Raw genomic sequence first — 72,089 nt, 5'->3', positions numbered from 1 at the left:
GGGGAATCTGATAGGAAAGGGTGGAAGACCATGAAATAAAGGGAAAGGTTGTCACATCAGAGGGAGGGAGTGGTTTCAACAATTAGCGGAAGTTCGGGAAATCAATATTCAAGCCATCAGTTTGAAAGCTATCGAGATGGAATATAAGGTGACCTGAGTGTGGCTTTATCGGAGCAGAATAGGAGACAATGGACTGGCACACCGGAATGGATATGGAAAGTAGAATTCATATGGGTGGCCACTGGCAGATCCCGTGCTTATGGCGGACACAGCATAGGTGCTTGGCGAAGCGGTCTGCCATTCTACGTCGGGTCCTGTCGAGATACAGAAGGCGAGAGTGGAAAAAGCGGATAGAAAAGATGAACCCAACAGATTCAAGGTGAATTATCGCCTCATCTGGACGGACTTTTTTGGGCCCCGAATAGTCGTGAAGAAGGAGGCGTCGGGGCATATGTGATACTTGTTCCCCTTGCAAGGATAGGTAACAGGAGGGAAATCAATGGGGAAGGCCGAATAGAGAAGTGTGTCGCGTAGGAAGCGACAGCTGAGGAAAACGGAATGTGGGGAGCTGGAATGATGTGCTTGGTGGCTGGATCCCGTTGGAGATGATGGAAGTTACGAAGAATTATGTGCTGGGCAGGAACGGTAGTGGAGTGATAGTTGCGGACAAAAGAAAGCCCATCCCAGGTGGGATGGCGGGATGATCGGCTGAGAGCAGACGTGCACCAAATTGAAGAGATGCGGCTGAGGGAAGCATTGAAGATGGAGGAGGGAAAGCCCTTTTCTTGAAAGAAAGAGGACATCTCATTATTTCTGGAATGAAAAGCCTTATCCTGAGAACTAACGCGATGGAGACGGAGGAGATAAGAGAAGTAATGGCAACTGTACAAGTGTAGGGTGCGAAGGGGTATAGTCCAGGTAGCTATAAGAATCAGTGGGTTTATAAAATATATCAATCGGTAAACTGTCTTGAGAGATAGACACAGTGAGATAGAGTCACGGGAAGGAGGTGTCAGAAATAGGCCAGCTAAATTTGAGGACGGGGTGCAATTTAAGGGCAAAGTTGGTGAAATCCACAAGTTTAGTATGGGTGCAGGAAACAACACCGATATAAGTCGTCGATGTAGTGTAGGAAAAAAGTATAGAAGTGATACTGGTGTAGGCTTGGAACATTGACAGTTCCAAGCTGACAAACAAGCAGGCATACGCAGTCAGGACCCATGCGAGTGGCCACCTCTACACTTTTGGTATCAAAGAAGTGGGGGAGCCGAAAGAGAAATTATTTAACACAACTGCCTTCCTACGTATTATAATGGTATCGACCCGAGACTGGTTTACCCGCAACAGAAAAAAGAAATATGAGTGGGGTATTATCGGGTTGTGGCTTCTAATGATGGGGAGAATATATATATGTATGTATGTATGTGTGTGTGTGTGTGTGTGTGTGTGTGTGTGTGTGTGTGTGTGTTTGTGTATATAAAACAAAACCTGTTTAACGGTAGAATATGGCAAGGTTTAACTGTTCAGTCTGACCTGGCTGCTGTCGTGCAGGTGTGACTGACATGTATGCTGGAACAATGGGCAGTTAAGGAGGAAGTGGTACTTTGTCGGGTATTGTGAATTGGTCTAGTACAGTAGCAAAGGCATATTACGTGAACTGTTTTGTGCAAAATGTTCCGAGGTCACAATATAAATAATTGACTTCCTTCATTCAGACAGACAAGTTGGAACAGAAGTGGATCCACGAAGGTTGATGAGATTAGTATCATTGATTCAGACGTCAGAACTTGACACAAGAGTAAAAGTCCCTTCGGTCCATCGCTTCATATCGATAATTAGGCCTATTCGGACTAATTTCATTTATTTGTATTAAATCCACATCCCTCTGTATAATATTCATTCAAGTACCTATCCCGAAACCTCCAAAATGCATTTTTTTCTGTTATTACCACTTCTTCGGGCAGCTCATTCCACATACCAGTTATGCTTTGTGTGAAACAAAAAAAAAACAATTCAGTTCCACTTTAGACTTACTTCTTCATGCCTTAAACCTACTCCTTCTAGTTTAGGAATGCTTAAATGGGAAGCAGATTTTGGCTCTCAGGGCATCCATGCCTCTCATAATTGCCTGTCTCCTCTTCCTCATGGTAACCCGACCCAGCCTTAGCGTGCCGCTTCGTCTAACGCTTCACAGCTCCAGGTTTAAGATCGGGGTTCAATTCCTTCCGCTGTTAGTAAGAGGTGTCAATATTTTTCCTGTGTATATAAAAAAAAATAAAAGAGTGCATGATTTGGAAGCAGTTTACCCTGCGGCATAACGCAGAACTCTTGAGCCGAGTGCTGGGTCGGATGGAAATTCGAAGTCTATTGAACAGACACATCAGTACAGAGTAAATGGGAGTCCCTTGCATCAGACATGGAAATTGGCAGATCTCTGTAGCAAGTTATGGGGAAAACAAACAAAATACAATCCATTGTACTAATCGTGATGGAATGTGGAAATCACGGCATCTGGTTATAAATAGCACAGAACGTAGGTGAGGCCACATATAGAATATATCCTGGAGTTTTAAACTAATTCAATAATGTATCCACTGAGGCTGCACCTCAATACCATATTCGTACTTTCTCCTCACAATCCTTAAAATCACTTACTTTGCTGTAAGAACAATTGGATTTCTAGAATACCGACGCTGAAAGGAACCGACGTTTTAAAGAATCGTAAAAGATCAGCAGAACCGAAGAAAGAGTTTTCATCTGAGTGAACAGTGTGTTTTGGGGGAGGCTGAGGTTATTAAACTCTCATATGTCTTCTCCGTCTATTTTATGTAAGAATAGTGACAGAGCAGTAACAAAATTTATCGTGTTCGGAAACGGCAGGAGTAGAGAAAGTGCTGTTGGATAGATAAATTTCGTTATTAAGTATGGCAAAACTTCCAGGAGGAATACAAATCTGTTGTAGTGTTTGGAGGCTTGCGTGTCTCAATGGTCCGGAGAGCTATGTTGGGCTTTGTTCTTTGGCTCTTAGGAGGGTGTCACATGCCAAAACAGGTCAAACGGTAGAGGCCAGGCTAACAGAGGTCTACCAGTCCTCCAAGTTGGGGTCTTCAGCTCAGAGTTAACAACCTTGACTTTCAATATCTTACAGAAAGAGCAATGAAGAATCCTTCTATACAGACAAAGATGGAGGAACTTCATTGCTGCATTAAACCCCAGTGGCGTAGCGGACAGTAAGTAAGCAAGTTCGGAAAAAAAAAAACCTAGTTTATCTTATGCTATTTGCCCAAGTTATTGCAAGATAGTGGTAACACGGTGAAACAATCACTTCAAGTTACCTTAGGTACTTTGGAGGAGGAAGGATTAAGCATCAAATTCAGGTTTATTGTCAATCAGCCTCATATATGTACACCGCCAACTGAAACAACGTTCCTGTAGAGCAAGGTGCAGAATATATTGCATGTAACACTCAAAATGCTTTCAGTATTATTACCAACCGTAGCGAACGTAGCAACTTGGCGAGCCTGTAGTTTAGGGCTCTGCGGCAAATTGGCTGTGAATTCGCGTGTTTTTTCGAACCTTTGTAGTGGACAAGTAAGTATTAAATGTTGACAAAATCGCAACACACCTCAGAGAGAGATTGCATTTTTCTTGTGTTTCACGAGTTACTCAGTTCACAGTCAGCTCAATTGTCAACTGGAGTTTAATGATCGTTGGTTCAATACCCAGAATTCCCTCCCAATAGCAAATTTACCACACAGCTTGCAGGCGCCTATGCAAACATATAGCAAAAAGTAGTTAACTTGACAGTCTAATTTTCACACAAACTGACAGGCAGCAGAACAAAGCCTTAGAACATAAAAAAAAAAACAGTTTAGATACTGGCTTGTGTAGTGTGCAATATGACATGGTTAAGGAAGATTTAGTAGAAATTTCAGGCCAGTTTAACTAAGGGCTTTGGTCGAAAACACATCGTTTTCAATTGTTATGAATCTGCTACAGTGCTCGGTAGCAAGGACTCTGTTGAACACAGGAGAAGATGGTGAACGAAATCCACTTCCACAAACAGCGATCGATACTGGGTGAATGGTTGATGAGAATTCTAAGATGGAATGACATCTGTCAAATAAACAGGTCAGGATCTTGATGCGAGAAATGAAGTCACACAGCAGCCTCTGTTTCACTAGATGGTAGTGATCTAGTGCTATTTATTCTTTAAGTACGTGTTGTGAATTTGTTTAGTCGTAACAGTCGAGATTTATCCCCGCAAATTTGCGTTGAAGACGTTAACCGTCACTTATCGAGTTCAAGACTTTTTTCTCAAATTTTGATAAAAGTTGTTAACACTTACTAAATATTCCCACTGCAGAGTAGAGGGAAGTGGAAAGGCGTTGACTGATTTACGCAGAGTGTGTGTGGAAATGAAAGGAATGTGACTTTAATCATTAGGCACCCGTTAAGCTAACGGAAGGAACTTTACTGGATAGGAGCAGTGGGGGGGTGGGATCTGTTGCTGAGAGACGACGTTTATCTATGTAATTGACAGTTATATTCTGAAATTTACTGAATGAAATTCAACAGAAGCATTTACAAGGGAAGCGAATTGTAGAAATTTGCTTTCTGTATCGAAAGAGAGGGACAGGACTAAGTAAACCAACCGGTAAAGAAATTTGTTAGTGCTGAGTGATTCAGAATAAAGAAATCATATATTTGAAGCGCACAGAAAAAGATCATTTCTATCTTCCCGGTTTTTCACGCCACGCTGCCCCAGCAACCCGACAACCCGACTAACTTCATTTTAAACATCTTCTCCTTTCTCCTATCAGGCAGAAGATTCAAAAGCATGAAAACGTGAACCAGCGGGTTGAAGAACTGTTTCTATCACAGATTTCGTTCCGCTGTTATAGATTATTACACGGTTGTCTATTGAGATGAAGCAGTTTTCGACCACACAATATACATTTGCGAATGAATGTCTGCCTGTGCTGCACTTTCTCAATTCCTGTAAACCTTAATTTTGCATTATGTTATTGTTTTTCCTTTTACTGCCTCCATGCCCTGTTGTAATTAATTTATCTGAAGGAAAGGGATGCAAAAACCTCGATGCATGTGAGAATAATTGGCAAATCAGTATAGTCTGGAGATATGTCGCATTTTCTTCTAATTTGTTCTCGTCCTTTTTTTTTCGTCTTTCCAGGTTTGACAATTATCTTTCACATTTTTGCTTTATTTCGCTTACTGAACCAACCCGAGTGCATAATCCAACATTCACTCCTCTGTACTGCCTCTTCCCGAGACAGGATTCATCAGTTAGAAGAATCGTGGCGGTCGCACGCCCCTGATTAGTATTTAGCCCTGCAGATGTAGAATAACCTTGACCACAATACGGACCTCCTGCAATTTGCTGTGGATAGCAGTCACAGTACGCTTTCTCTTGCCTTAAAGACAATTAGAACAGTCGTTAAACCGCTTCCCACCCTTTATTTCAGACAAATCATTCACGTCAGCTAGACGCCTGTCGTACTTATCATGCACTTCATATCACTCGGGGGATTACGTCATCTTGGATTGCTACTATTACGGAGGAGTTCCGTTCCCCACCCTCAGATGGAGTGGACCAGGTGGGCTACATGAAGTAAAAGGAAACACCCAACGGCTCACCGTGAATATGTCGAGCGAGATATTTGTTAACCGGTGGGATACGATCTATAAGTGCAGAGCCACCTACCAGTACACGTCTTCTTATTGCTACATCGGACGTGGTAAGTGTGAGCTGAGAGGGCGATATTGGGCAAAGAATTAGCCGTAATCGAATTCTATGGCGCATCAGCACTGTTCTTGCTCCTGTTTGGCAAGATCAATGCCGTTTATCGCTGTTTCCGATAATATGTATGCATGTGTTTATTTATTTATTTACTCGGTGATAAAACACGCACCCTCGAGCCATGCCGTCCCAGCGACCCCACAACCCTGACCTACTCGCAGGACAATTGACAATGACCAATTAACATACCGGTACGTCTTTGGTCTGTGGAAAGAAACCAGAGCATCCAACTCAAGGTTTCATCGGGCAAACGTACAGAGCCTCCTTACAGAACAGGACCGGAATTTAATTTCGAACTCTGGAATGCCTTGAGTTGTAATACCATCGTGGTAACCGCTACACTACCGTGCAAAGATTTTGACAACTGAAGAGCAGTTCGGAGTGCTGATTTTCTAACATGGACGTGTTTATGACCGTTCCCTTTGGATAATAATTCAGAATATTCGAGCAAGAAAATAGGTTTTGCGAGCTCGCAACGTCACTCTAGTGAATGTTAGAAAAATAACGCCCATTAACGTGACTGAAATGAGTCAGGGCATTGAGCATAGGAGTTAGGACAGTATGTTTGCGTTGTACGAACCTTTTGTAAGGAGTCACTTGAAGTACTGTGCTTAGTTTTAGGCACACTATTGCAGTAAAGACGGTTAAACTGGAGAGAGTGCAGAAAACACTTACAAGGATTTTGCCAAGACGAGAGGGTCTCGGAGACAGATGTTGGCCAGGCTATGTCTTTATTCCTTGGAGCGTAAGAAAATGAGGACAACCGTATAGAGGGTTTAACATTACGAGATGCATAGGTACTTGGACGGTAACAGCCTTTCTCCCAGGGTGGGAACCGTGGTCGGTATACATTGGTTGTGCCGAATGGATTCCCTCCATGCTACATTGCCCTGTGATTCTAAAATAACTAGTTGTGTAGCGCAGATGGGGAACTATGACATCTCGATGCCTCCTAATAAATCACAGTGTTCTATTCTATTGCGCCAACCATCTCACTCTGGATATCCAATACAGAGGGAGAAAGATTCACCAGAAGATGGCATTCCCTGTCTGACAATTGTTGTGCGTTTCAATCTCATTCCTTCACAGTATTTCGCTTATTGATCAATATTTATTCCGATTAAGTGTTCCCGAATTATGGGGTATAGCTTCACAAGCATATTTCCAAGTTATAAGGAGACACTGGAGAAACTTGAGGCGATTGCTCTTGATCATAAGAGACTGAGGAGTGATCTTAAATAAAGCTATATCTCAGTGAGCAGTAGAGATAAGGTGGATGCTGACAGCCTATTTTGTACCCATCACACCACTGACCTGGTCAGGAGCTAAATAATTTGTTACAGGAGGCCTGACTTCTCACCAGCTCTTGGAGCATCGTTATGTTATATTTAATGTCCATATTTCTACTATGTTGAACGTTGTTTATAATTAGAGTTTACTCAAAATCTTTAGTCATATAATTCACCTAATACTGAAATTTTCCCGAAAGTTAGTTATCAATAGTAATTTAAAGTTTAATTATTGTCGTTAACGTGCAGGAATGAGGAGCTACGTGGCAATAGCGTTTGGAGTTCTGGCCCTGCTCATTCTGCTGTGCATCTTCATCGGATGCGTATATAAGGCGTGCCATAAGCGTAAGTTTTCAATTGTTTTAAATCCTTCGTCATCTCGTCCTTAATATACTTTCATTTGTCGTGACAGTGTGGTAGGCTTCGAAGCCTTACGGACTGTCGAGCACAAACCAATTTTGCCAAATAGAAACTTTTGGAAACAATATCCGAGCTAGGCATGAACTACACAGCTCTTCCAAAGTGCAGTTTCGTATACCTCTCCGCCCTGTCTCTCCATGTCTCCCTCCCCATGTCTCTGTTCTCTCTCTCTCTCTCTCTCTCTCTCTACCTCCCTCAATCTCTGTTTCTCCCTCGCGCTCTCACACTTACATTTGCCGCATCCACCCTCTCTCCCACACATATATTTTAATAGACACATATTCTCCCGCAGTCTGCTCTGATACACAAATACATACACTAGTGCACATATATTTTCTGACACACAAAGAAAAACTGGGATGTGTAAGAAGGTATTTCGGACGCAATCAGCCCGTCGAAATTCTATTTCCCAGAATAAAATATTTCAAGCGCTTATCATTCCTTTTATGTCACAAAATTCATTCGGGGTTTTGCTCAGTATTGCCGAATTTCTGATATGGTTGCAAGTGCTGAAGAGGCTTCGTCAATCGCTCTATTTAATGCTAAGGCATTGATAGATTCCACTTCCCTACGTTAGATAATACCTATCGGCCCATCTTTCTGTCTTATCGACGAATATCTGGAATGAACCAATCAGAAAGTATTTTTTTTTTCTCGTAAGTGTCTGACAGGTTTAAAAGATGGCAGGCTGAAGATATTAACTCAATATCCAATGTATCTACGGGATATAAAAATCCAACCTACAAGCACGATGCTGAACAAGACGGGAAGGTGCCGGAATGAAACGTATGCAAAGCAGAGACGCGGAGCTCAGCAAGTTCAGACACTGAGTGAATGACCAACCAACTTTGAACTGACCAGCGCTTGGACGACATATTACAGAGAACAATACTGAGAATGCTGAACAATATTGTGCACCGGGGGGTATTGCATATGCTGGAAGTGACAGGTAGCATTTGGGGAGATAGATTCCGAAAATAGTAAGAAGTTCGTAATCCCGTGAATGGATGAATCTAAGACAAAAGTTAAGAGGTATAAAATGCAAGTTAGCTAGTTTAGCCGTGCACCAGAGAGGATTTATTTTTTTCACGCAGAGGGTGTCAGTTTTCTAGAACACTGTATCAGATAAAGGGTGGAAGCCAAGACTCCATTAACATTTGGAAAGCGTCCAGTCTAGCCCTCAACTAACCAAGGCTACGGCCCAGATGCAGGCAAACGGGGATGACAATAATGCAATTAGAAGAACGATAACGGCAGGCCGAAGGGCATGTTTCTGTGCTGTTTTCCTCGGTGTATCAAAATCTAGACATGGTTAAGGTAGCCCGATGCTGCCATCGTAATTACCATAACCAGCAATCCCTTTATCGCTTCTATTCTCGGCACTTGCGGTTATTTTCCTCTGGTGTATTGTATTATCCACCACCCAAGCGCGTATTCTATGCAGGACTCTGGGCAATAGACGTTCCGGATCGTGATTTCAAGTCCATTCATAAGCCCAGTTGAAGAGTCTAGGCCTGAATTATTAAATTCCACTCCATCCTCCGAAACAGATACTACCCGACCCGCTGAGACCTTTGGTGTTGTAACAGATATCGGGTATCTGTAGTCACTTGTGTCTTAGTTATCCTCCATTGTTCAATAACCTCTCCCACACTTCGAAACAGTCTGTTTCATCCCTCTCTACCTTTTTATTCACCCCTTCCCAAAGCCCTCCCTTTCTCTTTCTCCCGACTGACACGTTCACCTCTTGAGTTTTCCATTAGCGAGTCACTGTGTAGGGTTCATTCAACATGCGTTGCAACTTTTATAGTTTTAATATAATTCCAAAAACAAGACAATAAGAAAACTGGGTAGTGCTGGTTGGCGATTCACTCTAAGTGGACATTAAGCTTCATGTGATTTCTTCTGTTAGTTTATTTTCTGTATTTTTAAGTTATACTCCTCTTTCCGTGAAGCATGGATCGTGTCATTTTTTTTAAAGTATGCACTTTCCTTCAAGTAAAGGACACAACTCTGGCGAAAAGAACGATTGGTTTATTCTGCATGTTTACGAAAGGAATGGAGTTTTAAACAGGGATCTCTGCGATTAAGGGAATCGCAGGTTTGTTCGGTGCGTTACTTAGAAGTGTGTGTGTGTGTGTGTGTGTGTGTGTGTGTGTGTGTGTGTGTGTTTGTTGTGTGTGTGTGTGTGTGTGTGTGTGTCTGCGGTGGTGGTGGTGGTGGGGGGGGGGGTCAGTTGTGCTGCTCAGTTAAAATAACGTCCGCGAATATCAAGGCAGACAGGAAGGCCAAATCCTTAATCATTTTTCCGTTGTTCTTTCAGACCGGGGTGAAAATTTAGAAGAGATTTAGGAGACTGTTTTATATACACAGAGAGTGGTGCTTACTATGCTGCCGGGGGTGGTAGATGTAGATATGTTTGCTGCGTTTATATGCATTTAGTCCGGAATATGAAAACGGGGTATCACGAATGCAGGTAAAAATAACAAGATAATTAGATTAGCATCACCGTGCACACAGATTAATGGGCAGATGGGCCCATTTCAGTGCTATACTGTCCTACCTTCGATCTCCGATGAATTCCGTGCGTAAGTGCTTTCAGGAAGGAACGAGCAGAATCTAATCTTCCGGTAAGCGAAATGACGAAACAAAACGGTGAGTCACACAGACACATAATTATCGTAGGAATGTCCCAGATTCAGGGAAAATGCAGAGCTATTTCATTGTCGCGAGACTTTCTGTTGATGTCTTACACAGAGGGGTGGGAATCAAATTAAAGAGGCTAGGCGTGAGGAGGTTAGTTCACGACAGGGGGATGGGAACCAGTGCAGAGAGACAGAGGGGTGTAAAGTGAGGGTAGAAACAAAAAGTACTATGGAGAAAAGTAAAAGTGGCAGGCCGACAAATCCAGGGCAAGGATTAAAAAGGGCCACTTTTCAGCATAATTGTATAAGGGCTAAGAGAGTTGTAAAAGAGCGTCTGAAGGCTTTGTGTGTCAATGCAAGGAGCATTCGTAATAAGGTGGATGAATTGAAAGTACAGATTGTTATTAATGATTATGATATAGTTGGGATCACAGAGACATGGCTCCAGGGTGACCAGGGATGGGAGCTCAACGTTCAGGGATATTCAATATTCAGGAGGGATAGACATGAAGGAAGGGGAGGTGGGGTGGCGTTGCTGATTAAAGAAGAGATTAACGCAATAGAAAGGAAGGACATAAGCCGGGAAGATGTGGAATTGATATGGGTAGAGCTGCGTAACACTAAGGGGCAAAAGACGCTGGTGGGAGTTGTGTACAGGCCACCTAACAGTAGTAGTGAGGTCGGAGATGGTGTTAAACAGGAAATTAGAAATGTGTGCAATAAAGGAACAGCAGTTATAATGGGTGACTTCAATCTACATGTAGATTGGGTGAACCAAATTGGTAAAGGTGCTGAGGAAGAGGATTTCTTTGAATGTATGCGGAATGGTTTTTTGAACCAATCTGTCGAGGAACCAACTAGAGAGCAGGCTATTCTGGACTGGGTTTTGAGCAATGAGGAAGGGTTAATTAGCAATCTTGTCGTGAGAGGCCCCTTGGGTAAGAGTGACCATAATATGGTGGAATTCTTCATTAAGATAGAGAGTGACATAGTTAATTCAGAAACAAAGGTTCTGAACTTAAAGAGGGGTAACTTTGAAGGTATGAGACGCGAATTAGCTAAGATAGACTGGCAAATGACACTTAAAGGATTGACGGTGGATATGCAATGGCAAGCATTTAAAGGTTGCATGGATGAACTACAACAATTGTTCATCCCAGTTTGGCAAAAGAATAAATCAAGAAAGGTAGTGCACCCGTGGCTGACAAGAGAAATTAGGGATAGTATCAATTCCAAAGAAGAAGCATACAAATTAGCCAGAGAAAGTGGCTCACCTGAGGACTGGGAGAAATTCAGAGTTCAGCAGAGGAGGACAAAGGGCTTAATTAGGAAGGGGAAAAAAGATTATGAGAGAAAACTGGCAGGAAACATAAAAACGGACTGTAAAAGCTTTTATAGATATGTAAAAAGGAAAAGACTGGTAAAGACAAATGTAGGTCCCCTGCAGACAGAAACAGGTGAATTGATTATGGGGAGCAAGGACATCGCAGACCAATTGAATAATTACTTTGGTTCTGTCTTCACTAAGGAGGACATAAATAATCTTCCAGAAATAGTAGGGGACAGAGGGTCCAGTGAGATGGAGGAACTGAGTGAAATACATGTTAGTAGGGAAGTGGTGTTAGGTAAATTGAAGGGATTGAAGGCAGATAAATCCCCAGGGCCAGATGGTCTGCATCCCAGGGTGCTTAAGGAAGTAGCCCAAGAAATAGTGGATGCATTAGTGATAATTTTTCAAAACTCGTTAGATTCTGGACTAGTTCCTGAGGATTGGAGGGTGGCTAATGTAACTCCACTTTTTAAAAAAGGAGGGAGAGAGAAAGCGGGGAAATATAGACCGGTTAGCCTAACGTTGGTGATGGGGAAACAGCTGGAGTCAGTTATCAAGGATGTGATAACAGCACATTTGGAAAGCGGTGGAATGATCGGACAAAGTCAGCATGGATTTGTGAAAGGAAAATCATGTCTGACGAATCTCATAGAATTTTTTGAGGATGTAACTAGTAGAGTGGATAGGGGAGAACCAGTGGATGTGGTATATTTGGATTTTCAGAAGGCTTTTGACAAGGTCCCACACAGGAGAGTAGTGTGCAAACTTAAAGCACACGGTATTGGGGGTAAGGTATTGGTGTGGGTGGAGAGTCGGTTAGCAGACAGGAAGCAAAGAGTGGGAATAAACGGGACCTTTTCAGAATGGCAGGCAGTGACTGGTGGGGTACCGCAAGGCTCAGTGCTGGGACCCCAGTTGTTTACAATATATATTAATGACTTGGATGAGGGAATTAAATGCAGCATCTCCAAGTTTGCGGACGACACGAAGCTGGGTGGCAGTGTTAGCTGTGAGGAGGATGCTAAGAGGATGCAGGGTGACTTGGATAGGTTGGGTGAGTGGGCAAATTTATGGCAGATGCAATTTAATGTGGATAAATGTGAAGTTATCCACTTTGGTGGCAAAAATAGGAAAACAGATTATTATCTGAATGGTGGCCGATTAGGAAAAGGGGAGGTGCAACGAGACCTGGCCGTCATTATACACCAGTCATTGAAAGTGGGCATGCAGGTACAGCAGGCGGTGAAAAAGACGAATGGTATGCTGGCATTTATAGCGAGAGGATTCGAGTACAGGAGCAGGGAGGTACTACTGCAGTTGTACAAGGCCTTGGTGAGACCACACCTGGAGTATTGTGTGCAGTTTTGGTCCCCTAATCTGAGGAAAGACATCCTTGCCATAGAGGGAGTACAAAGAAGGTTCACCAGATTGATTCCTGGGATGGCAGGACTTTCATATGAAGAAAGACTGGATGAACTGGGCTTGTACTAGTTGGAATTTAGAAGATTGAGGGGGGATCTGATTGAAACGTATAAGATCCTAAAGGGATTGGACAGGCTAGATGCAGGAAGATTGTTCCCGATGTTGGGGAAGTCCAGAACGAGGGGCCACAGTTTGAGGATAGAGGGGAAGCCTTTTAGGACAGAGATAAGGAAAAACTTCTTCACACAGAGAGTGGTGAATCTGTGGAATTCTCTGCCACAGGAAACAGTTGAGGCCAGTTCATTGGCTATATTTAAGAGGGAGTTAGATATGGCCTTTGTGGCTACGGGGGTCAGGGGGTGTGGGGGGAAGGCTGGGGCGGGGTTCTGAGTTGGATGATCAGCCATGATCATAATAAATGGCGGTGCAGGCTCGAAGGGCCGAATGGCCTACTCCTGCACCTATTTTCTATGTTTCTATGTTTCTATGTTAACCAAAACTTACCTTTGAAAGGGTTCCTCATGAAGTCAGTACCCTCGTGGGGTGAGTGTAGAACTAACAGAGACAATACAGATCAGGAAAATTAGGGCTGATAGTCTCAGGACAAAGTATCTATAGCATCGCTTACTGTGTCGATGTTTATACCATGCAAACAGCCGGTTACCTTGCTCCTGTATCCATTGAGTTTAAAACGTATATAGACAGGTGAACAGATAGAGAATGATCAGAGTGATCTGCACCAGCTCAGGCAGACAGCTAGTTCAGCATGGACAAATTGGGTCATGCTGCACGACCCTATGACTGTTCGAGTTCCACATTGAATTCCACAGCGCAAGAGAGAAAGGATCTTAAGTCGAGAAAGAGCCCTGGTCGGAGTGGGTCCATGGGTGTCTTAGTGAATTTATTTATTGACAAACACTTCCTCATTGGAGAATTCGGAAACTTTTCATGTTATCAATATTTGTGCTTTATCTACATATATTATTCAATCAATTTTATCCTTAGCTCAGCAAAGATGCTCGTGAAAACTGTTCCACTCCTGTCCAGTCGGGCAAAGACGGAAATTGTCCATCTGTAACCGGCACAATGCACGCCTGACCCAGGACGGTCCACCATTAAATATCCTCTGAAATGATCTGACGCGGGAGAGTCGTCTAAACTCAGTTGATACAGGAGCTGGCCACGAGAATGTGTGGCAGCAGGGAGTAATCAACCCTGTGGATAATACCCCGATACTTTTGACCTTCCTGCCCCCCGTTTTCCCGATGACCGATGATTGGTCAATATTCCTAATTGTTTGTTTTCCTACATAAGGACGCTGCCTTAGTGAACAACAATAATAAGAGCTGGTTAAATAAACATGCTTTATTTTCAATATATCTCGGTACGTGTGGCAATAATAAAAACAATTTACTAAATCGAACGACTGGATAAGCAACAGTTGAAACCATACAGATGATTCCCTACTGATGTTTAATGTTGGAGGCGGATGTATTTGGGATGGCTAATAAATATGTAGCCTTCCAGTGGCACGAAGCTTACCCAGATGTGCAAAAATCTGTAAAAGACACTTTGCACTCCTGATACAAACACTTAATTGATGTCATTTTACTAAAATAATGTATAATGTGAATACTTGGACCTTTTGCCTAACTTTTTGAACAAATTGGCGCATTTCTGTGTGAAATGTTTAAGAAACTAAGACCAACACTGAAAATTTTATTATTAAACAATGGAACTGCATTTTCGACTTTACTGTATGCTTGTGTGTTCATGTACTTGGCACAAGTTCAATCTGTAACATAAGTCAAACAAGGGCAGGATGTACACAGTGAATGATACAGCAGTGGGGTGAGCAGCGGAACTGAATGACCCAGAAGTACAAGAACATAGATTCTTGAAAATAGAGCGCAGATAGACAGGATAGTGAAGAAGGTATCCAGTGAGCACAAGTGTTGGGACGTCTGTGTTACAAGTGTACAAGTAATTGGTAAGACCACTCTTGAAGAATTGTGTGCAAGTAAGGTCTCCTTGCGATATGAAAGACCTGATGAAGCAAAAGACTCTCACAAGAATTTTAGCGAGACTGGAGGGCATAAGTTACAAAAAGATTGTGGATAGGCTAGCAATTTTTACTTAAGATCGAGGGGTAACATTAAAGAGCTTTACAAAGTCATGAATGGCTAATTAAGGTGATTACATCACTTCTCCCAGGGCTAGCGAGTACACAATTCTGTGCAAAAGTCTATACATACACACAAACACACACAGACACACACACACACACAAATATATGATATATGTGTGTGTGTGTGTGTGTGTGTGTGTGTGAAATATATATATATATATATATATATATATATGTGTATATATAGACACACACACACACTCATTGTGGCCAAAAAAAGTTTTATTCAAATAGAACTTTTTGGCCGCAGTGAGCAAAGGTATGTTGGAGAAAAAAGGGGTGCAGAATTTCATGAAAAGAACACCCCTCCAACTGTTAAGCATGGGGGTGGACCGATTATACTTTGGGCTTGTATTGTAGCCAACAGCACAGGGAACATTTACTGGTACAGAGAAGAATGAATTCAATTAAATATCTGTAAATTCTGGAAGCAAACATCACACCGTCTGTAAAGCAGCCGAAGATGAAAAGAGGATGGCTTCCACAACAGGATAATGATCCTAAGTACACCTCAAAATCCATGATGGACTACCTCAAGACGCGCAAGCAGAAGGTTTTGCCATGGCCCTCACAGTCTCCCAACCTAAACATCATCGAGAATCTGCGGATAGACCTCAAAAGAGCAGTACATGCAAGATAGCCCAAGAATCTCACAGAACTAGAAGCCTTTTGCAAGGCCGAATGGGCGAAAATCCCCCAAACAAGAATTGAAAGATTTTTAGCTAGCTACAAAAAGCGTTTACAAGCTTACCAAAGGGGGTGTTACTAAGTACTGCCATGCAGGGTGCCCAAACCTTTGCTTCGAGCTCTTTTCCTTTTTTGTTATTTTGAAACTGTACAACAGGGAAATAAAAAAAAAAATAATAAGTTTTCTTGATTAAAATATTAAAGAAATGGGTCATCTTTAACTTTATGCCTTTTGGAAATCAGTTCATCTTTTACTCGCTTAGCTATTCAGAGTAACAGAAATTTTGACCAGGGGTGCCCAAATTTTATCTAATTGAACTGTATTGCTGCCAAAAAAAAAAAAAAATCACGACATATGCAAGTGATGATTAACTTGATTTCTGATATGGATCTCTGTTGTGGACTAAGAGTGGGAAAAGGGAATGAAGAGGGGAATGACAGTCGGCGAAAGGGGGAGAGATAGGGGAGGCAGCAGAGAGCACCAGAGAGACATTCTGTAATGATCAATAAACCAATTATTCAGAATCAAATAACGTTGCCTGGTGTGACAGGCTAGGCTGCACCTGCACCTGCGCCACCTCCACCTTTGGCACTCCTTCTCTACCACTTGCCCCACCTCCCTACCACGGCGCTCCATCCTCGCCATTCGCAACATCCTTTGTTCCAGCCAGATTTACAAACTCTCTCCCGGTTCCCCATTAATTAACACAGTACTGTGCAAAATTCTTAGGCATCCCAGTGTATATATGTATCCAAGACTTTTGTAATGTACTGTAAAAATGAAACAGCTGAGTTTTACGGAGGACGGAAACAGGAAATTCCAATCAAAAAAACATCCGTGACGACGATCAAACAACTGCTTACTCTGATCCCATTTCATTCACCACATCCCTCTCCTCAACATTTGCATTAGCTAACCCAGCCACAGCCTCCCCCAAATTCCAACCCTTCCCCCATACTGAGGGGGCGGCAATTTACAGGGCCGATTACCCGATTATACACACACACACACAGACACAAACACACACACAAATCCAAGGGGCGTTCTTTCTTATAGAGTTGATGTAATGTGTAGGGGAACACATAATAGGAGGGGAATAAACCACTCGCTTCCCCTGTCTATCGGGTCCGAGGATTGCCAGCCTATCGAGGTGGAGAGGTTGTGAGCTGCTGAGATCCCGAGAACGCTGCCGCCTGCACCTTAGCACCCGGTAGACTCAATGCAACCAAGATGTGGCGGAAGATGCTGGCACACCACAACGGCAATGAAGGCAGAGGGAGGCTGTAGTAGTGACATGTCCCTAGTCAGCTTGCACTCCATGGCACTGGACCCCGACACCAATAAAAAACGCCAGTAAGACCAAAGAGGTGATTGTGGACTTCAGAAAGGATAAGACGAAGAAACACACACCAGTCCTCGGAGACAGGTCAAAGTGGAGGGAGTGAGCAATTCAAGTTATTTTGTGTTAATATCTCTGAGGGAACTAATCTGGCCCCAACGTAAGGATACAGCTCTAAAAAGGCAAGACAGCGGTTATATTTTATCAGGAGATTTCGTATGTCGCTTAAAACACTCGCAAATTTCCATCGATGTAGTAGCAAATATCTACAGAGCATTCTAACTGGCTGCAGCACTGTCTCATATGGGTGGGGGTTACTGCACAGTATCGAAGTAAGCTGTAGAGAGTTGTAAAATTAGTCAGCTCCACTAAGGGCTCTAGCCTTCATAGTACCCAAGACATCTTCAAGGAGCAGTGCTTCAAAATGTTCTGTCCATCATTAAGAACCCTCAACACTCAGGACATCTCGCTTCATTGTTACCATCAATGAAGGTACAGAATTCTGAAGACATATACGCAACGATTCAGCAACAGCTTCTTCCCCCCTCCCATCCGATTTCTGAATGGTCATTGCACCTATTAACATTACCTAGCTACTTTCTTATCCTGTTTTGCACGAGATATTTTTTAAAGTATTCGTTGCTTTTTTTTCTATATTATCATGTATTGCGCTGTAGAGTTTCCGCAAAGTCAAAAATTTTCACAATATATGCCGGTGATATTAAGCCTGATTCTGATTCTGTCCTCGATCTGTCAAAGTCCGTGTGGTGGCTTCCTACGCATCAGCAAACCCCCGCCCCGCCAAGACCGCACATGATTAACTTTACATTCATGCCTACAGACTGTATTTTGTGATTTCAACCTTGTTAAAACTAATCCTACACAATCACGGTGCGCCAGGGTAGCGTAGGGTATAGTGATTAGATTAGAGTTAACAGAGGACATAGAACATAGAAAGGCACAGCACATTACAGGCCCTTCGGCCCACAATGTTCTGCCGAACCTCAAACCCTGCCTCCCATATAACCCCCCACCTTAAATTCCTCCAAATACCTGTTTAGTGGTCTCTTAAATTTCACCAGTGTATTTGCCTCCACCACTGACTTAGGCAGTGCATTCCACGCACCAACCACTCTCTGAGTAAAAAAAAAAAACCTTCCTCTAATATCACCCTTGAACTTCCCAATCCTTACCTTAAATTGGTGTTACTAGGGTGGTTATGGCGGCGCGGCTCACCTACTCCGCAAAGTATCGCTGAATATATATAAAAAAAATACGGCTCATTGAAAAACAAAAACTTGCAACTCTCTAAAGTCTATACTAGAATATACGCAAAACTTATACTGAAACTTCTTCTCGTTTCAACCTTCAACGAACAACCCCTGAGCGGGATTATGTGACCATCCGTTTCCGATTCTCCTCACCAAGATGCTAGCTTTGAGATACGAGAGGCTGCAGATCCTGTGATCGCGAGCAACAATCTGGTGAAGGAACTCAGTGGACTGTGTGTGTTTGAGTGGGAGGGTTGTGGCGGTCCAGATTTGTCAGCATTTTGCTTCGACACTGAATCAGGAGTGAAGGGGAGAAATGAGCAACATAGAAAGGATAGACAGAAACCCGAGGTGATAAGCGCGGGATGGTGATGGGCAAGGTAAGACTGGGGTTGGTAGCGGTGAGTGGAGAAAGGAATGGCCGGTGGAAGAGAGATCGAGTCAAACATTAAAAAAAAAGAAGCAGATGAAGTGAAATGGGAAGTGGGGAGTTATGAAGGTCACAGACTCTGCAGAGAGATAAGCAGAAGCATAAAGGGCTAGCAGTGCTGATATCCTATGTGATTGTATGCTGCTAGCGTCCTCGCTGGAGGTATGGCTCTCCAACGCCTGCGCTCTTGTGATAATACGTCTCCTACTTAAACGTTCTTTTCCATCTGCAATGAAGGCCAATGGTTAATTCGCCTTCCCGTTTACATGCGGCATCCGTGCACTAATATTGTGCGCTCGGTGTAAGCCTGCGAACACTTGCTTTGTATCGTAGCGTCGTTTCAAAACCGTGCAGCCGCTACCGGGGTCACAAGACGGAACTAATAGAAGGTGAGATTATTTCACTCCAGATGCCTCGGCGGGAAACAGAAGAACATTGGGATAGGGAAAGCAGATTTCAGCTTGATTGTTTACCAACGAATGTAACTCCCAGCCGAGTCAGCGATCTTTGCTCTTAAAAGCCAAACGCGAGCAGCGCCAACCCTGAAACGAGTTGGCAGCTGGAGGAAGATGCAGAGGCGGTCGCTCGGGGTGTTCGTTGCTTCCTTTCTAATATCTGCTGGTAAGAATCGCTGATTCCTGAAGTATATAATCATATATCTGAGATACCGATGCAGATTTAAATTGGGTTGGGAGTTTAAGTGATTTATGAGGCAAGTTCTTTTTTTTTCACTCAGAGAGCGGTGGCTGGCTGAAATGCGCTGCCAAAAATGATGGTGGACGTAGACTCTAGAGAGGCATTCAAGAGGTTTTTAGGCAGGTACATGAATGTGCAGGGAACGCAATCGGAATCGGATCACCGACTTAGATGACCTTATATGTGCTGTTATACGGGAGCAATACAGTACAAAGTCGGACTATAAATTACAGAAAAAGCAACAAATATGTTTTGCCAAGACAGGAATAACGAGGTAGTTGTAATAGCAAAGAATAAGGATATTTTATTTTTCGGAGAGTTTGCCTTCTTGTTCGGTGAGCATCGTTGGCTGACTGGCATTGCCCTTGTGCTATACTAGAAAACAGAGCACAGAACATAGAACACAGAACAGTAGCACGCAGGAACAAATCGCCATCTTAAGGCGAAATAATTAAGATAATGGCACTTAGATCCTTCTCCCGCCCATATGTCACACCTTCCAATTTTTCTGCATTCATGTGCCAATCCTACAGCATCTAAAACAACTCTGTCGTATCTGCTCCACTACCACCACCCTGTCAGCGTATTTCAGGCAGCAACAACTGTCTATTAAAAAAAAACGTCGCCAACTTAAAAATACATCTCTCCTATTTGGCATCTTAGCCCTAGAAAAAAAGATACCAACTGTTTATTCTATATGTGCTTCCCATAATCTTATAATCTTCTATCATGTCTCCACTCAGCCCTGCGTACTATTCAGTGGTAACACAATTGAGAACGAATATTGCTTGCAAATGTTTAACCAAACAGAAATGTTTCCACAGCCCAGCCACAGACTTTCCGTGTCCTTGTCAGCAAAAGTGAAGTGAATGCAGTGGAGGGAGACGCCGTCACCCTGTCCGTGAGACCATCCTTCCCAGTGGTCAGCGGCTTCTGGAAGTTCCGCTCGTCCTCCATCGTAACTTGGACTGTGGAACCTCCTTACTTGAACGTAGCCTACACCAAGCGGAACATAGATCTTCTCTTCAACACCTCGCTCCTTCTGTGGTCCGTGGGACTCGCGGACAGTGGGGTGTACTGGATTACCGTGGACTCACGTACTGGCAAGGAGGCCACAGCAAACATCACCTTGAATGTATTTCGTAAGTTCAAAGAGGTGGATATGGCTACAGGATTAGGGGAAGTGATTTAAAATGAAAATCCTTGCAAACTTGTCGCAGAGTTGAATGGGGAGTGGTAAATTTCTGTTGCACGTGACGAATGCTGGATCAGTGTAAATGGGTGGGTCAATGGGTGGTGGAGTTACTTTACTCCTGGTGGGTGTGGGTGATCAGAGGGAAGTATTGCAAGGTGAGAGGTAACACATTTTGAGAGCAGATTGACATGGAACATAGAACAACAAGGAGACAGACCGCTCGGCCCACCATGTCTGTGCAAACACGTTGATATATTAAACTAATTCCCTATCTGAGAGGATAAACATTTAAGATGAAAGGGAATAAGATAAAAGGATATTCTTTCTTTCTTTTTTTTGCACATTTCGTAGTAGTTGCCTGGGATGATATCGCTGAGGGTGTTGCTCGTGGAAGTAGTTGCGACAGCACCGTATTATATTTTGTATTGGCGCTAGATTTACAGAGAATCGAGAGATTTGAACGCGGTATAGGCAGATTTTTTTTTTTATTTAGGCGTCTAATTAATACCTCAATTAGTCCGGCATAGCATTAGAGACCAAAGGGCCTATTCCTGCGCTGAACTGTTCAAACTATTACCCTCTATTCGCATCTGCCTCTACCAGCATCCCTAGCATTCCGTTCCAACACCGACCACCTCCATAATGGTCTCGCACAATTCCTTGAAATTTCCCCCTAGTTCACCTTAAGTATATCATTTCCCCAGAAAGTAATAGTGTCGCCGAGGAAGGTAAGGCTATGCACGAAATGCGTGTAAATAGGATCAATGTCGGCACTCTCAAACGAGACACCAGAGACTGTAGATAATCGAATCTAGAGTAGCACACAAACTGCTGGAGGTACTCCGCAGACCAGTAAAGTGCAATAGTCGGTAATAGACCGAGGGGTTTGATTCTGCGCTGTAGATTCCCTTAACTGAGGGCGACAGGTAAGTGATTGACGAGATAAGGCAAAGTTTGGGGCAGATCAGCTAGGATAATTTTGAAGGGCGCGATCAGTTTACAGAGGCCAAAAGAACCATCTCTGCTCTGCATGGTTTTGTGATTCGTGTTTCGTCGGCAAACTCTAATAGAGCGACTGTGATTGAGAAATACTCGGTAACACCAGTGGCGGTGGGATGGTTGGTGGAAGAGAGGGTGGGAAATCTATTTAAGGGGCAAAAAATGTATGAAGTACAAGACGAAGGAGGTCAGTCAGAGGACAGACAGATCCCTGATTGAAGCTCCCCATCCGTTTTAAGGCTGGCATAGGCTGCGCTTGGTGATTTTTTATTTCAGGGAAAAGCTTACGAATTTTTATTTTAAATGGTAAGATGACGAGAAATAACACTCCCACCATGCCTCTCCGTGGAAGCAAGACAGTTTCGCTCTTGACATATATAGCTGAATCTGGAGGCACAGAGTTTTACAGTGGGAAAAAGGCAATCAGGTACATGCCAACCAACATTACAACTAAGTTCTTCCCATTTGTGCTAATCGCTACACTAACGATCTTCTTCAGGACCTTAAGATAAATACATATACACACGCACACACACACATACAGCAGAAAATGTCTTGACTCCGGACACAGTTTGCGGGCAAGGCTCCACTCACAGGTTGCGGACAAGGCTCCAGACACAGGTTGCGGTCAATGTTCCAGACACAGGTTGCGGGTGGGCCTCCAGACACAGGTTGCGGGCAAGGCTCCAGACACAGGTTGAGGGCAAAGCTCCAGACACAGGTTGAGGGCAAAGCTCCAGACACAGGTTGCGTGCAAGGCTCCAGACACAGGTTGCGTGCAAAGCTCCAGACACAGGTTGAGGGCAAGGCTCCAGGCACAGGTTGAGGGCAAGGCTCCAGACACAGGTTGAGGGCAAGGCTCCAGACACAAGTTGCATGTGAGGCTTCAGAAGGAAGGTGAAGGGAAGGGAACAGGCCAGCCTCAGGGTAACGGCAAAAAACAGTCTGGCTTACCCAACGGAGGCAAGGACAAGAAGGGACAGATCCAAACACAGGGTAACGGCAAAGATGACCTGACTTACCCGACGGAGGCGAGGACGGCATACTGACGAGACGAACCAGCACCCACACGCGAACCCATGGCCACTTATTTTCCCAGCCCCAAGATGAGCATCAGGTGCCGATGATTAAGCCCAACTGAAACAAGAGACGTCCGGAGACGTCCGGAAGAACCGGAGTGTACATATATGTAGATACATACATACATACATACATATGTATATACATATATAATATATGTGTGTGTGTGTGTGTATGTATGTACATGTACACACACACACACACACACACACACACACACAATCAGAAAATGCCGTCAATTGGGACCTGAGTTTCAAAGAGAGATTGGATAGCAAATGACTTTATCCCCTGGAATGTAGGACACTGAGGCGTGACCTGATAGAATCATAAACGGTCGTGACTGACGGAGACGAAAAAAAACTTTTTTTTTTAAGATCGAGGGTGCTAATAAAAATATGGAGTGCATAGATTTAAGATCAGAGTCCAGAAATCTGCAATAAAATGATCATCAGGGGCACCTTACGAAAGGACTGTGCGTATTTGGAAACAGCTGTCAGAACTAGAGGTTGAGCTGAATATATCTGCAACATTTTAAAGCGTCCTAAAGAAGTAGAAGGATGGGAAAGGTTTTGAGAATCTGGAACAACAATGTGTTGGGGAACTCACGGGATTGAACAACATCTGCCGGAGGAAAGGAATTATTGAACCCTTGGAACAGGAGATGCTGCATGACCAACTGAGTTTCTCCTGCAGACTGTTTGTTGGTTTTTAAGATTTTATGTAAATGTAGTGACAGTCTCTATCTCCGCCAGTTACTTGAGCAGATGGGTTCTTCCCCTGATGGTTTCTCCAGCACCACGTGGATCTCCTACTCTCTTCCTCAAATTAGTGCAATAGAGTCCTTTCCCATATGGCCCCTCAGAATAACAGTTCACCTGAAAAAAAAACGCACATTTAACTTTGCATCAGGAAATTGGTTGTGCGAGTTCAGAATCTTGACTGAGAGATAAAACCACAACATAATTGGAGTCAAGTATAATGCCCACGGAATCAGATTTAGCATCCACTGAGTGAGCCCACGGTAATCCTTTCCATTTCAGATGAAGGTCTCGACACCAAACGACAGCTTTCCAGTTCCCTGTCTGATCCGCAAGGTGCCTCGGATTTCTAGCGTGTTATTCCAAAGAGTAGCGTAGCATTATTATTATAGCGCTGACGACAGCGTGCAAGGTACTTTGTAGGCTCTCCGCGTGAACTCTCCGGTATCCAACGTTGTAGCTCTAATTGTTTAAAGAGGGTATATAGTTGGTCCGGAAAGACTGTTGCTATGCTGTATTTGCAAATAAATAAGTAAACCACTTCAGTTGAGTAAAGCTCGCACTTCTTGGTTTCCTCCTAGCCAAGCCTGTACCTTTCACTATCGTCACGGAAAGCGCCAAGATCAATGCCACTGAGGGGAATACTATCCAGCTGAAAGTTTCCCCTTCGGAGAAGGTGAAGAACGGGAGTTGGCAGCTGCGTGGGAAGGTGGTGGCCCAGTGGAATGATACAGTAGCATTGGTCAACGCTGAGTATCAAAGTCGAGCCGCCTTGTTTAACAACTGTTCCCTGCAGCTGAAGTCAGCCAGCGTTTCTGACACTGGAGAGTACAAAGTCTCCATGAGCACAGATTCCGGCGATACGAGTACGGCAAACATCCTGCTCAATGTCTTCCGTAAGTGTAACATACCTCTAGAAGAAAGTTTCTTTGGAAATTTATCAGTAAGTTGTTCAAAGTAAATGTATTATCAAAATTCGTATATGTCAGCACACACAGCCCTGAGATTAGTTTTCTTGCAGTATACTCAGTAAATTCAAGGCACAAATCAATGAAATAGCGCATTCAACAGGACAATCATCAATGGGCAAATTGCAACAAACTATATTACTAAGAAAATAATAAGAATAAATAAACAAATCATAAATATTATGAATAGTTTAGAGAGGAATAAGACATCAGTTGTAAGAAAATAGCAGAAGAGACTAGACGGGCTGATTGATCGAATTCTGCTCCTACATCTTACGGTTTTATGGAAACTGAGAGACACTTACAAGCTGTTTGTTATATGGGGCGACGCTGAAGGCGGATCCACATGCAAGATACAGACACTGAAGTACTGGGAACTGGACTCTATTAGAGTTAGGGACGGGACTGGACACAGAGTAAGAGCTGGAACAGGAACACAGACCCGGGCTAGGACTTTGGCGAGGAAAGCGGGAACAGGACAAGGAACTGGGAACTAGGAGCCTGGGCTTGGACTCAGAGCTGGAGACTGGACAAGGACCCAGAACCTAGGTCTTGACTCGTGTACGGACCCCAAAACTAGGCGAGGACAGGGTTCTTCGAGGCTTGGGTTCTTGTACGTAGCTTGGACAGGACTGTCATCACGGGTGCGGGTGGAGGGGGCGGACACTGAGAACGGATCCAAATGGAAGACACAGACACTGAAGTACTAGGAACAGGACTTGACTAGAGAGCTGGGACAAGAACACAGACCTAGACTAGCACATTTGCGGGGCAAGTGGGACGAGGACACGGAACTGGAATCTAGGAACCTGGGCTTGGACTCCGAGCCGGAGACTGGACAAGGACCCAGAACCTGGGTCTTGACTCGGGCTCGGACTCCGGAACTAGGCAAAGACATGACGTGGTCATGGGAGACAGGACTAGGCGAGGGAACAGGATAGAATGAGGGACTCCTGGGCAAGAGGAGGATACTCCAGTAAAGGACGAGGGACCTCCAGCAGAGGACGAGGCACATGGACAGGACGAGAACACGAAGCCTTGACTTGGTACTCAGGAGCAGTCGAGCCTTGGACTTAGGACGACAGGAACGTCTGAACCTTGGCCTTGGAACGACAGAAACGCAAAACACAGAGCCTTGGTCTTGTGGCGGACAGCAATACAGATGCTTGGTCTGGAGCACGGGAACATGGAGCCTAGGACTTGAGGGATAGGAACACAGGGACATTGAACAGAGAGCATGGACCACTCTTTGAGAACAGGAATTGGGGCCGGGGTTCTACATAGAATACTGAACACGACGAGACAATTCCCAACTCTAGGATGGCAAACGCCCGGACATACCTAGCACAGGCGTGGAGACAGAGACCGTTTCAACACTAGGTAGTGGCAAACGGCCGGACCTACCTAACGAAGGTGTGGACACAGAGACAGTACACAACACTAGGTAGTGGCAAACGGCCGGACCTACCTAGCGCTGGCGTGTACACAGAGACTTTTCCATCTCAACGATAGACAGTTCCTTATCTTGACACAGCAAGGCTCCAGTCTTGCACTGGTGAAGAACATGACAAGATTGCAGGCAAGGCTCCAGAAACAGGTTGCAGGCAAGTCTCCAGGCGCAGGTTGCAGGCAAGGCTCCGGACACAGGTTGCAGGCAAGGCTCCAGACACAGGTTGTGGGCAAGGCTCCAGACGCAGGTTGCGGGCAAGGCTCCAGACACAGGTTGTGGGCAAGGCTCCAGACACGGGTTGCTGGCAAGGCTCCAGACACAGGTTGCAGGCAAGGCTTCAGAAGGAAGGGGAAGGGAAGGGAACAGGCCAGCCTGAGGATAACGGCAAAGACAGTCTGGCTTACCTAACGGAGGCGAGGACAGGAAGGGACAGATCCAACCGCAGGGTAATGGCAAAGACAGCCTGACTTACCCGATGGAGGTGAGGATGGCATACTGACGAGAGGATCCAGCACCCACACTCGTACCCACAGCCATTTATAATCCCAGCCCCAAGATGAGCATCTGGTGCCTATGATTAAGCCCAGCTGAAACAAGTGACATCTGGAAGTCCCGGAGTGTACACGCGCGCACACACACACACACACACACCAGAAAATGTCTTCCGTTGGGGGTCTGAGTTTCAAACAGAGATTGGGTAGAAAATGACTTTATTCAGTGGAATGTAGGAGACTGAGGCGTGATGTGATAGAATCATATATGGTCGTGAGTGACAGACGGGGTAAAAGCACTTTTTTTTCTAAGATCGAGGGTGCTACTAAAAATATGGAGGACATAGATTTAAGATCAGAGTCGAGAAATCTACAATAAAATGATCATCAGGGTCACCTTACGAAAGCATGCTGCGTATTTGGAAAGAGCTGTCGGAACTAAAGGTTGAGGCGAATATATTTGCTACATCTTATAGCGTCCTAAAGAAGTAGACGGATAGGAAAGGTTTTGAGTATCTGGAAAAACAACGTTTTGGGGAACTCACGGGGTTGAACAACATCTGCCAGAGGAAATGAATTATTGACTCTTCGAAACAGGAGATGCTGCATGACCAACTGAATTTCTCCTGCAGATCGTTTGTTGTTTTTTCAGATATTATGTAAATGTGGTGAGAGTCTGTACCTCCACCACTTACTTGAGCGGATGGTTTCTTCCACTGATGGTTTCTCCGACACCATGTGGAGCTCCTACTCTCTTCCTCAAATTGGTGCAATAGAGTCCTTTCCCATATGGCCCCTCAGAATAACAGGTCATCTGAAAAACGGCACTTCCAACTTCGCCTCAGTAAATTGGTTGTGCGAGTTCAGAATCTTGGCTGAGAGTTAAAGCCACGGCATAATTGGGGTCAAGTATAACGGCCATGGAATCAGATTTGGCATCCACTGAGTGAGCCCACTGTAATCCAGATGAAGGTCTCGACAACAAACGATAGCTTTCCATTTCGCTGTCTGATCCGCTAGGTGCCTCGGATTTCTAGCCTGTTACTCCTAAGAGTGGCGTAACACTATTATAGCGCTGACGACAGCGTGCAAAGTAAGTACTTTTTATGCACTCCGCGAGAACGCTCCAGTATCCAATGCTGTAGCTCTAATTGTTAAATAATCATATAGTTGGGCCGGAAAGGCTGTTGCTATGCTGTATTTGCAAATAAATAAGTAAACTACTTCAGTTGAGTAAAGCTTGCACTTCTTGGTTCCCTCCTAGCCAAGCCTGTACCTTTCACTATCGTCACGGAAAGCGCCGAGATCAATGCCACGGAGGGGAATACTATCCAGCTGAAAGTTACCCCTTCGGAGATGGTGAAGAAGGGGAGTTGGCAGATGCGTGGGAAGGAAGTGGCCCAGTGGAATGATACAGTAGCGCTGATCAGCGCTGAGTATCAAAGTCGAGCCGCCTTGTTTCACAACTGTTCCCTGCAGCTGAAGTCAGCCAGCGTTTCTGACACTGGAGAGTACACAGTCTCCATGAGCACAGATTCCGGCGATACGAGTACAACAAGCATCCTGCTCAATGTCTTCCGTAAGTGTACCATACTTCCAGAAGAAAGTTTCTTTGGAAATTTATCAGTAAATTGTTCAAAGTAAATGTATTATCAAAATTCGTATATGTCACCTCACACAGCCCTGAGATTAGTTTTCTTGCAGTATACTCAGTAAATTCAAGAAACAAATCGATAAAACAGCGTATCCAACAGGACAATCAATCAATGTGCAAAATACAACAAATGTGTTATGAAGAAAATCATAATAATAAATAAATAAGTCATAAATATTATGAATAGTGTAGGGAGGGATAAGACGTAAGTTGTAAGAAAATAGCAGAATAGACTAGACGGGCTGATTGATCTAATTCTGCTCCTACGTCTTAGAGTTTTATGGAAACCGGAGACTCTTACAAGCTGCTTGTCATGTCAGGGCGCTGAAGGCAGAGCGAATTGTAATACACAGACACTGAAGTACTGAGAACTGGACTGGAACTAGAGTTTGGTTCAGGACAGGACACAGAGTAGGAGCTGGGACAAAAACACAGACCTGGGCTAGGACTTTGGCTAGGAAAGCGGAACCAAGATATGATACTGGGAACAAGGAGCCTGGACTTGGACCAAGATCCAGACAATGGACAAGGACACAGAACCTGGGGATTGACTCGTGTTCGGACCCCAGAACTAGACGAGGACAAGGTTCATGGACGTGGCTTGGACAGGGCGTGTCATAACGGGGGGGAGGCGCTGGAAGCGGACCTAAATGCAAGACACAGACACTGAAGTACTAGGAACAGGACTTGACTAGAAAGCTGGGACAAGAACACAGACCTGGGCTAGGACATTGGTTAGGCAAGCAAGACCAGGACAAGGAATTGAGAACTAGGAGCTTGGGCTTGGATTCCGAGCTGGAGACTGGACGAGGACCCAGGACCTGGGTCTTGACTCGGGCTCCAACTCCCGAACTAGGCGAAGATATGACGTGGTCATGGGAGACAGGACTAGGCGAGGCTACAGGACAGAATGAGAGACTCCTGGGCAAGGCGAAGGACCTCCACTACTGAACAAGGGAACTCCAGCACAGGACGAGGCACATGGACAGGACGAGAACACGAAGACTTGACTTGGTACTCAGGGAACAGCCGAGCCTTGTTCTTAGGAGGACAGGAACCTCGGAACCTTGGACTTGGGACGAGAGGAACGCAGAACACAGAGCCTTGGTCTTGGGGAGGACAGGAACACAGAGCCTTGGCCTAGAGCACTGGAACACGAAGCCTAGGACTTGAGAGATAGGAACACAGTGACATGGAACAGAGAGCTGGGACCCCTCCTTGGGAACAGGACTTGAGGCCGGGGCTCTACACAGAATGCTGAACATGACGAGACGGTTTCCGAACACTAGGTAGCGGCAAATGGCCGGACCTGCCTAGCGAAGGCGTGGCCACAGAGACAGTTCCAACTCAACGACAGACAGTTCCTTATATCGACACAGCAAGGCTCTGGTCTCGCACCAGTGGTAGAACTTGACGAGGTTGCAGGCAAGGCTCCAAACACAGATTGCAGGCAAGGCCCTAGACACAGGTTGCAGGCAAGGCCCTAGACACAGGTTGCAGGCAAGGTTCCAGACAAAGGTTGCAGGCAAGGTTTCAGAAGGAAGCTGGAGGGAAGGGACCAGTCCATCCTCAGGGTAACGGCAAAGACAGCCTGGCTTACCCAACGGAGGCAAGGACAGGAAGGGACAGATGCAACCGCAGGGTAAATGCAAAGACGGCCCGACTTACCCCATGGAGGCGAGGACGGGATACTGACGAGACGAACCAGCACCCACACATGAACCCAGGGTCACTTACATTCCCAGCCCCAAGACGAGCATCAGGTGCCTATGATTAAGCCCAACTGAAACAAGGGACAGCCGGTAGACTCAGAGTCCGTAGTCCACAGACCGGTCCGTAAACCGGAACACGGACTTCTCTCTCCGGACCATGACAGGACGAGGTTCTTGGACATGGCTTGGACAGGATGAGAGACTCCAGCACAAAACGAGGGAACTCCACCACAGGGCTTGGTTTGGTACTCCTAGGCTGGGCGTGGCTCTTGAACTAGATTTGGCTCAGCTCTTGTACTCAGCTTGGTTAGGCCCTTGGGTACGGAGCTAGGACTCCTTCTTAGAGCGCAGGGCTGGGATCCTTCCTAGGATGCAGGGCCGAGCCCCTTCCTTGAACGCTATGCCAGGATGTTTACTAGGATGCGGGGCCAGGATGACTGCCGAGGTAAACCACTGAGGAAACTGTCAGGGATTCAGATGGAGAGGGAAAGGGAACAGACCAGCCTCCGGGCAAAGGCAAAGATGGCCTGACTTACCCAACGGAGGCAAGGACAGGAAGGGTGCTCAATCCGGGGTGGCTCCGAGTCTCGGGGCAGCTAGCAACCCTGACTGGCTACGGAAACAGCCGAATCCATATCCCAAAAACTGCTCCAACTAGAGACAACAAGGCTCCATGAAGCAGTGGTCCTCCAACCAGCCCTAGAGATCACGAATGGCTGCTCTATCCTTCCACCGGCGGGTTGCTCCAAGGGGATACTGATGAAATGAACCAGCACCCACACTCAACCCCAGGGCCTCTTATATTCCCACTTCCAAGATGAGAATCAGGTGCCTATGATTAAGCCCAACTGTAGTCCACGGACTGGACCGTGAACCGGAATGCGGTCTTCACGGACCGAACCGTGACACTGCTCTCTGCAGATTCACTCGTGCTTCTATTATAATCATTTCATGATTTAAAATCTTATAATTCTGAACAGTCACCCACCATAAGACTCTTTGCCTCACAGCGCACCTCATCTTGCAGTTTATATTCTGCCTACACTGCCCTGTCCCGTACTTTCTCTGGCCTGTAACAGTTGATTTGGCATTCTGTTATTGTCTTGCCCTTGTATGACCACAATGTACTGATGTATTAATGGAATGAAATAATCCATATGGGCAGCATATAAAACAAGTTTTTCAATGTACCTCATTACAAGTGACAGTAAAAAAACAACTACATACCTGTCATCTATGTTATCACCTTGTGCTGTAGCAATCAGCAATACTTGGGAATACACAGTAAGTCTCTGCTATTAGAGTCATACAGCACATAGGTCGTCAGCCAAGCTCATCCATGTGGCAAGGTGCCCATCCACTCCTGTGCTGTGCAGTTTTGCGCTACATATTGATATGATTCAAATTTGTTTATTATTATCACATGTGCTAAGATATAGTGAAAAGCTTGTCTTGCATGTTGTTCATACAGATCTGATCATTACATAGCACATTGAGGTAGAACAACTTCGAACAATAACAATGCACAAGAAAATGTTACAGCTACCAAGAAATCACAGTGCAGGTAAACAATAAAGTGCAACATCATAATCAGGTAGATTGTGAGGCCAAGAGTCCATCTTTTCATACAAAACGTCTGCTCAAGAATCAGCTAACAGCAGGATAAATGCTGTTCTTGAATCTGTTGGTACATGGTTTCAGGCTTTTTTTTATCGTTTCCCCGATGGGGAAGGGGAGAACAGACAATGTCTGAGGTGAATTGGGTCCTTATGGTGGCTGTTTTACTGAGGGAGCAGAAGAGTCGACAGACTTGGGTGAGTTCCTGACCAAGCGAATCTTCTGTCTCTCAGAGGAAGCCCAGCCGCTGAAGGTCACGGCCGAACTCAGCCAAATCAACGCGGAAATTAGAGCCGAAGTCCTGCTTTCGGTGAGAGTGAGCGGCGAAGTAAAGAATGGCAGCTGGAGTATAAACAAGTATATCCTCTTTAAGTGGAGTGGCACGATTCCCAACATAACCTTTAACACTGACGGCAACATGGCACTCCTGCCAAATGCATCGCTCCTCATCCCATTTCTGCACTACGACATGGATGGTGTATACAGCATTTCTCTGACATCACCAGCTGGTATGAAAGCAACAACAAACCTGAATCTCCACATTTTCGGTAAGTAGCTTACTGACAGAATGGTTTGTAGAATTGCTTGGGGGCGTTTCATGGCTCATTTTATTTCCCCCTATTCCTCATTCGCAAACAACCTGCAAGTAGAAGGGGAAAAAGGTACTGTACTTTTGGAATTACACACAACATTGTGTGCGACCAAAATGCCACACATGCCCATTTACCACCTCTTTCATTTCATCCTGTGCTCCTGACATAAATTATGGATAATCTTGCCAAGCATTTCTGCTCTACACAGTGAAAAGTGGAATTTCTCAGTGGTCAACATTTCTAATTCCTATGCCCATTCCCATGGTCTGTTCTCTGTGTCATGATGAGGCCAATCTCAGTGTGGAAGAGCAAAACCTCATTTTCTGTCTGGGAAGCCTCCAACGTCATGAAATGAACATTGATTTCCCTTTCCGGTAATTTTATTTTTTTGCTTCACCCTTCCCTCTTCCTCTATTCCCTATTCTGGCCTCTTATCTCTTCTTCTTACCTTCCTATCACCCTTCATTTTCCCTTCCTCGCATGGGTCTGCCTTCTCTCCTATCAGATGCCTTCCTATCCAGCCCATTACCTTTACAGGCCACCTGGCTGCTCCTATCATCTTCCTGCTAGTCCTCCTTTCCTCTGCCCCACACCCCAACTTTTTGTTCTAGCATCTCCCCCTTTCATTGCAGTCCTGGTGAAGGGTCTCAACCTGAAACCTCAACAGTTTATTCATGTCCATAGTTGCTGCCTGACCTGCTGAGTTCCTTTGGCACTTTGTGTGTTTAGCACTCATCATTGTGTTGTACAGTTCTTGTTTACTTATTTACTTAAGCTCATTACACTTGTTAGGGTATAGGTCTCCTCCGTCAGAAACTCGCCAGAGTACTCTATCATGGGTCAGTTATTAAAGGTAACCCAGCTGTCGCCCATGTTCTCTTTCCTTACCAAGGATGATGCCTTTGGAGCTTCTGTTGCAGTTTCATTAGCACTGAGATTTTTACAGGATGCAGTTGTAAGCTCCATGTCCAACCGTACTCCTTTTGCAGCTGGGTTTGGGAACAGTTACCCATCACCTGCCTCTGGTGTCCCTCTCTTCTTCTTTGTTCCATGGCCTACTGCCGTCTCCTATCATTATTGCTTCCTCCCCTCACCGACCTTCTTACTCTGACTTCTCATCTTTTCTTCTCTGGTCCCGATGAAAGGTCTCATCCTGAAACGTCAACTGTACTATCTTCCATAAATACTGCCTGGCCTGCTAAGTTCCTCCAGCATTTTAAGTGTATTGTTTGGATTTCCAGCATCTGCAGATTTTGTCTTCTTTGTGATCCATCCTGGGTGTCCCATCACAGAAACATGATCAGGTTTAATATCACTGATATATGTTGTGAAACATGTTCTTTTCTGGCTGTATTACAGCGCAATACAGTAAAAAAAATACTATAGGTTACAATAAGAAATAAGAAGAAAATATTTAAATAAATTCTGTATAAAGAGAGTAAATTAGGCTGGTCAGGTTCATGGACTGTACAAAAATCTGACGATGGAGGGGAAGATGCTGTTGAGATAGGATTTATGAGCATTTAGAAACCCATGGCTTAGTTAGGGAGAGCCAGCATGGCTTTGTGTGTGGTAGTTCCTACCTTACCAACTTATAACCATATAACCATATAGCAATTACAGCATGGAGACAGGCCATCTCGGCCCTTCTAGTCCATGCCGAACACTTACTCTCACCTAGTCCCACCGACCTGCACTCAGCCCATAACCCTCCATTCCTTTCCTGTCCATATAGCTGTCCAATTTAACTTTAAATGACAACATCGAACCTGCCTCAACCACTCCTGTTGGAAGCTCGTTCCACACAGTTACCACTCTCTGAGTAAAGAAGTTCCCCCTCATGTTACCCCTAAACTTTTGCCCTTTATCTCTCAACACATGTCCTCTTGTTTGAATCTCCCCCACTCTCAATGGAAAAAGCCTATCCACATCAGCACTATCTGTCCCCCTCATAATTTTAAATACCTCTATCAAGGCCCCCCTCAACGTTCTACATTCTAAAGAATAAAGACCCAACTTGTTCAACCTTTCTCTGTAACTTAGGTGATGAAACCCAGGTAACATTCTAGGAAACCTTCTCTATACTCTCTCTATTTTGTTGACATCTTTCCTATAATTTGGTGACCAAAACTGTACACATCCAAATTTGGCCTCACCAATGCTTTGTACAATTTCAACATTACATCCCAACTCCTATACTCAATGCTCTGATTTATAAAGGCCAGCATACTAAAACCTTTCTTCACCACCCTATCCACATGAGATTCCACCTTCAGGGAACTATGCACCATTATTCCTAGATCTCTCTGTTCTACTGCATTCTTCAATGCCCTACCATTTACCATGTATGTCCTATTTTGAGTAGTCCTACCAAAGTGTAGCACCTCACATTTATCAGCATTAAACTCCATCTGCCAACTTTCATCCCACTCTTCTAAATCAGGGGTCCCCAAACTATTTTGCAACGCGGACCAGTTTATTATTGACAATATTCTTGCGGACCGGCGACCCGGCGGGGGGGTGCGGGGAGGTAGGTAACATTGGCAACAGACAAGAGTAGCAGTCAAATTCCTTGTGTTTACGCCGAGTAAGATTACAATGGCCATGACGCCTTGCGCGGCACAGTGCGCATGCGTGTACGCGCCGAGTTTTTTCTATAAATCATTTTTGGCAAATCTGTTTGGGGGGAAGGGGGTGCTGTGTGTTAATGACGACTGGAATATAGGTGATAAGTGGCTAATACACTCAATTTTGTTTCTGAAAAGGTTTATCTAACGAATTTAATATGAAACACACAATGCATATTTTCCTTGCATGAATATAGTGATAAGTCAATTATCAGGGGAGGACAGGGGAGCTTGAAGTAAGTGTTCAACAAACTTCCAGTAGAAGTGGTAGAGGCAGGTTCAATATTATCATTTAAAGAAAAAATGAACAGCTATATTGATAGGAAAGGAATGGAGGGTTTTGGGCTGAGTGCAGGTCGGTGGGACTAGGTGAGAGTAGCGTTCAGAATGGACTAGAAGGGCAGAGATGGCCTATTTCCATGCTGTAATTGTTATATGGTTATATAAGTCACTTATAAGTCAATAGCATCATAACATTTTAGGTAACATTTGGATATTAAATACACAGCATATATTTTCCCCGTATGAACATATAAAGTCATTGCAACACAACAATATCGCTGAATCAGTGGGAGCCCTGGGCTGAATACCTGTTCCCTGCAACCAGGCGGTGCCATCGAGGGGTGATGGGAGACATCGATACTCGAAGGGGGTTCATATGTCAAGTCTATTCCGCAATTTAGTTTTCGTTGCATTCATTGCAGAGATATGCTAGAAATGGAAGCAACGTTTTCACTGCTTTCGTGGCTGTCTCAGGATATTTAGCCTTGACTTTGATCCAGAATCCCGGCAGAGATGTTATGTCAAACTTACTTTCCAGCACGCCGTCATTTGCAAGCTCGAGGAGTTGATCTCCTTCCCGCGCTGACATGGATGACGCACTGGTAATGACCTCGCGTGTGTTCAAGCTCAACAATGGGCGTGACAGGGAATGCGGAAAGGTGCAGCTGACTCAAATCATATAGTTTCCTCGCGGACCGGTTGCACATGTTTTGTGGCTCGGTACCAGTCCGCGGCCCGGTGCTTGGGGACCTCTGTTCTAACTGGCCTAAATCTCTCTGCAAGCTTTGAAAACCTACTTCATTATCCACACCTCCACCTATTTTAGCATCATCTGCATACTTACTCATCCAATTTACCTCCCCATCATCCAGATCATTAATGCATATGACAAATAACAGTGGACCCAAGACAGATCCCTGAGGCACACCACCAGTCACCAGCCTCGAATCTGACAAACAGTTATCCACCACCACTCTGTGGCGTCTCCCATCCAGCCACTGCTGAATCCATTTTACTACTTCAATATTAACACCTAACGATTGAACCTTCCTAACCAAACAACTTGATAAGGTGTCTATTGACAAGGTGACAAAATAGATTGATGAAGATAAAGCAGTGGGTGTTGTCTACATGGATTTTAGTCATTTTAGAAAGTCCTTCACTGGAGGCTAATCCAGAAAATTAAGATTCTGTGATGAATTAGCTGTACAGATTCAGAACTGCCCTGCACATAGAAGAGAGAGGGTAATGACTGAAGGGACATTAGAGCTTGCGGTCTGTAATGAGTGGAGTTCCACGGGGACCTGTGCTGGGACTTCTGCTGTTTGCATGTATATAAATGACCTGCATGAAAATATAGATGAGTGGGTTAGTAAATTTGTGGATGATACCAAGATTGGTGGAGTTGTGTATAGTGTAGAAGAATGGCAAATAACACAGTACAATATAGATCAGTTACAGATATGGACAGAGAAATAATAGATGAAGTTTAACCCCAAAAAATATGAAGTGCTGCACCTCAGTAGGGCAAACGCAAGGACAAAATACATTTTTAAGGGCAAGATACTTAAAAAGATCTTAAGAGGTTGATAAGGTGATTAAGAAGGCTTATAGAGTGCTTGCTTTCACTAGTTGAGGCATTGAGTTCGAAAGTCAGTTCGAAAGTTATGCTGCGGCTTTATAAAACTCCAGACATCTGGATAGTAAGGGTTTGGAGAGGGTGCAGAAGAGCTTTACCAGGATGCTGCCTGACTTAGAGAACATGTGCTATCACAAAGGCTGGATGAACTAGTGGTGGGTTCCTGGTACATTCTGCCAGGAGTAGCAGTGAAATCAATTATGATAGAGTTGTTTAAAAGGGTTTTTAGACCGACATATGAACACAGAGAAAATGCAAATATATGAATCATGTACAAGCAGGACAAATTTAGTTTACTTTGGCGTTGTGTTCAGCACAGACCTGGTGGGCTTTTTCATGTGCTGTTATTTCAAAGTTATCATCAAATTTTCTTCAAAATCAGACCACGTACAGACCTAATCTCCTTAGCCTACTAGCTCTGTCACTGAAAACTTTTTTATACATCAAAACTCCTCATTTCCTTTCAATGGCTTTCTCTGTTTCCTCCCTCCTTCATGTGTTCCATAGCTCCAAGGCCATTTGGAAAACTTGTTGAAGCACAAAGCACCCAGATGATTTGTGGTCAAATCCAGAGACAACCTAAATCCAGTTTAGGGTTAGTCTGTCTTTTTGGAATAAATGGATATTTTCAGTTTCACTTTGCTGCCAGTGGAATTGCAAATGGCAATCAACCTGCTAACTGGGAGGAACTGGAGAACCCGGAGGAAATCCACACTTGAAGGAACACACAAATTTGCTTTCAGTTGATGCTGAATCTGTCTCACTTTGAGCTGCAGCAGCATTATGCTAACCACTACTCTATTCTGGCGGATATCATATGTACAAGAACATGGATGCACAAACTCAATTAAAGCATAGGCACATTACATGACATAAGCAGAATTCAGAAGAGAAACATAATACTTTTTTTTTACAAGAAAGATCGCAATTCGAGTATCAGAATCAGAATTAAAGATAGATAGATAGATAGATATACTTTGTTAACCCCGAGGGAAATTTGGTTTCGTTACAGCCGCACCAACCAAGAGTAGAGCGTAAATATAGCAATACAAAAAACCCCAGCAATCAAACACCAAAATGAAAACTGCCAGATGGAAAATAAGTCCAGGACCAGTCTATTGGCTCAGGGTGTCTGACCCTCCACGGGAGGAGCTGCACGTTCGATGGCCACAGGCAGGAACGACCTCCTGTGCCGCCAAGTGTTGTATCACGGTGGAAGGTGGCCAAAGTCCAACAGTAAAAAGTTCAATATCCAGTCTGCACACACGTTCCTCGATTGTAATATACCCCAGATTGCACCATCCGTTGTTAGCCAGAACAGTAAGCACCAAACTCCTTTACGCTTACTGCTCTCAGTGCACTTCTGGTCAGCCGGAACGGTATTACCCACCAAACTCCTCTTAGGTAGGTAATGCAAAAAGAGAAAATAAAAAGTAGTGAGGTAGGTTTCAATGCACATCTAGAAATTTGATGGCAGAGGGGAAGATAATGTTCTTGAATCATTGAGAGTGTACCTTTAGGCTCCGGTACATCCTGCCTGATGGTGCAATAAGAAGAGGACATGTCCTGGGTGATGGGGATCCTTAATAATGGATGCTGACTTTTTGAGACATCACTCCTTGAAGATGTCCTGGATGCTGGGGAGGGCCATGTTAGAGCTGACTAAATTTATAACTTTAATTTATAAAGTTTACTGCATCTGGGTATGTGACAATAATAAACTTATTATCAATTTCCAAAACAGCTGACTTCATGATTGTGTTGCTTTACACATGAAGCTAATCTCCAAACACTTTTCTGTTACCATATCCAGTATCTAGGAAGCTGTGTGAAGTCTACAACTCCATTCTTGCCCTGCTTGTTCTCCTGATGTTGATGCTCATAGTTTTCTTTACTGTCTACATACAGAGAAATCATCCAAAAAATTACCTTCAAAACTTTGGTAAGTATTAAAGGCTGTTCATCACAAGGAACAGTGTTCTAGATAAAGTTATCATGACTGCAATCAGCAATAAATACTTAAGTTACTGAAAACCGAACCTAAATATAGATGTACCAATTTTCACTTCAGGATACTATGGGTGGAATGGAGGTTGATGACAGAGAATAGTAGAGAACTTCTTCAGAGAAGGTATTGGGTAGAGTGAGAGCCACCAGTGACCCCACAGTACTGGGGGTAGTGCAGTAGTATAGCTCCTTTACAGTTGCTGGCAGATTTAATACCCACGTCTAGCGTTATGAGGTACATACATGTGCATGGTTGTGTGTGCACGTGTGTTAGTGTGTATGAGTGTCCATGGAGTTTGAAAAATTCTCGCTGAGGAACCTGTTTTCTCCCTGGTTCTCTGATTTCCTCCCCTATCCTTACAGCATCCTGGATTGGGGGAGTTAATTTACTGTTGTAACTGCTCTACAGGTAAGGGGTAGAATCTGTGGAGCATTGAAGGGGATGTGAGGAGATTGAAAAGAGATCGGGTAATAGGGTAAAGAGATCAGGTAATGGTTGCCATTGGCACAGTGGGTCAAAAGGCCTGATCCAATGATATATGACTCTACAATGAAAGCAAGCTGAGGACAGGATCATAAGAGTCAGAGAGGAAAACAACACAGATACAGACCCTTCAGTCCCATCGGTCCATAACCGCTAGTGTATCCATCTGGGGCAGTTACTTAGAGTATGCAAAGACCACACAAACAGGGAGTAATGAATAATGAAAGTTCCACAGGGACATCCCAATCATCAATACTCAACACCTCTGTCTTCTCCACCTATTCACTGAATAGCAATCTCACATGAGTTGACATCAGGTGCCTGACTTGCATTCGTATGGGGTCAATAGCCCTGAATACGACGACAACTAAAAGGCGTGATTTACTTTACCTAATTGAAATTTATTATATCATATTTAATTATATTCCAATCACTTCAATTGAAGGTAGTACTTACATTAAACTGCATTTAATTAAAATTATTTCCATTCATTTTATGTTATTATTTTCGTTCAATAACAGCATTGATTGTTTATACAGTCATAGCAAGGTGTAGCGCAGATACAAAACCTTTTACACAATGAATTCATACCGACCATCAACACTAACCCTATAGAACTCTCCTCTATTTTTACACTCGCACAGTCTCATCGACTACCCCTCAAAATTCTAGTTCACCTCCACACACTGGAGAGAGTGTGAGATTCACAATGGTCGATTCACCCACTGATCCTATGCACCATTGGGATGTGCAAGGGAACCAGAACCCTGGATGAATGCCACAAGGTTGCAGGGAGCACATAAAAGCTCACACAGGCAGCACTAGAAGTCGAGATCAAACTGGGAGGTAACTGCCACTCTGAGGCAACAGCATTGCCAGCTGCACCATATGCAGCCCCAGGAAAAAAAAATGCTTTGCCAAACAGCTACAGGAACAGCTTTACAAGATGTGTGAATGATGATTAGGGGAGATACTTGATGGCAGAGAGGGGACAAAGGGACATCAACACCCTCTGCTCAGTTTGGAAATCAGAAGTCTGCACACTAGAGTGGGTTTGCATGCTGACTGCTGGGAGAGGTGCCTGAAGGGGGGCTGGGGGCATGAGGAGAGTCCATAGTGATCCCTCACAACACTGTGGCATGCATCTCCATGAGGACAGGAAGATTAAAGTATGGGTTGTGAACACAGGTCACAGTGTGCAAAAGATAAGGAGGGAGGGTGGTTCAGGGGGAAAGCAGTGTGACACAAAGTGCAGGGAAGTCACATGCCACCATCACAGGTAGATAGGATGCTGAGGATGTCATTAGGAAGACTGTCCATTAGTCAGGCCACTAAGTACAGGAGATGGACAATGATGTTGCAGTGTACAAGATAAATGTTGAGTATTAGTAGCTCGACTGGGTTGGCTATTTGGAAGCTAGCTTGATCGCTGAGCTAGGCAAAATATTTTCAGAGATGTTTTGATTCCAGTTGAGAACCCATCATCAGTGTGCAGCTGAGGGTGTTGTCTCCTCAGAATGTTGGAAATCAGAACCTTCAACTGTTAAACAGTTCACAGTATTTAGAACCAGCCAATCAGATCATGACTTCTTGTCAATATTCATTCGGACCCCAGAGGAGTATATAAGCCAGCATTCTGAGGAGACAACACCCTCAACTATGCACTGAAAATAGCTTCTCGATTAGAGCCGAAACATCTGCAAACATTTTGTCAAATTTGGCGATCTACCCGACTTCCAGACATAAAATTCGCCGGTGAGTTTGCACTGGAATATCGTGTACAGCGTTGGTCACCCTGCTACATGAAAGATATCATTAAGCTTGAAAGAGTACAATTAGGATTTACTAGAGGGTTCCCAGGACATGAGGGTCTGAGTTATACGGAGAGGTTGGTTAGTCTGGGACTTTACACCTTAGTGTGAAGGTTTCAGAGAGAAAGAGTCATAGAAGGTGTAGAAAATCATGAAGGGCATTGACAAGTTGGATGGTCACAGTATTTTTCTCAGGGTTAGGGATCAAAAACCAGAGAGCAGAGGTTTAAGGTGAGAGAGAAGAAATTTAATAGGTATCTGAGCGACAACTTCTTACATAGAGAGTGTTGGTTATGTGGATCAAGCTGCCAATTGAAGTGGGATAGATGTGTTCAATTACAAACAGTACAATATTTGTAAGACCTTTGGACAGGTAGGTGGATAACAAAGGTTTAGCGGAGAATGGACTCATCACAAGTAAATGCCACAAAGTTGGACGGGACCGTGGTCAGCATGACTGTTGGACAGAAGAGACAGTTTCCATGCTGTATGACTCCTTAACACCATAATGGTTATTAAGGTGCAATATAGCACAGATATAAGCCACACACATCAAGATTGCTGGTGAACGCCGCAGGCCAGGCAGCATTTCTAGGAAGAGGTACAGTCGACGTTTTGGGCTGAGTCCCTTCGTCAGGACTAACTGAAGGAAGGGCTAGTAAGAGATTTGAAAGTGGGAGGGGGAGGGGGAGATCCAAAATGATAGGAAAAGACAGGAGGGGGAGGGATGGAGCCAAGAGCTGGACAGGTGATTGGCAAAGGGGATATGAGAGGATCATGGGACAGGAGGCCCAGGGAGAAGGAAAAGGGGGAGGGGGGAAAACCCAGAGGATGGGCAAGGGGTATAGTCAGAGGGACAGAGGGAGAAAAAGGAGAGAGAGAGAAAGAATGTGTGTATATAAACAAATAACGGATAAATAAATAAATGATCCTCTCGTATCCCTTTTGCCAATCACCTGTCCAGCTCTTGTCTCCATCCCTCCCCCTCCTGTCTTCTCCTATCATTTTGGATCTCCCCCCCCCCCCCAACATTCAAATCTCTTACTAGCTCTTCCTTCAGTTAGTCCTGACGAAGGGTCTCGGCCCAAAACGTCGACTGTACCTCTTCCTAGAGATGCTGCCTGGCCTGCTGCATTCCCAGCAACTTTGATGTGCGTTGCTTGAATTTCCAGCATCTGCAGAATTCCTCGTGATAGCACAGATATAGGCCCTTTGGCCCTGACAATCAATGCTAACCACATTGCCCACTTATGAAAAATGACTGGACTGTATCCAGTATCTCATAGCTCAGTAAGTGGAAGGTGTTGATGGGGTAAACACAGGCTGATGCAGCTCAGTCTGGTGGAGAGCAGCAGACACCGTGGGAAGTGTAACCGTATCTGAATGTGAACATTCACCTGGTCTAACGGGGCCTGAAAGAACTAATTCTGCTCCCTTGTGCATCCACTCTCCATTTTACAGATCTCCTGGTTATATTCTTCAAGGGGTACCGGACGTGCCTCTCCATAGTGACAATGGTGACTTTCGTCTTTATCATACTTATTGCTGTTTCGGTGAACAAGGAATCGTGTGTCCTGGGCCAACAGCCGGGTAAGGGAGTAAGTGATGGAAGACTGTGGCCATGTTCGTTTATTCCCAGTTAGCTGTCTCAGAGATGTGGAGTTCTACAGCATAGAGAAAGGCTGTTTGGCCCACCACAGCTATGCTGACCCTTTGCCTATTTACACCCTCCCCTCCTTCAGCACATCAGGGCCATGTCTTCTATTATTGCCATGTATATTGTTCACTCAGCAGCTTCACACAAGCAAGCAATTTCACTGAATACCAAAACACAGCACAATAAACTAATCAAACACAGACCTGGTCAATCCATTTCTCTGGCCAAATGTCTCTCAAACACAGTGATTCAAAGTTCCAAGTACACTTATTATCAAAGTATGCATAATCTTGGAAGCTGTCTTGCTGCAAGCAGCCACTGAACAAAGAAACAAAATAGAACCCATTATAAAGAACCCCACACAACAAAGACCAGGAAACATGAATTTTGTGAAAAAAAGTACAAATCGTGCAAACAAAAAAAAGTTTAAAAAAAACATGCAGGTCATTAAGTCCACAGCAACGGATCCAGTTCAGTGCTGAGTCAAGTGTTTCATTTTGTGCTGCCTCCAATCCAGAGAAACAATTATAACATTCTACGTTACACTTGTGCTCTGGAACTGACATTAAAGAACTGGTGGGGAGACAGCATTGGTATACTGTTTAGTATAGAGTTTTATGTCAAGTGGGTGTCTAATGTCATCGTAGACTTAGAGAACTAAAAGGTTTGTTCAAAAGTTGCTCGAGTCAGGGCCATATCTGAGAAACAGTCCTGTACTCACCAGACTACAGACATATTTGGATCAATTTGATGGCTATTTTAAGGAACTCACACAAAATTCTGGAAAAACTCAATGAGTCAGGCAATATCTATGGAGGGAAATAAACAGTCAATGCTTTGGGCCAAGACCTGTTATCAGGGCCTCATTTTCTAGATGCTGCCTGATTTGCTGAGTTCCTCCAGTGTTTTGTATGTGATCCTCAATACTTCCAGCTTCTGAAGAATCTCGTGCCTTTGATGTTCATTTAGAGGGGAAGCCTGAGGGAAACTGTTTTTGCTGTTGGGAAATCTAGTAAATAATACCTCAAAGCAAAATAAAAGGTACATATTATTTCACCAAATAATATGTAGGAGAATTATTTATGTCTAATTGACTTAATTTTATCTGTGATGGATAGATTTTTGCCACTCAAGGACATTCCGATTGAAATCATATCTGACCTATATTTATTGATAACTCCCAAGCCTGGATGCAGGTGAGATGATGGATTCACTAACAATAGCTATTGATTAATGGCCTCATTAAATCACAGCAAAGGTTCATGAGGCAAAATCCCTGTATATTGCTGAGAACCTGGGAAAATCATAATTAGAAATATGCAAAACGATATTTTTTAAGATTGGTGAAAAATGCACAAAACCTGAAAAAGGCATGCTTTTGAAATAATAGGTGCATGAGGATAGAGGATTTTTCAAAAATGGTTAATTTGAATGTTCCAAATGCATTCATGGCTCCTCAATGATGTCAACTGTTCAAAACTTGTAATATTTCCTTCTGTTTGTTTCATTGCAGTTTTACATTTTGTGGCAAGCTGAATGAAAACTTAAATTTCAATCCAAACAGGTGAGGTCCCATAAGTTTCACAGACTCTTTGGCAAAACCTTTAATCACAGCCGACCAAATGACAGGAAATGCCACACAGATACAAAATACTGGCAGGAGGTACACAAAATGCCACATTTCTCTGAGAACTGGCACACATATTACAGGCAAAATGACTCATTCTCTGGCATGGTCAAAGAATATGAGCATAAAATTCTGCCTGATACTCAACTGATAATTTTTCTGCAGTATTCTCCAAAAAGGGTAGGAAGAAAGCTAAACACCAAGGAGAAAACCATTGGGTCCCAGGGAGACAGCACGCATACACACACGCGCACACACACACACACACACACACACACACACACACACACACACACATACACACACGCACACACACACACACACACACACACACACACACACCATCACTGGGCCTAAATTGCTCTGTAATGGTACGTCAGCTTGGTGGGGTTCTCTTTCATGGCACCAGTCATGCAGCACAGCATACTGCATTTCAAATCAGACTCTAATTTCATTTTCAATTTTCCACTCAGGAGGAGAGGTAGAAGACCCTGCCACTGCATCTCAAAACAACTGGCCAGAAGCTGGAGGCAGATTTGGGTGCATGGCTATATTATACTGTGTCGATGGATAAATCTACTGAAACATTACTTTTAGTACTAATGGTATTTCTTTTGAACTTTCATTTTATTACTGGAAGTGCTGTTTACTGTTTGAAGAGATGTGCTATATTTTGTTCTAGTTCTGTTCTTCCCTTCAAGGGCAATTGTATTCTCACCCACATGACACTTCCCTAAGCAGTCTGCTCCCTTATGGTTAACATCCTCAACACCCAGCCCTCGAAACTCAAGGCCAACCAAGGCAGAGTGATACAGCATGGGCACAGGCCCTGTGGCCTCTCAATGCTACTCACACACTCATTTAAATCAATCCTATATACATCTCTTGTCTCTCTCCCAGATTGACCCTCACACACTGACTACATACACCCCTCTCTCTACCGCATTGTGACTCTACTTTCTACATGCATCTAGACATGAGTGGGGAACTTGCAGAAATCTCAGTGCTGTACAGCACAGGGTTAGGCCCTTTGCCCCATCACATCTCTGCTGACCACTGTGCCAATTTACATCTCACATCCACCTCATGTGGTCAGTGTCTCTCTATTCCCTGCCTGTTCATGTGACCCTGTGTATACCTACACCTTCAGTGATTGTGGAGGGAACCGGAGAATCCTAAGGGAAACCCAAGGGGGCACAGGGAGAAGGTGAAAACCCACACAGACAGTGCGAGAGGTTGGAATCAAACACAGTCTTTAGGGCTGGGTCACTGAGCTACATCACTGCCACAAACTGGCTTTCTCTATCGCCTCCCAGGTCAATATTTTCTGTCTGTACCATGCAGAGATGAACATAAGGCTTGAAATGGGGTTTAATCAAGGGTCCAGGTTACTGAGATTTACGTACCGAATCTCCTTGATGCCAAACATTCCCTGGAGTAGGTTAATATCACCTCCTTAGCCACATTGTAGAAAATGTAGCACAGTCTCTTCCAAAACTCTATCTGAAATTACAATGGATCTTGATCAGTTGGGCCAGAGATCAAAGAAGGGCAAAGGGTGTTTAATTCAGATTAACACAAAGTGTTGCACTTTGGTAAGACAAACCAGGACAGAACGTGGGAAGTAAATGGTAGGTGCCTGGGGAATAATGTAAAATAAAAGGAGCCAGGGGTACACACACATTGTTAAGGTAAGAAAATCACAGAGGGCAGAAATAAGATAGATTGTCATGGTGATGTTAAGAGTAACTTAAACCAGAGTGGAGAGGTTTAAGATGAAAGGGTAAAGATTTAAAGGGGAGACAAGAGGCATTTTTTTCGTTGTGAGGGTGGTAGTTTTGTGTAATGAGCTACCAGAGGAAGTGGTAGAGGTGGGTAGAATTAAAGCATTTGTAATGTTATACGGTATAGGATAGAAAAGGTTTTGAGTGATATCGTTTAAACATGGGCAAATAGGTCTAGCTGACAGACAACTGGGTCAGCATGGATGCATCCGGCCAAAGCACCTATTTTCTCACTGAACAGTTCAATGAATCTGTGACTGAAGCTCAGTTAGTGTTCTGCCTCTACATCATAAGAGAATGATGGTGGTCCAGACCATTAGGAACCTGACAGCCTGGGTGGAGAACAAATGAGACATTCTTGGATGTTGTGTTCAATTTGTTTATGACAATTGTGAGGCCAAATTTTAGTGTATTAGAACCATAGAACCATAGAAACTACAGCACAGAAACAGGCCTTATGGCCCTTCTTGGCTGTGCTGAACCATTTTCTGCCTAGTCCCACTGACCTGCACACGGACCATATCCCTCCATACACCTCCCATCCATGTATCTGTCCAATTTATTCTTAAATGTTACAGAAGAACCCACATTTACCACCTCCTCTGGCAGCTCATTCCGTACTCCCACCAATCCCTGTGTGAAGAAGCCCCCACTAATGTTCCCTTTAAACGTTTCCCCCCTCACCCTTAACCCATGTCCTCTGTTTTTTTTCTCCCCTTGCCTCAGTGGAAAAAGCCTGCTTGCATTCACTCTATCTATACCCATCATAATTTTATATACCTCTATCAAATCTCCCCTCATTCTTCTACGCTCCAGTGAATAAAGTCCTAACCTATTCAACCTTTCTTGTAACTGAATTTCTCAAGTCCTGGCAACATCCTTGTAAACCCTCTCTGCACTCTTTCAACCTTATTTATATCCTTCCTGCAATTTGGTGACCAAAACTGAACACAATACTCCAGATTCGGCCTCACCGATGCCTTATACAACCTCATCATAACATTCCAGCTCTTATACTCAATACTTTGATTAATAAAGGCCAATGTACCAAAAGCTCTCTTTACGACCCTATCTACCTGTGACACCACTTTTAGGGAATTTTGTATCTGTATTTCCAGATCCCTCTGTTCTACTGCACTCCTCAGTGCCTTACCATTAACCCTGTATGTTCTGCCTTGGTTTGTCCTTCCAGCTTGCAATACCTCACACTTGTCTGTATTAAACTCCATCTGCCATTTTTCAGCTCACTTTTCCAACTGGTCCAAGTCCCTCAGCAGGCTCTGAAAACCTTCCTTGCTGTCTACTACACCTCCAATCTTTGTATCATCAGCAAATTTGCTGATCCAATTTACCACATTATCATCCAGATCATTGATATAGATGACAAATAACAATGGACCCAGCACTGATCCCTGTGGCACACCACTAGTCACAGGCCTCCACTCTGAGAAGCAATCTTCTACTACCACTCTTTGGCTTCTTCCATTGAGCGAATGTCTAATCCAATTTACCACCTCTCCATGTATACCTAGCGACTGAATTTTCCTAACTAACCTCCCATGCGGGACCTTGTCAAAGGCCTTACTGAAGTCCATGTAGACAATATCCACTGCATTCCCTTCATCCACTTTCCTGGTAACCTCCTCGAAAAACTCCAATAGATTGGCCAAACATGACCTACCACGCACAAAGCCACGTTGACTCTCCCTAATAAGTCCCTGTCTATCCAAATGCTTGTAGATTCTGTCTCTTAGTACTCCCTCCAATAACTTACCTACTACCGACGTTAAACTTACCGGCCTATAATTTCCCGCATTACTTTTCGATCCTTTTTTAAACAACAGAACAACATGAGCCACTCTCCAATCCTCCGGCACCTCACCTGTAGACAGCGACATTTTAAATATTTCTGCGAGGGCCCCAGCAATTTCAACACTAGTCTCCTTCAAGGTCCGAGGGAACACCCTGTCAGGTCCCGGGGATTCATCCACTTTAATTTTCCTCAAGACAGCAAGGACCTCTTCTTTTTCGATCTGTACATTTTCCATGATCTAACTACTTGTTTCCCCTAATTCCATAGACTTCATGCCAGTTTCATTAGTAAATACAGACGCACAAAAACCTAGTTAAGATCTCCCCCATTTCCTTTGGTTCCGCACATAGCCGACCACTCTGATCTTCAAGAGGACCAATTTTATCCCTTACAATCCTTTTGATCTTAATATACCTGTAAAAGCTCTTTGGATTATCTTTCACTTTGACTGCCAAGGCAACCTCATGTCTTCTTTCAGCCCTCCTGATTTCTTTCTTAAGTATTTTCTTATACTCCTCAAGCACCTTATTTACTCCCTGCTTCCTATACATGTCATACAACTCCCTCTTCTTCTTTATCAGAGTTGCAATATCCCTTGAGAACCAAGGTTCCTTATTCCTATTCACTTTGCCTTTAATCCTGACAGGAACATACAAATTCTGCACTCTCAAAATGTCTCCTTTGAAGGCTTCCCACCTACCGATCACATCCTTGCCAGAGAACAACCTGTCCCAATCCACGCTTTTTAGATCCTTTCTCATTTCTTCAAATTTGGCCTTCTTCCAGTTAAGAACCTGAACCCTAGGACCAGATCTATCCTTGTCCATGATCAAGTTGAAACTAACGGTGTTATGATCACTGGAACCAAAGCGCTCCCCTACACAGACTTCTGTCACTTGTCGTAACTCGTTTCCTAATAGGAGATCCAATATTGCATCCCCTCTAGTTGGTCCCTCTATATATTGATTTAGAAAACTTTCCTGAACACATTTTACAAACTCTAAACCATCTAGACCCCTAACAGTATGGGAGTCCCAGTCAATATATGGAAAATTAAAATCCCCTACCACCACAACTTTATGTTTCCTGCAGTTGCCTGCTATCTCCCTGCAGATTTGCTCTTCCAATTCTCGTTGACTATTGTGTGGTCTGTAATACAATCCCACTAATGTGGCCATACCTTTCCTGTTTCTCAGCTCCACTCATAAGGACTCAGTAGACAAGCCCTCTAATCTGTCCTGCCTGAGCACTGCTGTAATATTGTGTGCAGTTCTGGTAATGTACCTACAGAAAAGATATCAATAAGTTCAAAATTACAAGGATGTTGCTGGGACTTGGGGACCTAAGTTATCAGCAACGGTTGAACAAGTTAGAATGTCCTCCACTGGAAAATAATGAGGGGTAATTTCATAGAAGTTTCCATAATTATGAGGGTACAGAGAGAGTGACTGCTTCCAGGCATCTTTCTGTCAGATTGTGTGAGATTGGAACCAGTGCACATAGATGTAGGGTTTAAAGTTAAGTATTCTAGAGAAACATAAGGAGTAATCTCTTCACTCACTGGGTGATGTGAGTGTGAAATGAGCTGCCAGTGCAAGTGTTATAAATCAGCTCTTACACTTAGAGTGAGAGAGGTTTGGTTAGGGGTGTGGAGGGTTATGGTCCAGGTTCGGTTAGATAGGACCAGTCAGAAGACCAAGTCCAGTTGGGCTAAATGCCAGTTTCTGTGCCATAATGCTTTATTGGTCAATGGAGAGTTAAAAACTTTTATTTGCCTAAAATCAATACAGATCATTTGATCACCTGCACTGTGATAGTATGGAAACAAGAAAAGGTAGATAGATGTACTTTATCTCCCAATGACCTTTCTTCAGATCACAAGAACAGAAGTTGGTGATACATTATGGAAAGTTAGCCCACCCTAGGATGTATATACTGAATAATAGGGCAGAAAGGTGCGCATTGAAATAGAGAAACCAAGGAATACAAGCGCAGAGTTTATCAAAAGTGGTGTCAGTGGTAGACAAAATGGTGATAAAGGCCTTTATTAGGCTGGTCTCGATCTGCATGATAATGTGGTTAACTGGATCAGCAAATTTGCAGATGACGCCGAGATTGGGAATGTAGTGGATAGTGAGGAAGGCTGTCATGGCTTACATAGGGATCTGCATCAGCTGGAAAAATCAGCTGTAAAATGGCAGGTGGAATTTAATGCAGACAAGTGTGAGGATTTACACTTCAGCAGGATGATGCAGGGTAGGTCTAACACAGTGAATGATAGGACACTGAGTAGTGTGGTAGAAGAAAGTGATTTAGAAATACAGGTCCATAATTCATTGAAATTGGCATCACAGGTAGATAGTGTTGTAAAGATTTTTTTTGGCACATTGGCCTTCGTAAATCAATGTACTGAATAGAGAAGATGGGATGTTTTGTTGAAGTTGTATAAGATCTTGGTGAGGTCTAACTTGGTGTAATGTGTGCAGATTTGGTTAACTACCTACAGGAAAGATGCAAACAAGCTTGAAAGAGTGCAGAAAAAATCTGAAAGGATGTTGCTAGGTCTGGAGGATCTGAGTTACAAGGGAAGGTGGAATAAGTTAGGACATTATTCCTTCGAATATCGAAGGTTGAGCGGAGATTTGATAGAGGTATACAAAATTATGAGGGGTCTAGACAGGTGAAATACAAGCAGGCTTTTTCCACTGAAGTTGGGTGGGACTGCAACCAGAAGTCATGGCTTAAGGGTGAACGGTGAGAAGTTTAAGAGGAACATGAGGGGAAACTCTTCACTCAGAGCATCATGAGAGTGTGGAATAAGCTTCTAGCACACGTGAGCTTGATTTTAATGCTTAAGAGAAGTCTGGATAGGTACATGGATAGGAGGGAAATGGAGGGCTATGGTCCCAGTATAGGTCAATGGAAGAAGGCAGTTTAAATGGTTTTGCCATGAACTAGATGGGCCGGAGGGCCTGTGTCTGTGCTCTACTTCTTTATGACTCAAGAGCTGTGATATTATCTTGTAGATATACAAGTCATTGTTGATGCCACACTTGGAGTACTGTGCAAAATTCTGAATACCTGGATCAGAAAGATGTATTTAAACTGGAAGGAGTGCAAAGAAGATTTACAAGGATATTACCAGGACTAGGCAGACAGTTATATATGGAGAGGTTGACCAGGCTAGCTCTTTTTTTATCCAGTATAATGTAAAACAAAGAGGGATAACCACATATAAGTGTTTAAAATTATGAGTGGCATAGATATGATGGACAGTAACAATCTTTTCCCCAGGGTAAGGGAGTCAAAAATCAAGGGCATATGTTTAAGGTGAGAGGTAAAAGATTTAAAAGGGATCTGAGGGTAAACCTTCTGCGCACATTGGTAAGTATATCGATAAGTCGCCAGATGAATTGGTGGAGGTGAGTACAAGAGTATCATTTATGAAGCACTTAGATAGGTACTGGGAGGGACAGGGCTTGGAAGTATATTGGCCAAACACAGGAAATTTGGACTGGTTGGGTGAGCACCCTGGTTGGCATGAACTTGTTGGGTGGAAGGGCCTGTGTTCATGCTATATTCCTCCACTGCTCTAAAAGCCTTTTGAGCCTGTTCTTCATTCGCTGGCCAAATCTTTCTCTCCAGTCTCTGAATCATTGCCTCTCCTATAATCCACAAACATTACCCTTCACCACAGTCCAGTCTTTGGCTTTGGAGTGGGAAGTTCCAAACAGCCTGGGACAAGAGGCATATATCTTCTTGTCCATCTTACTCTGAAACAAACCCCTTATTTTGTAAGCCTCTAGGTCGGGGTGCACAACCTTTGTTATGCCATGGACCAATACCATTAAACAAGGGGTCCGTGGATCTTAGATTGGGAACTCCTGCTCTCGTCTTTGCCATGACAGGAGGAGACATTCAGCAAAATTTATATGTGACCAGGAAGGTCATCTGTACTCTGTTTGTTATTTAGGTGCACTTTGAGAACAAGTCAGTTTGCTCCAATTATTTTAGGGCCAGAGAGCTTGTAATTTAGGGACTGGGTTGGGGCATTTGATGTACTTGTGTACACAACATAATAGAGTATTTCACAAGACAAATCCTGGCAATAGCTAGCCTCGTGCAAAATAAACTGTTTGATTTTGAGATCACTTACCTGGGCATTATTCCCTCAGACTGACCCAGTCTGGATAAAGTAACTCTACGAGTGTAGCAGCTGACACCGTGTGTTCACAGGCTAGTGCAACCCCCATGGAAGTAAAGTTTTTCATTAGGTTAACTGCAGTTGCGGGTTCTGATTTCTCATAGAAAGGGAGAACCAGAAGGAATAAAAAATACATCTCCTATGTTAAATTTGTTACATATACATTGAAACTTCAAAACATACAATGAAATGTGTCATTTGCAATAATGAGCAATAGTCCAAGGACGTGCTGGGAGCAGCCCACTAATGTCACCAGACCTCTGGGGCCAACATAGTCTGCCCACAACTGAGTAATCCTGAACAATATTTCTTTTGGCATGTTGGAGGAAATCGAGCACCCAGAAGAAACCTGGGTGGTAACAGTGAGAATATACATACTTCTTACAGACTTCAGTAGTAACTGAAAGCCAGTTGCGATCCCTGGTGCTGTAAAGTGTTACGCTAACTGTTACACCATCCACCGTGCATCATCTTAGAGATGATGTAGCATTAACTTGCATAAGAAAATTGGGCAGATTGGAAGGAGGTACAGTATTTGCAGAGTTAAGACAATGTGTAAGGACGTGAGAGTGAAAGAAACGATCTTTGGAAGTCAAAATCAAAGTTACCAAGATCATTTCTACAAATACGCGATGCACAAGTGAAATGAAAAATTTACTGCCAGCAGCGTCACAGGCACATTGCATAAAATAAGCAGCTTTACAATAAAATAAAACAAACATAAATTAAATGTAAATTCTACGCAACTTTTAGAAGATAGAACACATGAAATTCCATTGCAGTGCCAACTAGTCATATTGTTATACTCTCAAAGAATTAGTATTGGAATGAAATGAAAGGCTCATTCAGTACTGGATGGTTAAAGTAGCATTAATCAATAGGGCAGAAATTTGTTGCGGCAGGTAAAATTTCTACATTTAAATGATATTTGGACTGATACATGGAGAAGAAAAGTTCAGAGGGATGTGGTCAAATATGGGTAAATGGGATTAGCTCAGGTGAGTACCTTGGCCGGCAAGGACCAACTGGGCCAAGAGCTTGTCTCGCTGCTGTGCGACTGAGCTATTCTACAAATGTTGAAAATCTAGAGCAACACTTTTACAATGCTGGAGGAACTCAGCAGGTCACGGAGCATCTGCGGAGCAGAATAACCAGTTAACGTTTCCAGATGAGGCCATTCATCAGGACTGGAAAGGAAGGGGGAACCAGCCAGAAAAAGGAGGGAGGATGCAAAGATGGCAGGTGATTGGTGGCCACAGGTGATGGGGATGAGAAGCGCGTGAAGGGGAGAGGATGATGTAAGAAATGAGATGGCACGACCATCATATTCTTTGACTTCCAGTAATCACTCCCTCTTTTTTTTATTCCCTTTCTCCCCCATTTCTCTCTTCTACCTTCCTCATTCTGGTTAATCTCTCATTCCTCTCTTCAACTTCTCACCCTCATAACCTGCTCATCACCTCCCTTGGGTTTGCTACCTCTTCCCTTTATTTCATGGTCCATTGTCCTCCCCTATCAGCCCTATTCAACCAATCACTGCCAACTTCTCATATAATTCCTTTTTACCCCCCTCCCCATAGTACCATCATCCCCTCATCTGGTTTCTACATTCATCTCTCAACTTATATACCACCCTCTTATTTACACCAACTTCTTCATCTGGCTTTTTGCAACACTCCCCCCTCCCTTTCCAGTCCCAATGAAAGTTCTGGTACTGAAATGTCAATTGTTTGTTCCTCTCCACAGATACTGCCTGACCTGCTGAGTTGATACAGCATTTTATGCTAATGCTGTGTGTGACTCTGTGGATCTTATGACCCTGAAGGGAACAAATGTTTCCCCAAGAGGCAGTGCGGAACAATGCACATTCCTGTGGAAATTAAACTGCAGGGTGTGGCTGAATTTGACTTACCGTCCTACTGGAAGAATCTCTTCCTGAATAGCTATCAAGAAAATACCCAACTTTTGGAAGACACCTTCCTCCATCACTTATCCATTTGCCTGTTCCAGAAATCACTCCATTTCAACTTCTGCGGGGTGCATAGAGGCCATTAATTCCTGGAGTGGAGTTCAGGATACAAAGTTCCTGTCTCCGGTGGTGCTATGGTAGTAGGATGCACCTATCAAAGGCGATATCTGCTGGAAGGCTGTGTAGATTGTTGGGATGTGAAGTGTGAGCAAACATAGCGACCCATCATTTGGGTCTTCTGCACAATGCCCATCCCTGGGGAACCAGATTAGTTGTTGTAAACACTAGTGGATCTATGCTCTGAACTTAATGAACAATCACCAAATAAACCCATTGCCAATTTTCATATTGATAATGAGACACTCCCATAGATATATGGAAAAGAACAGTCCAGCACAAGATCAAGCCTCTCAATGCACAAGGTGGTGCCTAGTAATTAAATGCCAAGGTACACTAATTCTATCTGCCTACACAATGTCCATAACACTCCATTCTCTGCACATCCATGTGTCTATCACAGAGCCTCTGAAATTCATCTATCATATTTACCACCACCACCACCCCTGACAGAATGTTTCAGGGACCCACCACCCTATGTTAAAAAATACTTGCCCCACACATCTATTTGAACACATCCCCTCTCACCATTAATGCAACACTAGGCAAAAAAAAGATTGATTGTGTGTTTTTCTGTGACAATCGTAATCTTATAAATGATCTGGTTTCCCCTCAGCCTGTGTTATGGCAGAAAAAAAAACAAGTTTGTCCATCCTGCTGAGTATTCCTAGCATTTTCTGTTTTGACTGTATGAATTTTTCCATCAGGGAAAAACAGGGTGGAATTATGCTAAATTTTAAGATCCAAGACAAGATATAGGAATAGAATTAGGCCATTTAGCCTATGGAGTCTGGTCCCACATTCAATCATGACTGATTTCTTTTCAGAACCCCATTTTCCACCCTTCTCCACGCAATATATAGTTCCCTGCAAATGAAAAACCAATCAATCTCTGCTTTAAATGTACCCAATCACTCAGCCTCCTCAGCTGTCTCTGGCAATGAATTCCACAGGTTCATCACTCTCTGGATAAAGAAATTCCTTCTCATCTCTATTCTAATGAGGTGTGCCTCTATTCTGAGGCTGTGCCCTCTGGTCATGGGCTGTCCAACTGATGGAAACATTCTCTCCGCATTCACTTTATCCAGGTCTTTCAGTGCTCACTGGAATTCAGTCACATCCCTCAACACCCTGAATCCAATCCTTCTGAACTCCATTGAGTACTGGCCAGAGACATGAACACTCCACATTAATTAATCTTTTTATTTCCAAGATCATTTTTGTAAACCTCTGGACACTCTCCAACATCAGCATGTCCTTTTTTAGATCAGGTGCCCAAAACTGCTTACAATACCCCAAGTACAGCCTGACGAATGCTGTATAAAGACTCAGCATTACATTCTTGCTTTTATATTCTAGTCCTCTTGAATTGAATGCTAAAATTGTAATTGCTTTCCCTATGACAGGCTCAACATGCAAGTTAACCTTTAGGGAGTACTACACAAGTAATTCCAAGTCCCTTTGCACCTCTGATTTCAGAATTTTTCTCCCATTTAGAAAATAGTCTATGCCTTTATTCCTTCTACCAAAGTGCATGACCATACATTTCCAACACTGTATTCCATCTGCCACTTCTTTACCTATTCTCCTAATCTGTCCAAGTCCTTCTGTAGACTTCCTGCTTCAACACTACCTTCCTCTAGCTACAGCGCCTATAAAACATATTCACCTCCCTTGGATGTTTTCGTGTTTTACTGTTTAACAGCATTGAATCAAGTTGATATAGTTTGACCCTGACCAACAGAAAAAAAGACTCTATTGTGTCAAAGTGAGAACAGATCTCTACAAAATTATCTAAATTAATTACAAATATAAAACACAAAATAACTAATTACATAATTATTAACTCCCTCCTTAATATGACACACCAAATTATTACTGGTGCAGCCAACTGGTGTTAGAAGTCACAAAGTTAGTTAAATGGAAGTGTTTTTGGAGACCTGTATGCAGTCAAGGTGTTTCAATTTACTGTAGTAAAAAAAACCTGTGTCTGAAAGGTCCAACTGCTGTATAGCCAGTGTCCTAGCAAGAATTACACCATGAAGACAAAAGAACACTCCAAGCAAAATGATTATTGAAAAGCACACCAGGAGAGGGATACAAGTAAATTTCCAAGCCGCTGAATATCCTTTCCAGTACAGTTCAGTCCATCATCAAGAAATGGAAAGAACATGGCACAGCTGTAAATCTGCCCAGAGCAGGCTGCCCTCAAAAACTGAGTGATCATGCAAGAAGAGGACTAGTGAAGGAGACCTATGATAACTCTGTAGGAGTTATAAGCTTCAGTGGCTGAGATAGGAGACACTGCGCATCCAACAACTGTTGTCTGGGTGCTTCACCTGTCACAGCTTTATGAAAGATTGGCAAAGAGAAAATCACTGTTGAAAAAATTTCACATGAAATCTCAGCTAGAGTTTGCCAGGAGGCATGTGGGAGACTCTGAAGTTAGTTGGTTCTATGATCTGATGAAACCAAAATTGGGCTTTTTGACTATCTTACTAAACACTATGATTGGTGTAAGCCAATAAACGCACATCATCAGAAACACACTATCCTGACCATGAAACATGGCGGTGTCTGCATCCTGCTGTGGAGATGCTCCAGTACAGCAAGCCCTGGAAGGTTTGTGAAGGTAGAGGGTAAAATTAATGCAGCAAAGTACAGGGAAATCCTGGAAGTTAATGTCCTGGAATGTCCAAGGTACAGTCCAGACCTCAAACCAATTGTGGATTTGTGGCTGGACTTGAAAACAGGGGTTCACTCACAATCCTCATGCAATCTGACAGCCTGAGTGGTTATGTAAAGACAAACAGGGAAAAACTGCAGTGTCCAGATGTGCAAAGCTGATATTGACCTATCCACACAGACTCGAGGCTTCAATTGCTGCCAAAGGTGCATCTACTAAATAATGACTTGAAGGTGCTGAATACTTATGCAATCAATGATTTTGTTTTATACCTGTAATTAATTTAGATCACTTTGTAGAGATCTGTTTTCACTTTGACATGAGAGTCTTTTTCTGTTGATCAGTATCAGAAAAGTAAATTAAATCCATGGTGATTCAATGATGCAAAACAATGAAACATGAAAACTTCCGGGGGGGGGGGGATGCATTTTATAGGCACTGTATCTATATATCCCCCTCCCCCACCAACAAACTCCTATAAATTTCCCAGTGGTACATCCTATGTTCCAGTCTTCTTTCTTAAAATGACTGCTAACAACTGCAAATCCACTATGAGATGCATTCTAATTCCCTGAGAACTTGCCCAGTGTAATGTTGTCTCTCCCCACCTTGTCACATTTCACTCACACCCAGTCTTCTGCAGCAGGCTGGCTCTGACTGATAAGCTGTGCCTTGTGTTCTTCCTGACAGATAACAAAAGCATTAGCTGTGCTTCTGGCACTGAGTTCTACATTGCTACAATGTCAGCAAAGTTAAAGTGCTGAGGCCACACAAGCGTTCGGGCGTTTTCCAAGTGAAAGAAAACTCTTCCTGACCTTACTGAATCATCTGTGAGCTTAGAAAACAAATCTGGAATCACATTTGACCAGCATTCAGGATCAGTGCATTTATGAAGACAATTTGCACATACTATAGTATCGATCTTGTTGCTTTGGCCGTGTAGTAATATTCACTCCAGGACCATTTGAACACTCAGTATCTGACTCTGGGGGTGACATTTCCCATGTTCTTCGGAAATCCATCATGACCCCATTTCCCGGGCTGCTCTGAAAGCTAGCAGATCTCAGCTACAATGCCATCTCTCTGCTTCCATATATGATGCCTGACTTGCTGCGTTCCCCCAGCAGTTTGATTTACTTCTTCCTGTGTTGTTCACTCTTCCTCTCTCTGGGTAGGACACAGGGGTCCTGCATCCTAAACACTTCAGAGGTAAGGGAGTTCCTTCCAAACTCCCTACTTCATTTCTTGGTGACTCCTACACTAACAAACTCTGCTTCTTTCCTTCCTCACAGAGGGAAATGTGTGCTGATGGAGCCATTGTCTCCCAGCCTGTGTGTGTGTGTGTGTGTGTGTGTGTGTGTGTGTGTGTGTGTGTGTGCATGTGTATATGCGTGCGCACGAGACACTCCGTGTGTGTGTGTGTGAGACATCGTATGTGTGTGCGTGAGAGACCCTCTGTGTGTGTATATGAGACCCTGTGTGTTTCCGTGTGTGTGTGAGACACTGTGTCTGTGAGAGTATGTGTGTATCTGTATTCATATGTGTGTGTGTGTGTGTGTGAGAGAGACATCGTATGTGTGTGCGTGAGAGACCCTCTGTGTGTGTATATGAGACCCTGTGTGTTTCCGTGTGTGTGTGAGACACTGTGTCTGTGAGAGTATGTGTGTATCTGTATTCATGTGTGTGTGTGTGTGTGTGTGTGTGTATGCGCGTCTCCATGTTCATTGGCTGCAATAAACTGCCACCACCCCCAGTGTGTGGGTGTGGTGGGGGTGCTGGTGGACACGTGTAGTAGAAGTGAAATCCAGGATTAGTGTCAGTGGATGGATCAGGGCAGCTAAGAGGAAATAGGCTGAAGGGTCTGTTTCTAATCGCATATTCCACACTACTGAAGGCACATTACTCAGCTTTCTCTGAATAAACCTGACCCATCTGTTAACCCTTGTCTGATCCTTTTCCAATAACCACCTTGGGAATCTGATCCTTCCCCTCTTCGGTACCTCCACCTGCTTCAGTGTAAAGTCACAGAGCAGTACAATATGGATACAGGCCCTTCAGCCCAATCAGTCCATGCTGACCACGGTACTCCACCAGTTAGTCCCAATTACCCACATTCAGCTCATATCCCTCTGAGATCCATCCCTCCAAATGGACCTATCCAACTGCATTTTTAGTCATACTATTGCACCTATTTCAATCACTTCCTCTAGCAGGTCTATCCATATACTCACTATCCACTGCATGAAGAAGTTGCCTCTGAGGTTCATTTTAAGTATTTCCCCTCCATCCCTAATCCTATACCGCTTCATCTTGGACTCTGTTACCCTGGGGAACAAAATGGAACCATCTGATCTACTTCTGCCTCTCATAATTTCAAATACCTCCAGCAAGTCATCCCTCATTCTCCTGCTTTTCTATGAATAAAGACCCAGGCTGGCCAATGAACACAACTGCATTCAGGGTGTGGTTAACAAAAGAACTTTTTTAATACCAGCTGCTGTGCTACAGGATTTGAAGAAAAATTTCAACAAGCGCACCAGATCTGTTGATTTACACTGCTGACAACTGTGTTTTCCTTTTCCTGACAATCCCAGTTTGTGACTCCCTCTGCTTCCCCTCTCCAGGCATGTGACTAGTACCAGTCCTTGGGTCAAAAGGGAACTGATCCAGGTTTAACTCCTTCCCTGCCTTCCTGCAGATTGAGATTCCCATGTGAATTGAATGCATCAACCTCCATTCAGAGAACATGATGCACACAGTACCCAGTGGAGTGACCCTGTCACGCGTCTCCCTAATGCTACCCGGCTGGGCCTTCCAGCCATTAGCCAACTGATTTTTCCCCATAGAACCAGCGGCAGGTTTTCTGTTCAACGCTCAAAGTCAAAGTGAATTTATTATCAAACTGCATACATGCTATCATGTACAACCTTGAGATTCACTTTCTTGCAGGCATTTACAAGAAAAGTAAAGACTACACTGGAATTTACAAAAAGAAGTTACATCCCCTTGCCTCAGTGTTGAATGGGTTCTGTATCTGTGGCCTGCAGCTACTGGGCTCTGAGACGAGTTTCAATAGGTCACTAGGTACAATTTAATGTCAGAGGAATGTACACAATATACCTCCTGAAATACTTCTTCTTCAGCTCTAAAAAGGCTCCTCAGCTGTGGCTTCGGGGACTCTGCAGTTCACGTTCGATGAACTTTTGTGTTTTTTTAATATTTGCACGATTTGATCAAAGCACTTCAGAATTGAAATGTCTCTGCAGCTATGGCCCTCAACCATTGCCGCTCGCCTCAGCTCAGCATTGAACTGGCTTTGTGGCTGTGGACACAGTTTTGGGGACTCTTGTTACTGTTTTATGTATTAATTGTTTACTTTTTTATTGTTTGCACAATTTGTTCTTTTTTTCACACATTAGGTGTTTGACGGTCTTTGCCGTGCATGTGTTTTTTAATGCGTTCTAATGTGTTTCTTTTTATTGTGGTTGCCTGCAAAACACAAATTTCAAAGTTGCATACAATATTCATTCTTTGATATTAAATGTACTCTGAACTTTGATAGACAAAGTCAATGTGCAAATGACAACAAACTGTGCATATAAAAACTAATACTGACAACACGAGTTGTAAAGAGTCATTGAAAGTGAGTCTGTCGGTCATAGAATCAGTTGAGAGTTCTGGTGAGTGCAGTTATCCAAGGTGGTTCTGGAGCCTGATGATTGAAGCTTAAAACCTGTTTCTGAACTCGTTGTGCGGGAGCAAAGGCTTCTGTACCTCCTGTCTGGTAGCAGAAGTGAGCATGGTCTGAAAAATGGGTGTTTTTGATGATGGATGCTGCCTTCTGTGGTCGCACTCTTTGTAAATGTGCTCGATAGTGGGGAGGACTTTGCCTGTGATGGACTGGTCTGTATTCATCACTTTCTGTAGTCTTTTCCATTCCTGGGTATTGCCTTTTCCATACCAGGCCATGATGCATCCAGTTAGGACATTCTTCCGTGTGCATTTATGAAAGTTTTTAGTAACATGTCAAATCTATGCAAACCTCAAAGAAGGTACAAGTGCTGTTGTGCCTTCTTTGTGAATACACTTATATGCTGGACCCAAGACAGATCTTTTGCTATGTTAATACTAAGGCCCTTTCCATATCAGTTCCCTTGAGTAGGACTGGCTCAGGACCTCTGGCTCCTTCAGGACTGGGGTTTTAAAGCTCTGGCTTCTCCATGAATATGACCTCATGAGGGAGCAACACCCCAGAAAGAGGCATTTATGGAGGAGGGCTTAACACAACAGAGATGAACTTTTATGAAATAGGGTCACAGAGTTAAATGGCACAGAAACAGGTTCTTTGGCCCGACTTGTCCATGCCAACCAAGACATTTGCTTGAACTAGTAAAATTTGGCCATAACCCACTCAACTTTTCATATCTATGTACTGTGTAAATGTTTTTTAAACATAATAATTGTATCCACCTCCACTCCTTCCACTGGTAACTCGTTCCATATACCCACCACCCTCTGCGTCAGAAAAACTGCTCCTTAGATCTTCTTTCATCTCTCACGTTAAAGCTGTATCCTCTTCTTTTGGATTCCCTAACTCAAGGGAAAAGATGATCACCATTCCATTATTTACATCTCTCATGACTTTATAAACCTCTAAAGTCACCCTTCAGTGTCCTTTGCTTCAGGGGAATCAATCCTAGACTGTCCAGCCTCTCTTTATAATTCCAACTCTCCCGTCCTGGTAGCATCCTCATGAAGCTTTTCTGGACCTGCTCCAGTTTAATCACACCATTGCATAGCAGTCTGACCAGAACTGCATCCATTGTCCAAGAACAGTCTCCCTGACAACTCCCTGAGTTGTAACTCAACACCCTAACTCCTAAAACCTATGCCCTAACGGATGAACACCAGTGCACCAAAAGCTTCCTACAGCATCCTGTTGAGCTGTCTCTACTTTGAAGAAACTACATATCTAAACCCCTTAGGTGTCCCTATCTGCAAAGACTCTCCAGAAGAGAATCTATACTACCCTGAGATGCATTTTCTGGTGGACATTCATAATAAATAGAAAGAAACACAATAGAATCAATGAAAAAGCGCACACAACAGAGACGATGAACAACCAATGTGCAACATACAATAAACTGTGCAAATAAAAAGAGAAAAGAAAAAAAAGATAAATAAATAAATAATAAAAATCAAGAACACAAACTGTAGAGCCCTTAAAAGTGAGTCCATGGGTTGGGGAATCAGTTCAGTTTTGGGGTGACTGATCCACGAGCCTGATGGTTGAGGGGTCATAACTGATCCTGAACCTGGTGGTGTGGGACTTGAGGCAGACTGAGATTCAGTATCAACTGCAGGACAGGACAGGACAGGCCTCTCGGCCTCAAGTCCCCAGGCTTTAACTTCCAGACTTCCAATATGCTTCTGGCTTCGATCCATGGTATTATTTTATTCCCCATAATCTTTCACTCTTCTTTAGCCACTGATAACAACAGTATGAAGGGATTAACTGAAGCAGCAAGGTAATATTCTTTGCTCTGTATGACTTCTAAGCAGAGCGATTCAAGATTCAAAGATTCAATATACAATTATTATCAAAGTATATTCACAATATACAACCCTGAGATTTGTCTTCCCAGACAGCCCCAAAACAAAGAAAACCTTGGAACCTATTCAAAGAGAAACATCAAACACCTACACCGCATATGCAAAAAAAATCGCGCCAACGGCAAACAGAAAACAAGCAAGAAAGGGAGAATATAAAACACAAAACCAAAAGACTTCAGCCATATTCATTTCAGCTCAATCTAGCGGTGTCATTTGGTATGCGCAGGCCAACTAAATCAAAGCTGCCCAAAATAGCAACAAAAAAAGGAGTGACCAGAAAGCAGAAACAGATCATAACGTGAACTACAGAGTCCACTCCACAAACCACATTGAGGAAGCGAGAGAGAGAGAGAGCGACCATTCGAATGCAGGACTCTTCCTTCAGGAGTAGTGAGAGAGAAGGAGAGAGACTGTCACATGCAGACACCCTACTCCGGCAACAGCAAGCACAAGGCTGGTAGACAGCGTTGAACACCCACTCGCCTTCTGCACTCGTGTCACTGATTTCAATTTTTCATATAATCATATAACAATTATAGCATGGAAACAGGCCGTCTTGGCCTTTCTAGTCCATGCTGAACTCTTACTTTCACCTAGTCCCACCGACCTGCACTCAGCCCATAACCCTCCATTCCTTTCCTGTCCATACAGCTATCCAATTTAACTTTAAATGACAACATCGAACCTGCCTCAACCACTTCTGCTGGAAGCTCGTTCCACACAGTTACCACTCTCTGAGTAAAGAAGTTCCCCGTCATGTTTCCCCTAAACTTTTGCCCTTTAACTCACAACTCATGCGCTCTTGTTTGAATCTCCCCCATTCTCAACGGAAAAAGCCTATCCACATCAACTCTACCTATCCCCCTCATAATTTTAAACACCTCTATCAAGTCCCCCCTCAACCCTCTGCGCCCCAAAGAACAAAGACCCAATACTTTAATCGGTGAGGTCAGCGAGAATATATATCAGTGAAAAGTCAAAGTCAAAGTAAATTTATTATCAAGGTCACCATTCACTACATTAAGATTCATTTTCTAGCACATATTCACATTAAAGAAATAGAATAAAATCAAAATGTCAAATGATGATTGAATTACAAATAGAAAAGAAATTTCAAATGATAGGGCAACATTTTTTTTATTAAACTCTTTCAGCAATGTTAGCTCAGTACACCCTGGTGGCGTACCAGGGACATACTCAATGGGTCACCTCAGGTATTCCCAGGTGGGATACCAGGAAGATATTTACCAAGCCAGCTGAGAAGCACCCTGGTACAGTACCAGGGCATATTCAATGGGTCAGCGCAGGAACATCTAGTAAGAATACTAGGAATATATTTATTGGTAACATATTGTACTTACAGGGTCAGGTTTAAATTCAATTTTGATATTGGTCAGCGTGGACATTCTGGGCTGAATGGCCATGTCCCATGCATCCTGATCCACATTCTGACCAGGGTCAGTCAGAAATGAGACTGATTAAATACCACCTGGTCTAAACTAACATGAGACAGAACTTCCTTTAACAGAGGAAGAATCTCTGACCAGGGAGTGTGATGGCTCATTTGTTGAGCCTCCCAGCCTCAGTGACTGAGAGTTGATCCCGACCTCAGGAGCTGTAGGTGTGGCATCCGCATGTTCTCCCTGGGAACACTTAGATATTCCTTGGGTGCTCCAGTTCCCTCCTACAACCCAATGACGTGCAAGGTGAGTGGGTTGAATGGCCGCTCTAAATTGCCCCCTCAGTATGTGAGTGAGGGGTAGAATCTGCAAGGAAATTGATGGATAAATGGGAAAAATAAAATTAGTATTAATATGTCTGAGTTGCTGTAACAAGAATATTTTTGTAAATTTATACCTTGTTATTCAGCAGCAAGCAGAAAATAGGGAGGCATTGTACATGCATTCAAGGTTATATGTGATTACTTTACTGGAATAATACAAGTCATAAAATGCAGAACAATAGAAACAATAATTAGTGAAACAGTAAAAGAGACAAAATAATCACCAAGCCACCCTATGCTGCGGAAGGGAACCACAGGTGGCCTTCAGCAATCTTTCCCTCATCCTCTCTCTTTCTCTCTCATCACGGCCCAGCCTTAGAATACATCCCTACTTGCACCAAGAGGGTGCTCCATTTTTACATCCCTCAAAAATATAACATAACTTTTACCCTGGTACATTTCCAATACCCAGTGGTCGGTCCAGTCTGTACCTTCTTAACTCTCGTGACCTTCAGTCTAAGAGCACAACTTCGAAACAGACACAGCAGATCTGCAAGCAAGAAAGTATTTATCACCAGCGTCTCAGCTCAAGGATGAATAACCATTCAGATATTCACGCCATTACACAATTCAAGCTGACAGCATTTTGTCTTACAACCACCATTTTGTGTTACATACTACTGCACATACTTAGGAAGAACCAGAAAATGACTTTTGGCTAATTTAAATCATTCCTCTCAGTTGGTATTAATAGGCTTGCAGCTCAGCATGAAATTGATGGGCTGAAGACCCTATTGTGGGTTTGTGTGACTGCAGCATATGGGTGAAAGATTTAAAGAGGACTGAGGGGTAACTTGTTCCCAGAGAGTGACGGAATGAGCTTCTGAGGGAAGTGGTTGATGCAGGTACATTAATAACATCTGAAATGACATTTGGGCGGGTACATGGATAGGAAAGGTTTAGAGGCATAAGGGCTAAATGCGGGCAAATGAAACTAGCTTAGCTGAGCATCTTGGTCAGTAAGGATGAGTTGGGCCAAAGGGCCTGTTTCATTGTTGTATATTCTGTCTCAGAGACCCATGAGTTTGGATTTATTATCATGGGCATGCACACCCAGGGTAAAAATGGCATGCAAATCAGCATTTTACAGCAGCAACATAGTACATTACAAACATAATGTAGTGGAGCTCAAACAAACCAATGAGACCACAAGGAAAATTATCCTCTATAGAGCACCTGCTGATCAATCCAATAATAATGTTTCAAAAATGTCAAAGAAATGCAGTCAATCGTTAATGAGCAACTAACAAAACATACAATCTTGAAGCAATTAAACTGAAATGAGCAATATTAAATGTACTTAAGTAGAATTAAACAAAGTTAAGTGGTCAACAAAAGAAATGACATGGGGACATCTCCAGCTCTAAACTGCCCAGAATAAAGCAAAAATACGTAACTAAGCCCTTCCCTTTGACCACATCCGCATCCATGTGACTAGTTAACATAACAAATGCACAGCAAAGAATACAATGCAAATGTAAAACAGATGCATTGCTCCTATACAAAAATATATCAATATCATCTACACACACCTTATATAAGTAAACAGAGTCAAGATGTTTAATATCAGAGGGCATGCATTTAAGGGGAAGGGTAAAATTCAAAGACGTGCAGGGCAAGGTTTTTACACAGAATGGTGGGACTCTGGAAAGCATGGTGGAGGTGGATACAATACAGTTGATGAAGAGGCCATGAGACAGATGCATAAATGTGCAGGGAATGGAGGGAAATGAACATTGTGTCGGCAGAAGAATGATGTTTGATATGGATTTGTTTCATTTGTTTGGCACAATATCATGGGCTAAGAGCCTGGTCCTGTGCTGAACTCTTCCGTGTTCTGTGCTTTGGAGCAAGTTCAGGGCAATTTTAGAGTTGGCTGCACTTCCGTACATGGAGTGGATTTGGGAATGATTCAACAATTCAGAAACAGCTTCTTCCCCTCCGCCATCCAGCTTAGCACATCACGCCAACCAGCCTTGTTATATCGTGTGACTCCAAAGCATACAACGAATTGAAAAAAACAGAGCAGAATAACGTGTGTGCTCTAGTTTTGTTTTTACACATGTGGCATGATGTCATATGCCAGTCAGGTACTTTTTACAAAGAATGCTCAAAAATATATTTACAATATTACTAAAATATTACTGGAATAGGTAAAAACACAACAACCCTCTCCTCTGTGAACTTTGTTTATACTTATTGCTGCCTCAGTAAGGCAGCCAGAATAATCAAAAACAATTCCCATTACAGTAAGAGAGACTATCGACCTCACAATCTACTTCACTATGGTCCATGTACCTCATTGCCAATCTGCACTGCACATTATTTCTACTGTTAACACCGTATTCTGTGTTCTGTGCTTGCTTTCCCCTATTGTACACGAATGTACAAATGTCAATATGAAATTCAAGTGTATTTTCAGGAGAATGCATCAGTATGCAGAGGTGCAATGAAATATTGCCGTACCATCAGGCACCGAACATCAAAGACATAGCATCTACGAATAAAAAAAGAGTAAACATGAACTATACATAATTTTATGAGAAAAAAGGCAATTTTATTACAAAGGGCTCAATGCAGCAACTACATGTAGGAACACAAACACGAGGAAATCTGCAGATGCTGGAATTTCAAGCAACACACATAAAAGTTGCTGGTGAACGCAGCAGGCCAGGCAGCATCTCTAGGAAGAGGTATTGTCTTCCTGGAGATGCTGCCTGGCCTGCTGCATTAACCAGCAATTTTTATGTGTGTTACATGTAGGAACAGAACTTTCTGCGCCTGAACAGACTGCCAATGTCCATTATGTGATGCAATTAAATATATGGTTGTCAGTTTCTTTTTTTATCGCTACATGTAACAATAATAAACCATCAAATTTCCACATGGCGCATGAACACATCACTGCATCCTTATTCCGTGAGGTTTTTCATTGATGTTGTAACCGATAAATTTTTGCACTGTACTTTGCCAGGAAGATAATAAACTTAACGTTCAGAAAGACCGATAATAAATCCAAGCCAAACTGTAAGTAAAAAAAGTGGCGCTGACACAGTCGATTGCAGAATGGAGTAGTAAAAGTATGCAGGGCCGAATGTCCACGAATTATAATACGTACCCAACGTTATGACGTAAACGTCGTATGTGAGCGTACCGATGGCGATGTTGGTGTGTGGAAGACGGCGAAAATTGGGGCCGCTTCGGACAGCCGAACGAGTACTTCATTTTACCTCAGACCCGCATACCCCCGGCGTCGACAGCGGCGGATTCACCCTCCTTCCGGGTAGATGACGATCGTCGGCGACGTGCAGGCGAACCGGATTGCCAGAGCTGCGAGGTCCTTCAATAGCACCCTCTGGTGTCCAGGAGGAGTGGTGGGAGGTCTCCCCACTCTCACCTTTGGGAGATAGATCTCCAACAGCGGCCCCAAAGCTTCGGCAGCATCGGTGTATCTGGTACAGAGACACAAGAGATCATGCGGATGCTGTAAATCAGGAGCAACACTCACAAGACTCGGCAGGTCAGGCAAGATTTCCGTTCCTTTACCATCCCGAGGAAGGTATTTGCCCGAGATCTGACTGTTCATTTCCTTCCGTATATGCTGCCTGACATGCTGAATTGCTCTAGCACTTTGTGAGTGAATCAGGGAGCATTGCAGAGAAAACACATGAGAAAGACAGCACAGAAAGAGATGCCAACCAAGATGCCCTGCTGTGCTAGTGGAATATCAGAATCAGGTTTAATATCACCCATCATGATTTTTTTTTTGTTATGCCACAGCAGTACGTTCCAATACATAATAATACAATTTTAATTACAGGCTGCTGTATCTCCTCCCCTGGTGATAGCATTGAGAATAGGGCATGTCCTGGGTGATGGAAGCCCTCAATGATTAAAACCACCTTTTTGAGGCATTGCCCCTTGAAGAGTCTTGGGGAGGCTATAGCCCATGATAGAGCTGACTGCGTTTACAACTTTCTGCAGCTTATTTCAATCCTGTGCAGTGGCTCCCTATGTCAGACAGCAATGGAACCTGTTAGAATGCTCTCCACAGTACGTTCAAGTTTATTGTCATTCAATAGTGCACATGTATGCAACTAAACAAAACAATAGTAATGCAATGATATTAACAGATAATAAAAATGACATGGACATGATGGATTGAAGGGCCTGTTCCTCTCTTGTGTTTTCTGTCAGTCAGGTTGATGGAGTCACTCATACTTAGTCTAGCTGGCCCATCTCATTGCATCTCTCTATATGAGATTCAGTGCCCGTCACATTTCGGGAGGCCCCCCCCCACCCCGGTGTTGTGGATGATTAACCAAATGATAGATGGGCACTGCTCTGAGCTCCATCCCATCCTGTTCGCAGCTCAGGCAATGCAGGATGCAGCAATATAAACAACTTATAGAATCACCCCAAACCTCCTGCTTCTAACCAGCCCTGTGTTTGCAACCCCTTTTGATCCCTATATACCTCTCCAATTGTGAACACCCTCTGGCCTCTACACCCCTTTCTGTCCTTGCCTTGAGAGTTATTGAACTGTCGGATATAAAACCGTTGAGTATCTTTATTTATCCTGCCACCTTGGCATCTATGTAACCTTCTCTGATCCTTACAAACCTACTCATTTCTGTAATCACCTCTGTCCACTATACCTCTCCCTGTCTCTGTAACCCCTCCTGGCCCCTACATCCCCCTCCTTCTCTGTGGCCCCCTCCAACGCCTGTACCCCTTCATGTTTTGGTCAATACCTTTGGAGAAATCCAGGAAACACAAAATGCTGGAGGAGCACAGCAGGTCAGGCAGCATCTATGGAGGGGAATGAACAGTTATCAAGACTAGAAAGAAAGGCAAAGAAGCCAGATGAAGAAGGTGGGGCTGGGGAAGGAGTATATGCTGGCAGGTGAATCCAGCTGAGAGGCTGAAGACTGGAAAAAGGAATCATTTTAGGTGAGGACAGTGGTCTATGGAAGAAAGGGAAGGAGAAGTGGAACCAGGGAAAGATATGAAGAGGAGAAAGGGTGATAGGGTAACCTGAGTGAGGAATGGAAAAAGAGCAAAAAAGGTGGAGTCGGGGAAGGGGCTAGTTTCCTGATGTGCTGAGCTCTATGATTTGAAAATCTCGCATCAGGATTAAATTCCTGCCTGGCCTCTCTCATCACTTGACTGCCCCCAGCTCCCAGCTCTGGCCCCTCAGCCTATCCTCCTCACTCTGCCTGTGGCTTATTTTATATCCCAACTGAATTCTTTGACCAGTTTTCCCTTGTGACTTGTCTGAGCACAGCAGTTCAACAAAAGGCTGTCTGATTAAGCACCACAGCATTTGAAGTGAGAGGAGGATATAAATAACACAAAGAACCAAAGGGGAACAGAGCACACAGTGCATTTTATTTATATTGGATTCCAGGATAAGCCGAAGTTATGTCTGTGCTCTGAGAGTTTGTCTGTCAGATATGAATGTCTTTAGTTATTCTGTCACAATGCATGGCCAGTAATGGATTATATCGCACTCCTGTCCCAGCTGACACACTGGTGCAAGAAGGTATTTGGATGACCTCTAGAAATATATGTTTGTGCTTGTGATATACTGTGTATGATATATGTGACGTGGATGGAAATACACTTGAACACGGCTTGGATTAATAAGTTTAGAGATGACACAAAGATTGGGGGAGTTGTGGGCAGTGTGATGGAGTTGTAAGAGGATACGGTGAGGTACAGATCAGTTACAGTTATGTGTGGAGAAATAGCAGGTGGAGTTTAATCTGGGCAAGTGTGAGGTGTTGCACTTTGGAAGCTCAAATGTAAAGGGGAAAACACGCATTCAGTGTCACTATTTAAAATGCTCTTGTTACTTACGTTCCATACATTAACATTAATACATTCATAAATACATGTAGATGTTAATCATTACTTAAACTAAATTATGGATGCATGTGAAGGGGATGATCTCATTATTGGCCTCAGGGGGGAGCCTCTGTCCCAACCATTGGTGATTTATGTGGAATTACATATAAAGGATTGCCCTTGCTGACACCAGAGTTATAACGGCCAGGCTGTTTTTGCTGTCACTTTTTCTGCACTTCAGCCTGCTCCACCTGAGCTGTCACTGCCCTTTTAATTCCTAGAGGTACTTTTTAAAATGGTTCTCAAAATTAAGGATTGCAACACAGAATATAAAATACAAGAAACAGTGTTTCTGGTTCTTCCTGCGTCAGTGGTGATCCCAGTGAAATCATCCCATCTGCCCTTATACGGTCTGTTTCTCCCCTACCATACCTGTTCATGTGTTTGTCTAAATGCCTGTCAACATCTCTGAAGATCTATCTCAGGCCCAACCTATTGATGTAATTACAAAGAAGGCACGGCAATGGCTGTATTTCATCAGGAGATTAACGAGACTTGGTATGTCACGAAAGACGCTCCCAAATTTCTACAGATGTCCTCTGGAGAGCTCGCTAACTCTCTGCATCACTCTCTGGTATGAAGGGGCTACTGCACAGGATAGGAACAAGCTACAGGAAATTGCAAATTCAACCAGCTTCATCATGGGCTTCGGCTCCCTCAGCATCGAGGACATCTGCAAAATGTAGTGCCTCAAAAAAGTGGCATACACCATACATTCAGGTACTCTGTCACCCTGGATATGTTCTCTTCTCATTACTACCATCAAAGAGAAGATACACACACTCAACGTTTTCGAAACAGCTTCCTCCCTACTGCCATCAGATTTCTGAATGGACACTGAACCTGTGTAGACTAACTCACTGTAAAAGTTGCTGGTGAACGCAGCAGGCCAGGCAGCATCTCTAGGAAGAGGTACAGTCGACGTTTCGGGCCGAGACCCTTCGTCAGGACCAATTCCAGCATCTGCAGATTTCCTCGTGTCTGCTTAGACTAACTCACTATTCTTTTCCTTTTTTTTTTGCTCTCTTTCTGCATTACTTATTTAATTTTATTTTATACAGTACTGTGCAAAAGTCTTGGGCACATGTATTTAGCTAGGCTGCCTAAAACTCCTGTACAGAACTGTATGTGTCAATGTGGAGTGGAGAGTGTGTTTGTAAATCTGGCAGGAGCAAGGGACAAAGGGAATGGTAAGTGTGGAGCACCATGGAAGGAGAGTCGGACAAGTGGCAGAGGAATGCCAGGAACGGTGGATGGCATGAGTGCAGACACACCCAGCCCTGAGACACCAGGCAAGGTCATTTGATTACAAACAATTGGTTTATTGATCTTTGCAGAATGTCCCTCAGGGACTTCCCACTTACTCCCCTCTCCCTTCTTTTCCTAACCATGATGCCCTTCTCCCTGCCACCTTCCCACTCTCAGTCCACAAGAGACCCATATCAGAGTCAGGTTTATTATCACTCACGTATCTCCATAAGACCATCAGATATAGGAGTAGAAGTAAGCTATTCGGCCCATCAAGTCTGCTCCGCCATTCAATCATGGGCTGATCCAATTCTTCCAGTCATCCCCACTCCCCTGCTTTCACCCCATACCCTTTGATGCTGTGACTAATCAAGAATCTCTCTCTGCCTTAAACACATCTAATGACCTGGCCTCCACAGCTGCTTGTGGCAACAAATTCCACAGATTTACCACCCTCTAATAAAATAATCTGTCCACATCTCAGTTCTAAAACGACGTCCTTCAATCCTGAAGTTGTGCCCTGTTGTCCTAGAATCCCCTATATGGGAAATAACTTTGCCATATCTAATCTGTCCAGGCCTTTTAACATTCGGAATGTTTTTATGAGATATTCCCTCATTCTCCTAAACTCCAGGGAATACAGCCCAAGAGCTGTTAAACATTTCTCATACGGTAACCGTTTCATTCGTGGAATCATTCTCATGAATTTGCTTTGAACACTCTCCAATGTCAGTATGTCTTCTTGAAAATAAGGAACCCAAAACTGCACGCA

General features: G+C 43.6%; 1 protein-coding gene and 1 long non-coding RNA gene across 3 annotated transcripts; one reads left to right on the top strand and one right to left on the bottom strand.

The window, feature by feature from the left end:
• The first annotated feature begins 27,506 nt into the window (after positions 1 to 27,506).
• Positions 27,507 to 59,726, top strand: LOC140201651 (uncharacterized). The gene is made up of 8 exons (XM_072266100.1): positions 27,507 to 27,573; positions 27,745 to 28,059; positions 31,697 to 32,011; positions 38,418 to 38,546; positions 42,368 to 42,496; positions 44,077 to 44,127; positions 44,664 to 44,795; positions 59,713 to 59,726. The coding sequence occupies exons 2-6, from the start codon at positions 27,837 to 27,839 to the stop codon at positions 44,097 to 44,099; spliced, it is 819 nt and encodes a 272-aa protein (XP_072122201.1). The 5' UTR covers positions 27,507 to 27,573; positions 27,745 to 27,836; the 3' UTR covers positions 44,100 to 44,127; positions 44,664 to 44,795; positions 59,713 to 59,726.
• A 3,637-nt stretch (positions 59,727 to 63,363) lies between these two features.
• LOC140201652 (uncharacterized) lies at positions 63,364 to 67,684 on the bottom strand. 2 transcript variants are annotated; one of them, XR_011886921.1, is made up of 3 exons: positions 67,278 to 67,684; positions 64,549 to 64,649; positions 63,364 to 64,142 (listed from the first exon to the last, which is right to left on the bottom strand). It is a non-coding gene; the product is annotated as an uncharacterized lncRNA (long non-coding RNA). The 2 variants fall into 2 exon arrangements; XR_011886920.1 differs by having other exon boundaries at positions 64,591 to 64,649.
• Positions 67,685 to 72,089: the final 4,405 nt, after the last annotated feature.

This window comes from Mobula birostris, chromosome 8 (genome assembly GCF_030028105.1).
Source record: "Mobula birostris isolate sMobBir1 chromosome 8, sMobBir1.hap1, whole genome shotgun sequence".
Lineage (NCBI taxonomy): Eukaryota > Metazoa > Chordata > Chondrichthyes > Myliobatiformes > Myliobatidae > Mobula > Mobula birostris.
The sequence above is the reverse complement of the archived record's forward strand: the minus strand, read 5'-3'. Positions and strand labels throughout refer to the sequence as shown.

Excerpts from the sequence above, each read along its gene's own strand:
- LOC140201651 (XM_072266100.1), top strand. The coding sequence starts at position 27,837 with ATGGTGAAGAAGGGGAGTTGGCAGATGCGTGGGAAGGAAGTGGCCCAG. Across the intron at positions 32,012-38,417 it reads CCTGAATCTCCACATTTTCG|TATCTAGGAAGCTGTGTGAA; the intron begins GTAAGTAGCTTA and ends TACCATATCCAG. Across the intron at positions 42,497-44,076 it reads TGTCCTGGGCCAACAGCCGG|TTTTACATTTTGTGGCAAGC; the intron begins GTAAGGGAGTAA and ends GTTTCATTGCAG.